The sequence below is a fragment of the Pleuronectes platessa genome, chromosome 19, assembly GCF_947347685.1.
Source record: "Pleuronectes platessa chromosome 19, fPlePla1.1, whole genome shotgun sequence".
In the NCBI taxonomy this organism is placed as follows: Eukaryota; Metazoa; Chordata; class Actinopteri; order Pleuronectiformes; family Pleuronectidae; genus Pleuronectes; species Pleuronectes platessa.
In genome coordinates this window covers 10,594,042-10,665,362 of record NC_070644.1, presented here as the reverse complement: position 1 = coordinate 10,665,362, position 71,321 = coordinate 10,594,042, and the positions used below count along the sequence as shown (strand labels likewise).

Below are 71,321 nucleotides of genomic sequence, written 5' to 3'. Positions count from 1 at the left end.
ACGTGTAGCGAACACAATGGGAGCTGTAACTGTCAGTCAACTGTGACCTCAGGTCGGCACAGCATCCGCCGTAATGTCAGATCAGTCCCGTAACACTAGAAGCACCGAGCGGGAGCACATGGGGTCATTACAGAGACAAAGTCAGGTCAAGGTGTGTGAAGTGGAAGTTCAAGTCGGTCCGTATTAAAGGGCCACGCCTCCGTTTTATACATCCAAGTCGACTAACTGGTGACGAGGAGCCTGTGGAAACGGATGAATCATCTCAGCTTAGTGTTGGTTACAACACATTTTGAACTTAATGCAGATAAACAAGGGGTTTGAATGTGGGTGTTTACCAGGCACAAAGGGTTGGGCTAATGTTGCTGCTAAATTGGATTATGGGAAGTGTAGAATTGAGTGTTTTTTTTTATGTGTATTCCTATATTATGGGGGTAAAATCAGGATATTTTCTGCTGCCTCAACTTTGATTGAGGCCTCATTCCTCCTTCAAATCTATCTCTTGAACATTCCCCGAATTTATCTCTAAATCTCTGGAGAATTTACAAACATCCTACTCTGTCTGGAATCAGCTCAAGATTACAGACTAAATCTGCTGCTTCGATTATTTCACGTCTGGCTTCTGGGTCTATTTGAAAAATGTATCGATGAGACATTTTTTATGTGCCACAGCTCTGGTTCATGCCTGTGACTGGCTTCTCCAGCATTGAGGAGCAAGGCTCATGCGTTTTTAGGACTGTCCACCATCTTATTTTAAATTGATTCCAGACACAAAAGTTGAAAAATGTAAACCAATGGCTATAACATAAACTCACATGACTGTTTTAAATGTGTGAGATTACTGTTTTTGCGTTGAGTACATTGTGGATATTGTGTAAAGACATTTTTAAATGAGAAAACACAATTGTGAAGAAAGCTTTACAAATATTTCTGAGCTATATTAAGCCGTAAAGCCAGGAGGTGTCTGTCAGTCTGAAATGTTGGTTTAGTTCAGGTTGGATCACGTTCGCTGGACTTTTTTTTTACAGTGCACGTGTTTGTAATCAGGGAAAACATCAGGCCCGAGTCGGACACAGAAAAGAGAAGACGTGTGTCGGGCTTGGCAATTTTCTCTCTAGCTCGGTCAGGCACAGACAGAAAATTGCAGCCTGAGTCACATTCTTGATAACAAACCATGGGCCTGTTTATATAGTCCAGTTAATGTAAGTTATAATAAAAAAATATTAATAATGTAAAAATAGCAGTTTGTGTTTATAGGTGGTGATAACAGACTTTCATTTTTTTAAATCAAGACGTCACAGCTTTCATTTTTTTAATTTGACTATTTTTATGTTTGTGCCTGGATTAAACAAAGAAGATGATAACGTGACACCTCAGACGTTCTGGAAGGTACTAGCTATGGAGCCAGAGAAGCTAGCTGTTTACCAGTTCGTCCACTTTTAATGCTAAGCTCAGCTAATCTCGTGCAGGAACATGCATCATTGTACATTAAACACAAAAGATTGAATTGCCTTTGCTCCTTGTCTTTATTTCAAGTCTAACAGGGTTAATTGTTTAAACAAGGTTTGTCCTCCGAGCACCTCCTGCATGCACACACGCATGTGAAATTATGTGCGTGTGTCACTTTATGTGTCTTTATAGAAAAACACACAGCTTCATACGAGGGTGTGGAAGCAGTTAAAGAAAAAGCTTTCACCTGTGCTCCCACGTGTCATTGTCCATTGCTGTTTGAAGGAAACCGGCTGGACCTGTTTGGACAAACCCCACGTCACAATAAATCTCGACGTAAGGGAAATCTTTTACAGCCCTCGTGTTGCACTGCAGGCGACATCACCATGAGTCGTTTTAAACAGGAGCTAACACCTAACATCACTATCCAGGGGGCAAAGTGTTTACAGCTGCCATCAGTGTGGCGGCATCTGATCCTCCTCAGGGCTTAAAGAACTCTGAGATTCTATCTGCACACGCAGGAGAGAAGTATTATGGCTCCATTATTTCAGCTTTGCTTCTATCTGATCGTGTTTCTTTAATACGACTATCAGGGCAACTTAATGGGATTAGATGTCGAGTAAAGTCCATAATATAACAAGAAGGTTGTTAATGAAAAGTAAATCAGGACTTTACCAAGCTTGTGCAATAACCTGCGTCTATTCCAAAGAAAGAACCACACAGACTTGGAGAAAATGCTAGTGGTGAACTGAGGCTACCGTTGGTTACATCTGAGTTCTATTCGAAGAGATTTCCTAGTTTTTCAAGAAACCTATCTAGAGAAAGAAATTCCAGCGATCACAAGTTCTCCTTGCTCCTTATTTCTTAAATAATATAATTGTTTTACTTCTGTGGTATATTATTACTTTTTCTTGTTAAATTCTGAATGTTTTCTCATACATTCAGAGTATACATCATATCATGACTTTATTCTCATGAATTTACAATTCTTTTCCTGTAATATTATTATAACTTCAATCATGTAAATTTACAAGTTTATTTTCGTAATATTTTGACTTTACATTATATTGTACCATTATGCTTGTCTCATATTACCAATTTATTCCCGGAGTCTCCTCTTTTTTTTCCCCTAGTGGCCTGAAAATGCCATTGTACTTTAATTCTCTCACCTGAAATGACAATTAAATGATTTTTAGGGAAGCATTTGAGGTAATGGACTTTGTGTTTCCAACAAAAGGTAGATTATGCACAATGCTTTCAGTCATATTTCAGTTAATAATGTCAAATACCAGCACTTCTGAGACAATACTGTTTCCATTTGAAGTTAAAATATATTAAACAAATACTTGTTTTCAAATGTAGAACTGAGCCATAAATCATTGATGCTCATTTAAGGGTAAATCCAATTTTTGTTGATCTTTAATTCAGCAGGTCAACCTCAGCATAAACAGCCCGTCTGATCTTTTTCTGCCGGCTGGATGCTCGGGGGATAACGTTTTTTAACGAGCTTCTCCTCGCAGGAGGGAGATCATCCCTAATCAATATTTCAAGGCATAAATTAACATTATCCAAATTGATTAACTGCCGCAGCGTCCTTAAATGTTGTTTATCAAAGGAAAGGTCACTTGATGTATTTGGCTGTCCAACAGGGTATCTTCCTGAGGACTCCATAGGAAGACATGGTGTAATATTGATCAATGGTTTAGCTTAGCATAGGTTTATCATCGCTAATGATTCATAAGTAAATGTTTTCGCAGCCCTTCAGGGAAACAACAAGGGTAACATCGGTGTGTGAATGTGTGTGTGTGTGTGTGTGTACATATGTGTGTGTGTGTTTCACAAATGAGAGAAATTGGGGCTCAATTGAAAAAGCAAATCAAGAAAAAGTTTCAGCGTTACAGCCGCTGCATGCAAATCAAATATCACATCAGCGAAAAAACGCATAACATTTTATCTTGGGAGCCAGATGACTCATAGTTCACAACTCTGCAATATGGCTCACCCCTCGCAGCTGTTTTAATCCACTGCTTTGTCCGGGTTGGAGCGGGGGTCCTGCAGAGGCTTTAGGTCGTGCAGTAAAACTAACGGAGACGTGTCGAGAACAAAGCTCCAACACACGAGATGTCGAGACCTTTCAGCGTGAGCCGGCAGAAAAAAACACGTTCAGCCTGTAAGACCGTGGCAAACGCATACATGGATCTTTGATGTGATTGTGCAGGAATTCACATTTGATTCACAGATAACAGAAATAAGCTTGTTTTGACAGTGAAAATCAAACCCAGCAGCTGGAGCCAAACGTCGAGTCCCAATGCATCTCGCGTTCTGTTCCTATTTTATTTTAGGTTTGCAGGCTGATGTAAGTTTACGCACCGAGTCCACTTGATACAACATTTAATTCAATTTGAGTATTAAATTATGAATCCTGGCAGTGATAGTGGCTTGAAATGTACACACAGAGTTGCACAATGCCTGTCTAATGCTCCATTTGGCACATAGGAGGGAGGAAGATGATGTTACAGGATGAAACGCAAGCAGCGCAGGACTTTTATAAGACAATGGACAACAGAGGGGTCACTTAAAGGAAATCTGTGTTTTCAAAAAAGGAGAAACCCAGCTAAAGACCTTGCTGTGGGTTAAATGCATTTATTGAAAACACTGCTGATCTGCAATGCTCACATCATGGTACATTAACTGACGTATCCGCAGATAAAAAAGGCGGCTGTCTCCCCATCCTGAGTGATACGAGCGGATTTGGTGGTGTCATGTGAAAAAAGCATTTTTTTTTTTTATAATTCCACCAGCTGATAAGGGAACCTTCAAGTCTGTGATCCATAGTGAAAAGATGGTAAACTGAGGATGAAGACACCTCTGATTTCTTTTTCGGAGTGTCCTATCTAAAGTGCCATCAGAGCACTGACACGGACTGTGTGTGCGAGGACTTCACCATCTGCGCAGGTTGTGTTGGTTTGGCATGTGTGAAAGAAAGAGATTTCATGTTTCAGTTTGATATCAATGTTTTCGGTTTTCTAATCACCGTCTGTTCCCTCTAGTGTGAAAATACAGCATGCAGCTCTATAGGCCTCTAATGGGTAACATTTGCCATTTTGCTCCTTAGTGCCTCTCCATCAACATTAAATATTGATATACACCCACGTTCATACACACTTGATAGGGAGGGTTGGGTTAAGCAATGCGTGTGGATTTTGGCGGAACATAGATTTGATATCTGTTACGAGAACGAATGGCAGTTGGGATCTTTACGTGTCTCGGGTTAAGTTCACTCCCGAACATGAAGTGAGCTTTGGAAGAAAAAGGCTGACTGGCAGTGGGTTGTGTGTGCGGTTTCTCTTGAGTCAGCAAAACAGAGGATATGACTGTATCACAATGAAACATCCCCCTACCCTGAAAAAAAATGGGGGGTTTCTCTGGGTTTAAACATTTCGGTAGGACACAAAGCAACACAACTTGTCGTTTTTAGACATTTAATGAAGAATTGTTACATATTATATCTTTAATCGATATTTTACAAATAACAGTGATGTGTTTTTCTAATCAAATAAAAGCTTGAATGCAATTCCCCCGTATAAAACACCAAAATACCCATTTTAAAACCAGATCTGCGGTCATGAGAGACACAAAACACAACACAACACTTAGAACACAGTGGCGCGAGAGCTGTGTCGCAATCACATTCCACAGCGTGAGCGAGCTTTTAAAATACAAGTTCCCTCCCTATCTTTCACAAACACAAACAGGCCTATGGTATCCAGCTCATTCATGAAATCCACGTCTTTGGAGTTCCTGCTCGAAAGTGCAAGTCTACCAGCTCTGACCCAAAGCCAAGGGACGCCCTTTTTTTTCTCTCTCTCCTCTGCCTCAGCTTTTGAAAACCATTCACACACCCTCCACCCAAACACTATCTCCATGGTGACACACATAATGTATATAGACCAGCGTTTAAGGTGTGCGTCTGTGTGTGTTCGCCTCTACCTTGGCGGCCTTTGAACCGTGACAGGGTTCGAACGACACCCTCAGCAGATAAGGGGTTTCCCTTCACGGCCTCTGGTCGCCCAGGCAACATTCTTGAGTACAAACATTAGCCCGCACTGGAGCTTGCATTCCAGAGGAATCTCCCAGGAACTCCGAGAGGCTTTCCTGGCGTGTTGTTGTTGTTGCTACAGTAGTGGCTGCCAGCCAGCAAGTATGCACAGGTGAAAGCAGGTCCACCTACTGTACCTACGTCTCACTGATACCTTCCAACAACACTGGGGAAATGGAAATAGAACACCGGCTTTATATATAGACAATGACACACCTGAAAGACGTCACGACTGATATGTGCCTGTTGGCTTTCCCAGGTACCAACATTACAACCTGACATGTTTTGATCGTAGATATAAACAATAAAACAAAACAGTGACTGACGGTGCTGGCTTGATTAAAACATTGTTTTGCATCAATGTAGCACAAAGCCTGAGAAGAGATTTCTGACCTGATCTCTAAAAACGTCAGTATGTGTGTGTCCGTGTGTGTGTGTGTGTGTTTGTGTGTTTGTATCATTTTTGTCACCTCTTTAGGACCATTTCAGCATAAACACTGACCTTGTCAGGACCAGTAGACCTCATGTGGACCCAAGCTCAGTCCTAATGAGGCAAAACATCATTTCTGAGCTCCTGGTTACGGTTAGAGGTAAAATATCAATTGTGGTTAGATTAAGGTTCGGTATGAATTGGTCATGGTTAAGGTTAGGGGTACGGTTTTGGTTTGGATGTCAATGCAAATGTGTGCCTGTGTTTACACGTGTGTGTGTGTGTGTGCGTGTGTGTGCGTACATGTGTGCGTGTGTGTGTGTGTGTAAGAGCACATGCACATCTATGATTTGTCATGGTCACTAGGGAGGCAAGAGGCTTGCAGTCGTTTTGTGCAAACACAAACCAGGGCCATCTGCATGCCTGGATCCCCTCCAACAACAACACTAGCACACACACACACACACACACACACACACACACACACACACACACTTTACATGATATCATGAACCGGGTGTCAGTGGCTGTAGCACCTCATCCTTCGATGTAAATGTAAACGTTCTGGGACCAGAGCAGATGTTCAGCGTGCTGTACTGGCCTGGAGGAGTTTCTGGCCCCAATTAAAAAAACTCTGATGTGACGCTCAACAATTAAAAGTGTAGATAAAATCATCACAGTTGTAATGAAGTAACAGCTCCTGTAGTGTTTGTGATGATTTGACATCACACAGATTGTGAATTTGATATGTTTTACCTCAGGTCCTGGTTTCACTGTTGCTGTGTAATGTTGAGAAAACAAGTGAAACATGTTGTTATGAAACAGTGACTGATGCTGTGTAGCAGCAGGCCAAAGTGAAAATGCCTCTTTCCCTGCCAGAGATTTGTTTTGGAATCACAAATGCAACGCACAGTGCCACACAGGCCTTCCATGAGCACTGCACGGAATCCGGCTCCACAGGAAAATGTGTGTATTGTGTTAGATTGAGTGTTTGAGCACGTGTTCTTCTGTGTGTGAAGGTACACCCAACATGCTTACAGGTCTAAAAAGGTTTCATTTGGTTTCAATCATAACTGTGACTGCGTGTCTTGTCAATTTCACAGTGAGAAATAGAAAGAAAAACAAAGATAAATGACCTGCGACAGGTTTCCGAGGTGCGTAATGGACGTCTGATGAATGCACTGTCATGGTAAAAAATTGTGAGCGAGTCTCGTGAAGCTCTTGGCAGTCGACTCGGCATGAGGGTAATTTTGTTGGCAAACACAAGGAAAAGTGGATGGACTCTTCACGTGTGAGCTGCTTTGGAAATATCAAGGAATTTTCAGAGTTGGACTCGTCCCAAACACTAACTTGACTTTGGAATCTTCCTCCTCCTTTGTCTTTTTCCCGAAATGTTTTAAAGAAGACATCCTTAACTAATTAAGACCTGGAGGTTGAGCTCTCGAACCGAGTTGCCGGGAGACACCAACAACAGCAGTGGATTCCCAGCTGTATATACTGTACAGTCAACCATCCATCAAACCGGTCGCCTTCCCTCTCGAACTGCACGCCGTCTCTTTGAACCTATGATTGCACACTCAGAAAGAAAAACATATTTGATAGTCGCTGTGTGCGAGTGAATACTCAAGACGGTCTGCCGCGTCCTCTTATCAGCCATCCAGGCACCTCACGGATTATTAGTTACAGAGAGTCCAGATTGCGCTGGAGCCTCTTGAGCTGCGGCACAGACTGTCATTCAGTGGAGAACTTTATTTGACAAAAGGCTTATTTATGGCAGAGTTGTTTGTTTGCTCTTTTTTTCATTTCACTTGAAGTAAAACCCAGAGGAAAAATGTGTTTCTCACGGAGAGGAAATCCAAAAGTGTGCCTCCTTCTTAATGTAACACTGAGGCAAAAGATTTACTCATTTTGAATGGTTTCATCCATGAACTTCCATGAGTGAAACAACAGATTCCTTTTTTGGTCACTGACACAGTGGCGACCCAAACATGGCTTGTGTGCACTTTACAGAAATGACGATCACAGAGTTGGACCAACAATTGTCATCTCCTGAAATATCTATGGCTGCTTAGTTCTCTCGACTTTAGAATTTACTTTATTGGATGTATTTGTACTGTTTGGATGTGATGCAGAAGTTACGCAGATGACACGACCTCCATCCTATGCGGCCGTTTTCATTTCAAGTTTGAAAATACGCTGAAGTTCCCTTCCTTTGCACTCTGTAGCCAAGATGGCGACCATTGAGGGTGAATAGCGGCTAACGTTTCTAAATGGGCTGCCGGTTTGACAGTTTTTCACCATTATGAGTTGACCTCGGATTTTGGTCTCTACCATCTAATAGGGATATATTGCAACTACCTGCAAATTATTCCTTTTTGTCTACCGTTTGAAGTGTACAGTGGGTTTGATATGCTATCAACACTCTTTTTAAACCAGTTTTGATATTTTTGGGAAACTTGAGGCAAACTGTAACACAATATTAACAAAGGCTATAATTGCCTTACAAGGTCGATATGACTAATACGTGGCTAGTGTTCGCAGACAGTGGCGTAGATACACATATCACTCATGAATAAAAATAAATAACATGAGCTTTGATTCTTTGTTGTGTATCTGCTCATATCTTCTCAATGTGTGTCCAATAATCACTTGACTTTTAGTTCTGTATGATTTCATTCAACTGAACTATAAAATACTTGAAACACACACATAGGTCAGCACCATCGAACACATCAGATTACATTAAACAGCCTTGAGACAAATTTTTCCAAGTGGGTTTTTCAGAAGAGCTTTCCCAGGTTGTGCTAGTTTTGGCCTTGAATTTCAATGAATGCACTAAATTGCTACCAGCATGAGACCCACATCTGATATGACCCCTGAAAAGCTTTCACTTAATGTGGTGTGTTATTAAATGACAATTTAGATGATGCCCTCAAACATGATACAGTCAGTACATCGTAACTCAGTCTGCCACAGTAACTCTTCATGTTTATTTTTTTACTTTACTTTTTTTATTTGTCTGTTGTCAACATATTTGTCTCAGTCTATTAATACTGTTTCATATATACTTCCAGTGGCACCGTTTTGAGAAGGATAAAGAAGAAGGCATATATTTGGTTTGTCTGTAAACATCACTTTCAATCAGGCCTTTCTTTCAGGCCAATCACAGCTGCCCAATTCACTCATCTTTCCCGAGATCTGTTGAAAAGATTTTGCGTGATTATCAACTCATTCCCGCGCCGGTTTCACATAAGCTGAATGTCTCCAGGCTTTACCTGTGCACTTTCCCCCTGCGATCTTAATTAATGACTGCTCTATAGAAATAAGTTTAGAAGGTAACATTTTTCTTTAGTTGCTCTTATTTGTTATGAGTTAAATTGATCGAATTTAATCCCAAATGTGAGCCCAACTAAGCAAGATCTCTGTTGCGCCTATACATACAGAGGCACTTTACTCAAACAAGAACCACTCACCATTAGTCTGGTATCTTATGGTGCCATCTAGTGACAGGTTTTCTCTGCAGACAGGAAGCTTCCATCACAAGGGAGGTAATGCATCATAAAATACTGTCTACCTCATACCTGTTGGACTCCTTTTCGTTTGACCTCAAAATGAAAAGTGGGTAAAAGCCATAAAAAACAGAACTCAAATGTGTGAGACCTTGAGAACATCCAGGTGGGAACAGGTCCGACTTGTCCACGGAAACTCACAAAATAAAGGCTGGTCAAACAACACTATCTGCAGAGTAGCTGCATTCGATTTTCACCTGTAAAACCAGAATGTGTGAAACTGTCGTTGAGTGAGAGAGAATAAAGCTTAAGGGATCTTCACAGGTAAGTATAACTCTAAGAGTTAATCGGATCAGCAGGTATCACCCCACTGATGCTATTACGTTAGTCATCGTCACAGGGGTCACTCCCTAAAAACGATCATATAGTGGGTTAAATCCATCAAACCATCCCTTGTATAAAGTATGAGTCATTATTATGAAAAGAGATGACTAATGGAGAATATCAAGGCAAGGAAAATGTAGGTAAAAAAGACATCAAATAAACACATTATATTGTACTAATTATATTAGATTAGTTTTGTGTTAGCAGGTACGATACAGTGTAAAATTGCAGTGTCATTTTGTGGTTTGAATGAGATAAATTAAATACTTACTGGCTCCTACTGGAAACAGCAGAAGAAAACATGCAGGACAAGAATATATCAGTTCCCTATATGTGGCTAATTAATTTAATCAAGATCCATTTATTATTTTTTCAAGAAAGAGGGCAAATGAATAAAAAAGATTAATTATGAAAAACACCCTATCTCACAATGTTAAAGGAAGCAATACAATTTAAAATGGGTTTCCCTGACCCAGGCCACGTCCTTTTATATCGTTTGTGTAAATCAATCCAGTAGTTTTTTGCATAATCTTGGCTGCAAACTAACGAACAGGGGTGAAAACATAACCTTCTTGGTAGAGCAATAAGGGAGAAACAACTAGGTACATTACAGGAAAGGACAACAAAGTTCTACTCAAGGCATTTTTGTTTATACTTACAGAACAGACATTTGTGGAAAAACAGTGTTAAAAACCTTGTTCCTAATATAAATAAAAGAGGAGAAGAGTGTGGAGGATGAAATACGCATTTAAAAACATTAATTATTATAACATATTTGTTGTTTAACTACTTTCAAAAATGGGAGTAACAGAGAATGAATGATATTTCCCAGAGTAGAAAGAAGTATCAGCAGTCAAATTTAAATATTACAATATTAAGTAAATAAGAGCTATTATTTAAAATAGACAATAAAGTATAATAACTTCAACCTCATTTAAGGCCAAGTGAATTAGGTTTGCTAAGGAATATGATGTTAAACATGTTCTCAGGCACTATATTGTACAATGCTTAATGAGATGCAAAACCACCACGGCCTATATTTCATGACGTTTGTCAAAACCTGAACTGAGCAATCCTCCTCTGCATGGTAACCACAACACAACATTCTGGGGTGCACTTCGACAACTCTGACACTAAACAAATGGCAGAACAACCGCTGAGACAATACAGATGATCCCCTCTTCACCTTTCTCCCAGCTGCACCCACCTTCGATATCGGAAACATCCACCAACGCCCAAGGAGTGACTAATTCACAGTCATCACTCCTGCACGCACTGCCAAGTGTCTGATGAGTCAAAGCGTGGACAACGTCCAGGCGAATGCAGGGAGAGTGAGTCTGTGAGCCATTACAGGGGAGGATGCATCACCTAAAGAAAACAGAAAATGTGTTGTTCGGACAGAAAAGAAAGGTGGGGAGAGAAATGTTTCATCAGAGAACAGAAACGTTTTCTATTTGATTTTAACAATTGAAAGTAATTTAAGGAATAAAACAGAGACAGTTTATCTATCTATCTATCTATCTATCTATCTATCTATATATCTATATATCTATCTATCTATCTATCTATTTATAGATTTATGTCTATATATCTATATATAGATATGTGTATCTATATATATATATATATATATATATATATATATATATATATATATATATATATATCTCCATCTATCTACCTATCTCCCTACCTACCTTTCTACCTTTCTACATGCCTGCTTGCCTTCCTAACTTCCGACCTATATACCTACCTGCCTATCTTCAGTTTTCGTAGACTAGTCCATATGTATGATGTAAGGGTGTGTGTTGATATTATTGACAGCAAGTCCTCCCCCGGAAAAAGAAAAGCAATGGGAGCCTGTTAAATAGTCAAAGTGAGACAGGTTTCTTTAGTAATGCTCTGATCTCGTCTGAAACGTGCTCTGACAGCTCCCTTTACTTCTCCAACATACACAGATCAGCTGACAGTGTGACTGTCAAGACAAGTCAAAGACAGTCAGTGTCACAGCTTTGAGAAAGTGAGTGATCGATGGCTTATAATATCTCATGTTCTTCTCTCATAGAGGGGATTGGGTTCAAACAGCTATGGCAAGCATCCAACAGTAGATGTCACTATATAACATGAAATAAATTCAGATGAAACGCTTGAACTTGCAATTACAGTTTTTCTCCATTGCTTTGGCTCATTTCACGAAACAGAAATGGCATTCTCAGAGCTCTAAGTACAATTGGCAAAATAGCCCATATGGCTCATCCCAACTACATAGATCACCTTCAAAAGGTCATATCTCACCCAAAACAGTTAACTCAAGCTTCAAGACCAATTCATTTTCTCATATAAATAGTCAGTGCCCCCAAAATGAAAAGTCCCTTTGGCATTGTGTAAACACTACAGGTCAAAAATGTTTAGATGCTTTGTCAGTAGGGCAGTGGACCATAGAAATATCCCTCATGTGCACATTTCAATCTTGGCTCAGTCCTTTGACACTGAATGGTTACAGTAGAGGTTTTCTTTCCAGAATACTATGTGTATCAAACAGAAAAAAAGATTAATTCAAGGTTTCACATAAAGTACTTTATTGCACTCATACTGCCATGGAAATTGCTACAGTAATTGCCATACATCATGGTTACAGTAACAGAAAATGTGTACAGCACAATATACTGTCAAACAATAAGGACATCAAAACTAGAATTAGGTATAGCCTACAACACTAACAACACATACAGTAAGAAAGTAAAGCAAAGCTGAGGGTTCACTAGTTTTCATCCTCACTCTCCTGCTCATCCTCGCGCTCATGTCTGTCTGGCCACAGATTTTCATCAACATCACATCTGATGTTCTTCCTTGCTATGCAACGGGGGAAGAATCGGCGTGCATGCCGCAACCATCCCTGACCCTGCTCTGCTGTGACATCACCACAAGCAGCATCCATTGCCTGGAGAAGGGACCTCTGGTTTTGAGCCCGATGCTCATACACCCTCCACCTCCATGCCGAAAAAAACTGCACCTGAAATTTGCACCTGGAAATTAAGCCGATGATCCAAGAGATCCATATTACAGTATATACCATGATGTTTTTCATGGTATTATGTGCCTGAAAGAATTTGACAGTGGAGTGAACTATTGTCCAGGTGATGACCCTAACCCTAACCCTAACCCTAACCCTGTACATAAGGAAATTATGCCAACATGTTCTGCAGAGAACAACCAATTGACTGAGAAGCAACAGTCAGTTTAGACCAGCAAGATATATTCAATTGGTAATTGGGCTAAATGAAGGCAATTGTACCTAACCGTTTGCAAAGGTGTACTAAATCATTTGAAATTTGTGCAAGCTGTAGGCAATTGTACTTGTCATGTGCAAGGATGTGCTAATACAATTGCAATTTGATTAAAGGAATGATACATTCCAATCTGTTGTGAACAAGTGCCCAGTGGTTTGGAGGTTTGAACGTGTTGTTTTGAGAATGTCATTTCTGTTTCGTGAAATGAGCCAAAGCAATGGAGAAAAACTGTAATACAGAGTGGAAAAGATCAAAGTTTAGTGCTTGCATGACATCGAGTCATAATTGTTCATGTCATTAGTAGCTGTAGGGTCATTATTCAAATTCCAGTTAAATTGGTTTATCATGTCCTCTATTATCAGTATTGTTTTCAGGTTTTATTCCCTCAGTCTCTTTGAAACTTTAGATCTCAGTCAGTCCATCTTTAATGAGGCCGAAAAACAAAATCAAAGTTTCACTGAAAAGTTTGATGCTTTTATTTCATCAGCTCTGCTCTGGTTTGGATCTCCATGCCATCTCCCACACACATAAACCCATGCACGCACAGGCACACAGAATGAGAAAGAGAAAAAGATCAGCAGACATGCCAATTACTGTGTGGCCACTGGTGATGTGCAGCAGGGCAGAGCTGCACAGCCACAACTGAGGTTTTGATTTGCTTTATCCATATGAGCCTCTGTTTTTATTCCTCGCTGGTCACTGCAGCACCAGACTGTGTCATCCTCTTCTCATGCACACGCATGTGTTCACTTATGAGTGCAGAAACAAAGGCTTGCAAACGATAACAGATGTAAGAAAGATGGCAAAGCCGCCTTTCAACTGTTTCTCTGACTCACGTTACATTATCTCCCTCAACAATGACTCATCGAGGGCAACGAGTTAGAAAGAATTCAAGAGTGAAGTATGAAATGAAAAAATTGAATGGGCCATTTTCTGCTGTTTTTTTTTTTTTTTATAAAACTAAAGTCGACTTTTCAATTAGTAAAAATTGGATTGCTAGTCCTGGTAGGGTCGTCACAGCATGTTATGGCTTCTTATGTCTTGATTATAACTGATGATAAACAGCACAGCAACAGGCTGTGCAGGGAACATGACAAGAAGAGTCCTGATCAGCTACTTTCACGTGTCTTTGACTGTTGTTCGTCGATTCACAGAGACAAAAAAACAATAATTCTTCATCACCAAAATGATGTATGGTGTTAGAACAACTCTGAGAGAATGAGTCTTCCATAACGATCCATAGGAGCGCAGTCGACTGTGAGAAAAATGATATTGCTTTACCGGCACCGCTGCACGCCTGACCTAAAAAACACTGAATCTATACGGACTGCAGTGTCAGGGTCTTCCTTAGATACAATGGAATAAGGTGAGGAAACTCAATAAATATATCAATTGATACTGAGTCATTGTTCTAAGTGACGTGTACGATGACACGTCTGACAGTTGATATGTATGAGTTCAACCAAAGGTTAAGTTCTGAGCTGTCTGGTTGAATAATTCAGATCAGTGATTCCTAATGAGGGCTTCTTGTATCTTCACTGCCTGGTGCTTAGAAATACTGTGTATAATCTGTGTAGAAGAAGATTATGATTTAATTTAGAAAAAACAAATGTATGCCCATAAATTGTGTCTGTTGTAAAAACCTGTTGCAAGTAAGAGTCCATTAAAAATAGTTGTCATTACCTGCTTTGGGAGCAGTCCACCATCCTTGTACAGAAGTCCAGAACAGACATTAATACTGGATCTAAAGCAGGACATAAGTTACTGGAAGACCATCACAGGTTCTCCTACATACCGGTATTCAACTGGTTGTAATATGCAACTCGACCACTAGATGACACTAATTCCTACGGAGTGAACCTTTAAAATGTCCAGCTTCTGCTACTCCAAGTGGTCTAAATTAATGTAAATCATACCAATGAAAACAATGGTTGCTCAACTATATGAATATGGAAGATAAACTGTCAATCAAATAGTATCCAGTAAATATATGGTCACTTGTATCCATTTGCTCTCTTTCAATTTGTTTAATCTGTATATTTGTAGCTTTCTTTCTTCTCTCTGTTTTTTATTTTACGATTAAATTAAAGACAGAAAGACAAGATATTATTCTAAAAGACTCACACAAACAATATATCACATATTTTAAAAGGATTTTCATGTTTTCTCTCGAGACTTAATCAACATTAAAACTAAAATCAACAGATTGAAGCCTCTCTCCATTCTCCATCACTGTATTAACATATTATATGACCTGTATGATTACCCTGATTCAGTCTGAGGAGGAGTTGATGCTACATTGCTGTTCGTGTGGAATCCATCGCATCCTTTAATTGAGGCGGTGCGCTGCTGCCACCCCACCGCCTCACACTGAGCCTGGATATCACCAGCACAGACAGTAATGAGCCTGCATGTCCATGAAAACTCTGCTGTCCCCCTGAAGATGATGCGCTCTAATAAAAAGTCTCTATTAAGGTCATGACTGTGTAATTTGTGCTTGTTTTGTTTATTAATCGCAGGTTAGGTTTCGGTCTCTGGTGATCCGATGGCCTCCCACTGAAAGCAGCTGAGCCTGCGTTCCTGACCTCACTGAGGAAGAGGTAGCGAGTCTCTGAAGACTGGGGACGAATACCATGACAAGCAACAATGGAGAGAAATCACTATGAGTGTCTGTGAGGAGGATGGTGTGGATGGTGACTCAGAGGCAGAGAACGTAGCTACAGACATCTGCGGGGACTCTGAGTGGGGGGGACGAATAGAAACGTACAGACCAGTGGCGGAGGAGATACTTTGAGGCCATCTGGTTTCCCAAAGAGGAGGTGACAACTCCAGCATTGAGGCTCAATGAGTAACACTCAGAGTGACTTATCAGTGCTTTTCACCACCATTAATCATCGGGGGGGGGGGGGGGGGGGGGGGGGGCTATTTAACTTCTCACATTTATGAAATACAGTATTTCTGGCTTTTTTCAGGTATTTTCAGTATATTTATTAATGAATAATCCATGCGCTGTGGACAATCTGAACCAAAATCCAAAATTACCATTTATAGCAGCAGTTTTGATGTAAAAGGGATGATTTATTGGTGATTATGACTGGTACCACTTTAGAATAATCTACATTTAAAGTCTTTCAACTGTTATTAAATCGTTCAGTATTGCTTTAAAGATCTGTTCTATTTGAATCCCGTGAGCACTGGTGGTGAAGCGATGGAGTATCGGCGTTTACAGCTGCATTCATGACGATGAATAATCCAAACTATAATCCAAAAAGCTGTCAGTGTGAATAATGAGTGTATAAAATCTGATTCACCATGAGTCACTTCTAACATGGCCTTTTAATTTACTATACAAAACACAAAAAGGAGAAAAAAGCCGGCTGTGCATCTGTAGTTAACGTCTCGCTCACATGTGGGAGCTCCGAACAGTCCAGTGGTGTTGTGTTGTGTAATTACTCTGCCACTAATTAGCAGTTCGGCAGCAGATGCATTCAGCCCACGATGATTGTAAAGATCCTGCTGCACCTACACACACAGAGAGAGAGAGAGAGAGAGAGAGAGAGAGAGAGAGAGAGAGACGTGTATGTAAATGTGTGTACGTGTGTGTACGTGTGTGTACATGTGTGTACGTGTGTGTACGTGTGTGTGTATCATTTTTGTTACCTCTTCAGGACCTTTTTTTAGCATCAACACGCACCCTGTCAGGACCAGTAGACCTCACAGGGACCAAAGCCTGGTCCTAATGAGGCATAACTTCATTTTGAGCTGCTGGTGAAGGTCATGGAGACATGCTGAGAGTCTAAACAGTCACATCGTGGGGACTTGTCCTTCTTATGGGGACTTAAAGCAAGTCCTCTGTGACATAAATCATTATACATCTCAGGTGAAGACATGTTATAAGGTTAGGTTTAGATTTAGATTTAGGCTATAGGTTTAGGTAAAGGGTTTAAGATGAAGCACCCCAAATGAGTGCTACGGGTTAAGGTTCAGGTTAAGGTTCAGGTTAAGGTTAAGGTTAAGGTTAGGGTTAGGGTTAGGGTTAGGGTTAGGCCAGTAGTAATTTTGTTAAGGTGAGAGTGAGTCTCCACGAAATCAGGGCAAGTCAATTCAAGGTCCTCTGAAGTCATGGAGACAATGCAGTGTGTGTGTGTGTGTGTGTGTGTGTGTGTGTGTGTGCATGTTTATCTATAGTTATAAGGGCCAATTTTGGTTCACGACTATAATTGTGAGGACATTGTGACGTTGTGAGGACATTTTGGCCGGTCCTCACAAACTCAATGGGCTGTTTCAGACTCGGTTTCAGGGTTAGGTTTAGAATTAGGTTTACGTTAGGGTTAGGGTTGGGCGTTTAGTTGTGACGGTTAAGGTTAAGGTAAGGGGCTTGGGAATGCATTATGTCCTCACAACTATAGAGAGACGTGCATGTGTGTGCGTGTGCGTGTGCATGCCCGTGCGTGTGATTGTGTTGCAGACACGCACACACAGAGGCAGCAGAGCATCTCTTCTTCTTCTCTCGCATCAGGAGCATCACGGAGTATCATCGCTCCTTCTCCATCGCAGAGGCGTGGGAGGCGTCTGTCAAACCTGTGGAGCGTCTTTCTGTCTGTCTGCCTGTCTCTGTCTCTGTGTGTGTCTCCCTCTGTCTCCCTCTGTGTGTGTTTAGAGGACATCACACACACGCACGCACTCTCCGTAGTAGTTTGGTGACAATAAACCGGTTGTGCAGCTCCTCAGGGTGAGAATCTCCGCTGTCATCCCGGCGCACTCTCAGTCTGCGGGCTCAGAGGAAGTTGAAGCAAACAGGTGCGTGGTTAGTTCTTGTTCCTTCCATTTCTCATCATTTCCTCCTTTTTTACATCTCTTCATTTCACAGGATCAGCGGCGGCGGGGTTTTATTTCCCTGGTCGTGATAGGTGCGCTTCTTTTTTATAACCTGGACATGATAGTAAATCCATTCACTGGCTGTGGGCTGTACGCACAGTTCCTACAGGTGGATGATCCGAGCAGGGTTTTTACAAACATGTCAGGGCGGTGCCATGCTTTATTTCTGCCATTGCTTTTAGCACCGTGAGCTCGTTTTCTATTTCTACTCAGTGCCTCCGTGTGACCGCGTGTGTGTGTGCGTGTGCGTGTGTGTGTCGAGCAGCCATGGACGTGTTCATGAAGGGTATCTCCAAAGCCAGGGACGGGGTCGTGCTAGCGGCGGAGAAGACCAAGCAGGGAGTGACCGGAGCGGCTGAGATGACGAAAGACGGGGTCATGTTCGTCGGTGGGTGCTGGATGTTTATTTGTGATTATCATTTTTATTTGAGGAATGAGACGCTGTAATAATATAATATAATGTAATGTAATGTAATGTATCTATCTATCTATCTATCTATCTATCTATCTATCTATCTATCTATCTCTCTATCTTTCTGTCTATCTATCTATCTATCTGTCTGTCTGTCTGTCTGTCTGTCTGTCTGTCCATCGATCTATCCACCTATACATCCATCTGTCCACCCTTTTATCTGTCCATCTATCCACCAATGCATCTTACATTCATCCATCATCCATCCACTGTATCCATCTATCTATCCACTTATACATCCATCTCTCCATCTGTCCAACTATCTATCTATCCATCTGTACTCTGATTATTATCATCACCTATTGACGTTGAGTCTGCATGCATCTTGGGGTTTTCAGCAGCTACTGTTGTCTTTTGGAAGCCTATTCATATTTTTGGACTAATGAGCTTTGTCTACCTTTTCTTTAAGGTACCAAAACAAAGGATGGCGTCACAACAGGTATCAGCATACACACATTAATGCACACTTAAGTGAATCTGTAACATTGGTTCCATTGAGAACTAGAGGGGCACTCAATGGGGTGCCTACCTCCGCCAAGGACCAACAATCCCCTAATGAAACCTAATTTGTATTCACCAGATCCAGATTTTTATTTGGATCAGCGGCACATTGTGGGAAAACGGCTAATTTGCTAAATAAATGTACAAGAAAGTACAACTAAAATTTAATGGAAACTCTCATGCCCCACCTCTTTTTAATGGAGATTGGTCGAGTTGTTTTTGCCTCATCCTGCTAACTATCAAATGAACAAACAAATAAACACAGAGGAAAACATAACCAGCTCGGGTGAGGTAAATACCAACATGTATTTAAACGTACAAGCTCATCTTGTTACCGTCCAAGAAATACTTTGACAGTCATATAGGCAAACAGAGTATTATCCATGATCCAACCTCACTGGGTCCTCTGGTTTGCAGTAAGAGAGTTTTATATCGTAACGCTGCAGGTGAGTAAGAGTCATATTTCAACACGAGCGGTCTAATCCCCCATGGGCCAGGCAGGGCTCGCCATTCTTCACACATAACAAGCAGAGAAACCAAGGGACACCGCCTGCCGTAGGCATCCAGGGACAGTGCTGTATCATGGTATCTATTCATCACTGCAGGTGCATTCAATGTTTTGGAAACTTGAGTTGTATAACACAGGATGTCTTATTAAAACCTCAAAATAATGGAGAACAGATATCATCTTTTCCCTCAGTCAGACAAATCATCATGTCCCCCAAATCATCAGTTGTATATATCTACCAATATTGCCAGATGACAAATGTTGAATATTGTATCAGAGGCTTGAAATTATCGTATTTTGAAATAATTGTGCGGCAGTTGTATTCAAGAAAAATTCACGAACAATAAATAAATTATTTTTCTTTTAAACAAATTATCCTTTTATAAAACAAATGTTAAGTAATGGCTGGGAAGACAACACGTGCGAAGAAATGCAGAAAAAAACGCATGATCCACATTTACATACATCATCAGGCGTAGCAGCTGTAAGAACAATATTTCTCTTACTGATTATTACAACTCCTAACACTGAGAATTTTGGTCCCTGACATGGAGGTTAGGAATCACTGTTGGAGAAAAACACCATCACAAGACATCACAGCACAGCAGCTTTTAGCAGAGGCAGAATGTGATAAAGCACTTGTAAAGGAATCAGACGAATGCTATGAATCTGAATGCTGATTTGAATTCAAGAATCTAATTACCACAACATGAGAAAAAAAGTTGACGGCTAAAAATTCCCAATAGACAAATGTAAAACCTGAAATGCGACCTGTGCATTGGTCATTAGATAATGAAAGGTGGGGTGAAACTGTAGGAGGGTTCTGAAAGTAAAAACCCCTCCAGGCTGTTTGGGGCTTTCCAGGTAATTCGATGACATTAGAGCTGATGGGCCTGTTTATCGACTCAAACAGGCAAAACAACAACAAACTGTGTTTTGATATTTCAGATGTATTTTCAAGGGAGGATCTTAAAAAAGAAGAAATACAGATAATAACAGTGTTGAACCCTGACAATCTCCAATGGGTTTACACTGACCATCATAATTAAAACCCTGTATGAATTTAAGTGTAAAAGAAACACAGAGTAGTAAATAGTAATTTCTATAACCTGTTAAAAAATACATCACTGACAAAGTCACTAAAGGGCAGCACCACTCAAATGACATTTTCTTCACTGTGGAAACCTGCTCGTCCTCACGGGTATTGAGACTCAGAATTACCTTCCCTCTCTTCTTGTGTTCTTTGTTCAGTCGCAGGTAAAACTGTGTCGGGGGTGTCTCAGGTGGGTGGAGCCATGGTTACCGGGGTTACGGCTGTGGCCCACAAAACTGTGGAGGGAGCCGGCAACATCGTCGCTGCCACAGGATTGGTCAAGAAGGACCCGGCCAAACAGGTAAGAAAGATACCTTTGATTCAAAGTCAAATATTATTCATTTTTGTAAGTAGTTTAAATACATGTTTGATGTTTAGTGTCAATAAGGTAATTGTCCTTTTGAGATAGCAACCCCTAGTGTTCTTCTGTGGACAATAACAATTTTGATCAGTGCAATATATTGTTACCCTTTGCTAACATCGTGTCGGCCTACTTCATAATGAACGTTATTGCTTTGTGTAATCTAAACCACAAGGTTGTGCTGCATTCAAGCAGCAGTTATACCTCGTGAAATACAAACACAAAGTTTAAAGTATCAGCCATTCTGCTAAAGCGAGATGCTAGCCTGATCCCTGCATTTGAACAGTTTGTGAAGAACACAATGATGAGTGAGCGGACACGGGTTTTAGCTTTTAACCTAAACAAATAACATAAACATCCAGCAGCATCCACTAGGAATCAGTGCTAACGTTCCCAAGTAAGGTTAACTCGTTTCTAAGGTATTTATGTAGCTAGTGAGCATACTTTGCCAACATCCATTTTTCAAGAAATATGCAATTTATCAGCCAATTGTGTCTCCCCCGTGGATAAAGCTAGACAACATGACGGCCCACCAAAATTGGAACCAGGAGGTTATTAACTCTGTCTCCTCCATATTAGCAAATTTGACACAGAACAAACTTTGGTTTTGATTAGTTGTTTGTGATATAAGAACGGGGCGAAGTGTCATGATTTACGGCTGAGCTTGACTCATAATTGGTGGAGCTTGTGTATGGGCGGGACCTCAATACCGCGGAGCCACACCACTATCACTACTGCACTCCAAGTGACATCAAATTTGCAAAATGGGCAGCACCCATATCTGGGATGTTCTAGCTTCATTTTTGTCCGATGGGAGGAAGTGGAGAGGCGTCGTCCATCTTTATATAAAGTCTATGACGTGTTCTATTCAGTAGCATCAACTGACAACGCCAACCCTCAACTGTTGCCATGGTAATGACCACCCAAAGGCTCGATGACTTTTACCACAAATATATGTTCATACAAATATTTTGTTCAGATTAAGAAATATAGATATATGTAGGCGTATACACAAGGGCTGCTGTATCATTATGCTTAATATTAGTTTCTTCCCTTTAAGTGTCAAGAATTCAAATTTCCACTGACTCACAACATGGACACATTCAGAGGCATCTTTACAAATGGCAGTTCACAGCAGAGCACATCAATCCATTTCATGCCGCTGGCTGCTGGCTGTAACTCTTCACTGTATCAAAATGGCCTCCTGACCTTGAGTCATTTGTCATCACTTCTCGTTTCTGATGTGTGTCTTTCTTCTCTGAAATGAAAGCCATTATATATTGTTAGCTTTTCCTTCATTTTTCATCAGTCAGTCTCGCCTTTGTTTGTCCAAAGGTGGAAAGGAATGTATTTCACCATCGCAAACAATTTACTGATGCAACACACACACACATACTCACACACACACACACACACACACACACACACACACACATACATACACGTGTTTCTATTCCCATCAGGGTCTGTTCACGGTCAGGATCTTCAGTTTTTCCTTTTTGGAAGTTTGGGGCTTATGCAGCTACAGTCCACAATCCAAATGTAGGGAATCATTAGATGTTTATATTGTATCTTTAAAATCACAATAACATAAATGTTTTCAACTAAACCACATATAGTATTGTACATATTAAATAACATGTGGAGTTGGTTTTCCCACATTTAATATGACATAATATTGAACGTGTATTTGAACATGAATTCACAAAGGTACATTTTTTAAAACTACTAGTTCAACTTATCTGTGATTATTCTCGGCCATCCAGGTCATTATATCATTAGGAGTTAAACAAGTGTACATAGATAACAGGACTTGCTGGTGTTTCTTGAGGAAGTTTCACCTCTCATCCAAGAGGCTTCAACAAAATTAAAAATTAAATTATAACAAAAGAGTAGAAGTTCCCAGTTGTAGCAATGTGGAGCAATTATTTTACTAGTAGGTCTATCTTGTTTGTATTTCATGAGCCTACTTGGGGGCTCAGATGGTGCGATACACACTGTTCATACTCTTTTGGTGGCAGTAATGCAAGTTTTCGATATTCACATTAATCTGCCCAATGCTTTATGAGTAAGGAAATGCATTCATGCCTACAAGAAAAAACCTGGTGGGTCGCCTTTGTTCACGACTGGCAGAGAGATCCTCACCCGAAAAATGCTACAATTGCATTTACAGTATTAACTGGATACGTGAACTATTCATCATTCATACAAGACAAAAACGCAGCAATCCCTGTTTTTCTTTTGTCGAACCACACTGTGATACATCCGGATTAATAAAGTGTAATTTGATTTCTGGAATCACCGTCGCCTCTCATATCGTCCCTGTGAGTCGCAGGAAATAAGTCAATCAAACGTTTCCTTTCGGCAGCGTGAACCTCGTTGTCTAATGTTTGTTGTGGTGCTCAATCTCCCGTCCCTTAATTAGAGGTGAAACACGGGGGAATCCATAACAGCAAATTTAGACATCAACCAGCCGCAGCAGCAGCAAACACACACACACACACACACAAACACACACACGCGCCCACACACACACAGACACACAGCTCATTTTTAATTGGCTGTGATCAGGGAAAAATACCCCGAGACACCAAAGAAATGATATTTTCCACAAACATCGACTCTCGTTTTTGTGTTTTTCTCGACAACTGATCGCAGTCCCCCTGAGATATTGAACAGAGAGGGAGCTCCACCTGTGGATGTGATCAGCCTCAGCGTGAGGAATCCTGACAAGCCAAACTGGCCAACACAACAAACAGATGGACAAACAGACACACAGCTGACCGACTGATAGGAAGATGATCGGCTTGACTGATTGAGGAATGAAAATCCTGGCGTTCCCAGCGAGAGATTGACGTGCCGACAGCGGCGGAGTGACCTCATTTAACCGCCGTCTCCAGGCGGCCCGGTCATTAAACGTCATTAATATTGATTTGATTTGAAAAATTGATGCCAGGTTGAGAGAGCGCCCATCAAAAGATCGTCTCCCACGTCTGACGCACACACATTAACGTTGGATGGTCGGACGCTGAGCCTTGATTAATCCCCTCATCTGGTTGTTTCACTAATTCATCAGCTGCCGGTGACTCACACTCAACGACACAAAGGCCAGAAAGGTAGAAGGGAAACACAAAGTGGCTTCATTCAAACACGTCTTATTGCCCAGGTCTTTTCAGAGACATGCAATAAAAGAGGCCTCTGTAGCTCACGTCCCCGGGAGGTGATTCCTGCTTAGAAGTTGCTTTAAAACAACCCAGTCGTTGTAGGAAGAGGCTCTGTTTGATTTTGCTTTGAGAGATTGTGGTTTACACAGATCTTAATGTTGGATTTGTCTTTGAAAATGGCCGAACAAATCTCAAACTTCGGGCCGCGGTCAATAGAAATGGCGTCGTTTATTGGCGTCTCTCTGGCTCTGCTGAGAGAACAGATGGAGGCGGCGAATGCGACAGCAGGAGGAGAAGGTGCAACAACTGGTTCCAGGTTGTGTCGGCCGCCGCAGGCACACGTCAGTGCTCTGTGACCGCTCGCCGTTAAGGAAGGTCACTTCAATGGCACGGTGTAATCAAGGCATCCTTTGTGCTAGACCCGGGAGACGTCACCTCACCACCGCCCTTCATCAGCGCCTCGTTTCTTCCACCGCAGCCCCCTCACTCAAAATGACCAATAATCATAATGAATGCAAAGAGCTGGGTGGATCCTGTGCATTGTTTAGATTACGTCTTCCTCTGTCGCTCCGACATGTGTTTTCCTTCTGCTCGCTCTTCTGAATGTTTTCTCTCAAGTGGAACAAAAGAAAGCGTCCAAACCAGTCCCATGTTACAGATGCTGTGCACACGTTTTGTCTTTTTCCAGAGTGATGAGGCCTCAGCAGCACAGAACGTGGCAGAGTCACCGGTGGATACCGACCCTGCTGACGCCACAGAGGTGAGATGGTGATCTCGAGCTGCAGGAACAGTTGATTGATTGAGCCGATTGTCAAATAGTTTATGCAACATTCAGCTGGTTATTTATCAGACCACCTTAAATCCCCCTTGGCTTCTGTATTGTCACATATTTTCACTTCAAATGATTATTAGCTGTGGTTTTTCAGGGGGTGGACGAATTCAAGCTAGGGTTAGTGGAGCTAAATGTAAAATGTAAAACACTAGCTCACTGTGAAGTGCAGTTTTATGATCTAACTTAAATTCCAATCAGACTGAATCATTTTTAAGATAAATGCATTCAAATGTAATCATCAACAATAAATGGATAATAAATAATTATTACTAAATAATTAAGAGAGGCATTATGGTGTAAAGATTATCTCTTTTGTGCACAGTAACAATACATAAATGCACTTTTAAACACAGTAAAGCATCAAAGGTTCCATACTCATACCTGAAGACCCTGGTTTTGTTCTGGTTTAGCCTTAAACTGAATAACTCTACAAAGGTTAAGTGTTAGGGGAATAGAGGAACATCAATATTTAAATTATTAAAAAAAATATATATATATATATATATATATATAAAATGGTAGTTTGGCTGTTTGTTAGTCTTCCAAACCTGAAAAACAAATCAACATGTCCCAGAAGGAACCGAAGGTCAAAAACCAACCCCATTCAGAGCAGTACCATCTTAAAGGTTGTTTTGACATTATTTAGTTGATGCAGTTTCTGAGGTTTCTATCGTTACGCTGTCTGGAGATGTTGGATTCAATTGAACTGCTCACATCACAGGACGGTGAATTCACAGTCCACCTCTTGTCCCTCTTCTCTCTCAGGAGGACTCTGATGACTAAACTGACTGAGAGCTTCACAATCAAAGATCGATAATCAACACATTCCATGTCGCTCTGCCAAGTCCCGTCGTGCCTCGTTTTGGTCCTTTATGGAGTCTGTGCCCAATGTCTGTGTGGTGTGTGTGTGTGTTTTGTTACGTATGTCTGTATAGCAGTAAATGTGTAAGTGTTGTAGAGAACGTGAGATGTTGTGTCACTGTGTGTACGTGTGTGTGTGCGTGTGTGCCTTTTCGCACATCAGTCCTGAGACGGAGCTCGAGTGGGTGTCGTCTGTGACCAGCTGTCATTAACAGTGAATCCCTCCCACTGAGAAGGCCACCTGGTCAGCGTGTGTGCGTGTGCGTGTGTGTGTGTCTGTTTTCCGTCAACTGTGTGGTCAATAACTCAAACATGGAAATATACCACGACGTACCACTTCAAGCACCTAAGTGTCTCTATATGAATCAATGACTTGCAGTGATGTGGTTGAGATGAAAGCATAATGATATCCTCTATTTTTGCCTGTCACTGTTTTTTGCGGTGGACTTTAAAGTGCTGAGCTATTTGTGCATTCACGTGTTTTAGTTTATTGCTGCTATAACAGATATATCTCATACTGAATGGACTTTTGAAAACCACGCGCATGTAAACTATTGTTCCGCTTCATCGCTGTGATATGAATTTATTTGGGTTTTAAATGTGGAATAAAATACGTGGAAGAGTGGTTGTTTTTGTCATGTATCATGTGTGTTAACATGTTTTTAATCCGTCGCTTTGAAGAGCAATGACGACAAACGTGTATTTATCGACCAAAGGATGTCAATGGAATGAGGTAAACGAAATGATCATGGATGAAGCTTTATCACATTATAATAGCAACAACAAAAACATTAGCTCGCATGGAAATGGCAAATAGGACTAAAGTCGCTCTGAGGCAATGGAAACTGTTCTCATCCCTCACACCCCATGCCACTCAGCCATGTTGTAAACTCTTACACATTAAAATATAATGACATGTTTCTGCTGAGTCGAGTGAGGAGAAGAAGTATGTGAATTATTTCAAGAAGCAAATTCACAAATGGCAAAAATCCAGAAAAGATAGATGAGTTGATGTATCTCCAAAGAGCCATAATTATTGGTTTAAAGTACGGTGGCCCCTGAGGACAAACTAACGGTTAAGCAAAAGCACAAACATCACTCCTTTTTTTTAAATGCTGCAAACTGTGAAACAAGTAAGAACAGGATTAGTGCTGTGTACGTCCAGCCACTTCCTGTTTCCCTTAATGATTCTGATGTAACCATCGTCTGTGTTCGATGCATTTCCCCCTAATTATTGTGTTTTGAATATTTCCTGTGTTTTACAGTTTGCAGCACTTTCATGTCTGCCAAGGAAATTATATTTTCACCCCTGGTGGTTTGTTTGTATGATTGATGTGTGTGTCCGCAAAGACATGGAAACAATTACTTTGATAATTGTAACACTAGAGACAATAACTTATTCATTATTTAGCCTTTTAGAAACCCATTGGTTTAATTTGTCTTTTTCCGGGTGATGAGATGTGTCCTTAATGTCTGTTAATCTATATCATTACATAACTCACTGTATATAAATATACAAAGCAACATTTACATAATATTTTCAGAGTAGTTTATAGAAAATAGGATATTTACTGTTAACCCTGTGGCCCCGTCGGCCATTTCAGAGATTGCTGCCATGACAACTTTATATATTTCTAAAAGAATTGATTTCTCAAAAAGTATATGTTAATAATCACCACAAACTAAGCACCAATAATCTGAGAGCGGTAAGAATTTCATCAATATATCAATGTTTGTACATTTCTGTGTAACCACACTGGTGTTAGTTCAGACTTCATAGGGTTAATGAGTTTTAAATGCTTCTAGTAACTTTCGAACCTTTTCAACACATTCAATCCTCTTTACACAGGACATTCAAATCTCTTCATTTTCTCTTTGGTATTTATAGAGACTCTTCACTATTATAATTAAAAGAGGTTATTGATATCACGGAAGGAGCATGTGTTAATGTGTTTTAATTTCATACACTGTGTCAAACATGGCGAGCAACTTCCCCTAGAACCAACACAAGTTAATGAAGTTGATGTCAACACAGTGACGCCTGGACTCAGTCATCTGATCATCCTGGTTACTATCTCATGAGACGGTGGAACAACAGAACCGCCAGTCAATCCCCTGACAACAGCAGCAATAACATGTGTAAGTGTGTGTGTGTGTGTGTGTAAGCGTGTATGTGTGTGCCAGTTGTGAAACAATCATCTGGGACACAACAGAAGTGTTTGTGAACCAATCACAAGCTGCTGTTTTCAGGATTTCATTATGTTACAATGTTTCATAAGAGGAAATGTTTTTAGTATTTGTTGTAAAGGGGAATAATAATCGTGTCTGTAGCCACTAAACCAACCAGTGTTATATCACAATAAAGCACGTTGGCCTTGGCTGAGCGCTGCACCCAGCTGCAGGCTCCACCGTGTGGAACAAGAAAGACCGAGGCAGACATGTTGTTACCAAGGTCGGTCCTCGCAGGCGGCTCCGATTCTTTTCCTCCGGCAGACAGTTCTGAACCATTAACACCACAGCCACTAAATGTGTCTTCTTGAAATGCCTTTTCTTTTAGTCCCACAGCAGCTCTCTGGTTTGTTGTTTACGGACGTCCCACAGTTGGTTTGTTTTACCTCCAACAAGACGGTTTGTTTTCTGTCCATGTGTTTGTGTGTTGGTTGATTTGTCAGCTACAAAATTACAAAATGGATTTCGACAAAACTCAGTCGTAGGAATGGACATGGGTGAAGAAAAAAAATCAATATAACATAAAAACGGTTTACGGGGATTATTCTTTTTTTGGATCCGTTTAGAGGACTGATATCTTTTGTACGTTTATGTTTTATCCCGAGTAAATCCCACAGATCGTTCACCACTGAAAACCAGACCAACCAAGCTTTAACCAGCTCTTCCTGTCAGACAAGTCAGACTATAGGTGTGACTAGTGGGAACCAGTCACCTTTGAGTGACTGCTTCCTGTTTGAATTCTTTGCATCACATGAACAGCAGGTGTGATCATGTGTTTCTCACTGGCATCATCCGGAAGATGAACAGCTTAAGATCGTTTGAGTCATAAACCACTTTAAACACAAAACACTCCTCCTTGTATTCTGTTCAGAGCTACTTTAATTTTACACATTCCTGCAATCTTGTGTCTTTGTGTGTTGATTCTCATTTAAAGAAGGAAAAATCTCTTCTCTCTGTGAGGACCCACACTGTAACAGAACAGAACTACCAGTTTCACATATTCAACATATAAGAGGGACAAATGAGGATTTGAACTTAATTGTTCCTTATGTACACAAGTGATGCGGTTTGCATTATTCATTCCTCCTCTACCACAGTATTGGAAAGTTACAGTACATATATTTGTATTCCCTGGGAGAGGGATCCCTCACTTGCGACTCCCAGGTTTTTTCCCCTGTTAGAAGGTGTTTCTTAGTTGAGGGTGAAGGACAGAGGATGTGGGACATTGTGCAGATTGTTGTTGTTGCCCTAAGATGCATAATGATTTTGATTAGTGAAATTTGGCTTTACGGATACAATTTAAACTGGCTTAGAGTGCCTAGCCTTACTCAGCTTGAAGATAAGCCCTTGCTCACTGATACCAAACACACAACACCATTAAAGTTACATTTGGGTTTATTTTTCCGGTGTAGCAAATTCAAGCGATGGGTTCTCGTGCAAAAAAAGAGAATAGAAACTAAATAACTGCAGCTTTGTTGAGTGATACTTCCAAAAACATCCAACATCACATGAAATGTCTTCTTCACAACTCTGTGAGCAATCCTGATTTCTCAAACAGTATAAAATGTGTGTGACAATCAGGTGAATTTGTTCTTATGATTAAAAAAAAAAAATTGATCTAAAGAGTTCAGAGTTCCTGAAATTCAAACCTTGCACACAGGTTGTTATGAGCAGGAGGCGTCCATGTGAACAGGAACTCACAGTGGAGACTGAAATTCTACACTTCACTTCTTCTTCCTCCTCTTCAGGGCCTTCCACTCTCCCTCCTGAGTGGCCAAGCTGCCAAAGAGTTCCCTCACCTTCCTCTTCCTCTCTGCGTCTCTGGAATAAAACAATGTGGAAAAAGGTTAAGAGGCTTTCACAAGAAACATTAGTTTTTTCACTTTCACATGGCGGTTTCAGTTTTATCCGCACCTGGACATGACTTCGTTGAGCTTCTCTTTGGCCAGGAAACGCGAGTCCTTCCTGATCTCCCTCAAAGCTCCTTTAAACTCCTTCTTGTATTTGTGTATCAGTCGCTCCTTCTCTCGCTCCTCTTTGGTGCCGCCACGTTTCTTTCCATAGTCCAGCCTGACCAATTTTTCAAATGCAAGAAAGATATGTAAATCAGATGCACTACAGAACATTTGTGTGTTTTATCCTTGCTTCATTGCTGCTTACACTTCAACAATCTTGGGAGTGAGCAGCTTCAGAGGAATTGGTTTCTTCTTGTCAAACACTAGTCGACTGTTGGTCACAGGGGCGCTGCTGACGGCCTCCAGGATCAGACTGTGGAGCTCCTGCAGCAAATATTATCAAATTATATTTAAATAAAGTTTACAAAAATGCAATGGGACAGGCGGACAAACCCAAAATATAATACCTCCGGCCACTATCGCCGAAGCAGAGGTATCGGACTATCCACATGCAATGAGCGAATCTTAGAAACTGAAAGAGAGTGAGAGAGAAACTTTGACACCAACCTGTAGAGGCTCTGGTAACGTTTGGGTTGAGAGGTGTTTGGAAAGCAGCATTCGGATTGGCTGGAAGATGTTAGGAAATGAAGCGAGGTCCTTGTAGAGGAGGCAGCAGCGCTTCACCAAGTCCAGGCAGGTTGACAAACACATCAACCTGTGGAGAGACGCACAAACATGAACTGCTGCTCCCTGTTACTGCATGACTCCAAATACATGTACTCATCTTTACACATTTAGACAGCACAGCACTCTGTCCCCTGCTGCATCACCCGGGCGGTAATTAACCACAGCTACTACACTCTTCACACACCCCTGCTGTGTGTGTGTGTGTGTGTGTGTGTGTTGGTGTGTGTTAGCGTGCGGCCTGAAGGAACGCACAGAATTAGAAAATGACTGGGCACCAGGTGTGAGGAGCAGCGCTGTGTATGAGACAGCACGGGGGAGACTGGACTGGATCAGACCACTTCAAGATTATTTACTGAACAATAAATCAGTAACAGTAAAACCCAGTCAGAATCATCATGAATTGAAATACTGTGTGATAAGTGCTGATTTCAAATAAAGACATTAGATCAGAGACAGAATTTTTTTCTAATTCTAAATCTTTTAGCTGATATGAGGTATATAAACAGTTAAATTGCCGATGTTAGTATAATCTTTGTGACTCCTAATTTATTCATTTATATTTAGAAAAATATAAAATAAATAAAAATAAAGACATTAGCTAGCATATTTTTTCTGTTTTATGGTATGCTATGGTATTAATAGTCGGTGAGTAAATTAACAAATAAAATGTACATTTTCCCAAGCTGTGCAGAGCCCTGCTCTCCTGCAGCCCGTTTGGAAGCTGAGCTTTGTGCCCACACACCAGCTGCTGTGTGAAACTGGGCTTGCGACACATCACAACCACACGAGTGATACGTTATCAGCTCCGAGCCACACAATCTGTACAGGTACAGGGTAGAAGAGGCGTGTGTATTCGTGTGCTTCAGGTCTTAGTTGTGTAAATTAATAAATCTGACTTCTTCTCTTCCTACATGTCTCTCTGTTTTGTTCTTCATGGTCACTGAACACGAGAGGATCCGCAAAGACAAAGGATTTTCTCACACCTCATCTCGTCCCGTTTTTACTCATCTTATTCCCTATTATCATTTTTTTTTTACATAGATGGATCTGAGATCTGAGGTTTTCGGATGTCAGCTGTATATATAGATACAGACTTCAAACTTAGGAATCACTTTGGATCAGTGAACTAGTAATTGTAGTTCTGACAAGTCTGGTTAAAAGATCGTAAACCTTTTGTCTCTACTGGAGGAGATGAGGGACAAAAATGTGATTACAAAATCAGTTGAAGCTAATCTGAAACCAGAGCAGCCTGCAACAGTAGATGTTGCTGAGCTTCAATGCCGGGTTAAACTAGGAAGTGGGAAACGTATTCTACCAAGCATTAGTTAAGATACATGTTATATCTATGGAGGATAAATTAACTGTTTCAATATTGTGGTTAAACAGGGTGGAATGTGTGAGGCTATTTCTTGGACTACATTTTTCCTGGATCAAACAAACAAGATATAATATATGAATTAAAGATTTGATCTCTGCAGATGTTTCATGCCCACACTCTGACCTGTGTTGGTCTCTGTCCTGGTCAGTTGTGAGCTCCAGGTGCTGGGCGGCAGACAGCGGCAGGCTCTTCTTGCTCCAGTTCTTGCAGGACTCAGAGTCTGACAACACCAGCAGATCGCTGTTCTTCCCCGATGTTCTAAAAGGTGGCACCATCGTGTAACCTGCAACACACCAGAGTCCGTCAGCGCTGTTTTATGTTGTTTCATGCTGGCATCGAAGCATACATGAAACATACATGTGGAAATGTCCATCTACCTAGAGAGGTCTTGTCCTGCACTGCAAGGTGAAGTGTTCCAGCCAGGAAGTTGATGAGCTCAGGGAGGAAGCGCTTTGAGAAAGAGACGTACTCCACTGCCAGACAGCACAGCACCAAACCTGAGGTCACGTCCTGTAACGATCTGACTGGACACTGAGGACAGAAACCCACAGAGGTGTGATGATGGCAAAGTGAAATACTGAAAACCAAACAGCCAGAGAAGGTTGTGTTATGATTAAATTCACTATCATGAAAACAATGTTGTGTTTCACCTGCGGCTCTGGGAATTAAAAAATGTATAATTAAAACTAAACATCTGAGGCGTATATATGAAAACAAAAATCTAAATAGAATAAAGGATACGGTAATGATAATAGGATGAGGGCTGGACTGTAACAAAATGAGACATGGTGAAATCCCATAAGAAATAACAATCACACAAATAGGCCTGAACAATCAACAGAACAAAATCCTTGCTAACAACACAGACAATAACATCACACTGAAGGTGCTGTATACCTTGGTGAGAGCCTGGCTAATGTAAAGCAGAGCTGGAGTCGTTACTGGGTGCCTGAAGTCCGAGGTAGGGAACAGCAGAGCCGTCACCTTCAGGTAGATCAGCTTCACACACATAGGAAAGGAATAAGCAACAGTTACCTTTCATGTGATATACGGAAAGCAAGCGGTGGAATTTCTATTGGGGTGAGGGAGACAGTCACCTCTTCAACTATGATGCAACTGTACCAACATCTCTCAAAACAAAAAACTAACCCTAACCCATATACAGTGGATAATCTAAAAAAGAAAAATCCCAGATTTTGTTCACTATCAGGAATTATAGAGAATTCATGATGATTCTCACATTTGAGAGACAGAAAAAAAAAAAATACTTAGCAATTTGGTTGAAAATTAAAATAACCCCAACCACTATAATTTATCAAAGTCTAATTATAATACTTAATCATTTATACAGTTTATTGGATTCATAGTAACTATCCATACCATGTCTAGGTCTGGGAAGGCAATATGCCCTTTGACCTCGAGCACCTCCTCCATGCTGTGAGCAGCATCTCCGAGGACTCTCTGCATCGCCTTACAGGCAGCGTCCGGGAACATCTGACACAGGCCGTACAGCTCTCTGCAGAGAAGAAAAGAAAAAACAAGGAAAGAGGTGAAGAAACACGGTTGAATTTGACATTTATTTTCAGGTAAAAAAGACATTTTGTGGACTCACGGTATGAGTTTATCTACGGTGGTGAGTTCAGGTGGATTCAGAGACGCCAGTTCTCCGATGTGCTCCAGCAGAAAGCCAACCAGTTTCTGAGACAAACGCAGATCACAATTTAAAGTCATACGACAGCGAAAGTACCCCAATAATTTGCATAAATGAAGCTCCTCTCATGTTGTACCTGCAGCTTGAGCTTGTTGCCTACAGCCAAGCTAGGGTGGTTGCACTTCTGAGTCCTGGCCACAATGAGGCGCTGGTTGTCAGGGGTGTGGCCATGGAGCAAATCTTTGAGATCACTGTAGCTCTCTGGAGCTGAAGGAAAACAAACACATACACATAAAATGCTTTGTTGAGGGAGAATGGTGAAAATTAAAACCAATCTCCGCTTCACTGATGATATTTATCTCGCTACACAGTCTTTATTTCAGATTAAAACTCTGAAGTAACTCCATTACAAAGAACGTGTTAAGAAATGTATCTGAAAAAGAAACCATCTTCTTCCTTTTTTTTAAATCTACTTATGTGTGTATTTACCGGTAAATGTGTATGGCAGCTCTGCTTTAGCTGCCTCCTGCTGGCCCTTCATCTCCTCTTCGCTCAGACTCTTCTTCGGTTCGGCACCAGTCTGTTCATCATCCTGTTCTCTCCCCTCATCCTCGCTTTCTTGCTCAGAGTCCAGGTCCGAGTGGCCATCTTCTTCTTCGCTGCTGCCGTCCTCCACCTCTCCCTCCTTGTCTTCATCTTCATCTTCATCTTCACCTTCATCTCCATCATCCTCTTCCTCTGATTCATCCACCTCGGCGCTCACTCCCTCTTCTTCATCTTCCTCCTCATTTTCCCCGGACTGCTCTCCAATGTTCCATTTTCCATCCTAGGAATACGAAAGATCAATGACATGGAACACACTGTATTCAAGTAGAAGTAATTAAAAAATTGGAAAAAAGTATTCAAGTGACAAACTAACAAAAAACGTCCCCACATGTTGTGTTGTCTCGTACCTGATAAGCGAGGGTCTTCTTGTCGTCTTTGTCCAGGATGAAGCCGTCGTTGAGGTCATCAGCAGACAAGTGGCTCCGACTCTGCACACTGTCCCCAGCTTCTTCTCCCATCATCCTCCTCAGACGGTCAGCCTGAAGGAAGCAGAGCAAAAGAAATCTAGTATCACACACAGAATTAAAACAACTTATGTTTGATGCAATCATGACAAGAAGATAAAGATTCTCTGTCAATGTACCTCTAGTTTCTGCAGCTTGTCCCTCCCCTCCCTGGCGATCTCCTCTGGAGTTTTCAGCCTCTCTGAGGGCATAGCCTTCATCTCGAAGCCGAGCTCTCTGACCATCATGTCGTACGGGTCCAGCTGGAAACCACAGCGGAAGCAGGAGGAGAACAAGGACATATCAGGCTTTGCCAGTGATGAAAACACAGCAACATTCCACTAATTGAATGGTGTGTCCCTACCTTGGGCATCTCCTCCGGTTTGTCAGCTTGTTCTGCTTTGGGGGTATTTTTCACCATCAGCGAATGGATGTTCTTCCAGTCCAGATCCAGCTTCTCTGTGAGCTCCTGCGCCTCCTCTCGCTGCACCTGCCGCTCGCGCTGAGAAATAATCCAAAAGTTAATCACCTGGACCAAACCACCATTTCCTCCACAACATCACTACAATCATGGTCAGTGAGGATCCAAATCCAGGAGACAAAAAAGTCTCCATCAACGGGTATAAGTTAGCAGCTCACCTTCTCCTGCTTGGACTTTTGGATGAGATCTTCGATGAGTTCCTGCCTGGATTTGGACCTATGGCCTCCCTCCTCTTCATGCTGATCCCCTGATGTTTTCTTTCGCAGGAGACCCCCTCCTCCAAAGTGAGATGCTGTCAGCTCAGCTAAATGAGGAACAGAAATACTGTCACTATAATGGACCAGATCTATAATATGTCCTATGTATAATTCCGCTCAATATTTGAAATAATTGTACACCCAAGCAAAAAGCCACCATGTTTGCGAAATTGTGTTTTGATTATATAAAGTTGGGAAATTTGTTAATTCAAGGTTACTTTTCTCTATTTTCTTGTGATCATGAATTACAGGGTCAGACTCACACAAGGACTACAAAGTTACCCTGCTCCCATAAATGTGAGTGGATTTAGGTAAAGACATCGATATCGTTAAACCATGATAAGCTGATAAATCCCAAAGACATGAAAACAGTGTTTTACAAATGAAAGAAACATCAGAAGTGGCCACATAAACACACATCCATCAAATTAAACATCTGCATGCAAAAACATTAATGTGGCATTTAGATTTGAACAATTCTCACCTGACAGAAGTCCTTTCTCTTCTGTTTCATCATCGCTGTTCACCATGTCATTGAACTTCTCCATTTCAGCCAGGGACTGACCATAATGAGTCAACTCTTCTTCCTCGTTCAGGTTGTACATATCCTTCTTGTCATGGACACGCTGAGAGACAATGCAAAGTTAATAATACAAGCTGAGAACTGATCAGAGACTTTAGTGACAGACTAAAATTAACAACCTAATGTCTCAGATATAAACATTCCCATATGTTTGCTCTTATTTCATAATTTTTACTGAAGTTTGAGTGAAATCAAAGCAGGATAAACAGAGCATCAGACCGGGATTATGAATTCTCCTTACATGTCAGGACTTGATGTCAGTTATGCATAATCACAACACTGACCTGTCTTTCCATCGCAAACCTCTGCAGGATTTTGTCTTCTGGTGCAATCTTGTTGTCATACTCTCCAAGTCGTTTGTCAATGAATTTGCTGGACTTGTTCTTCAGTTTGTATTCCTTTAGGAGGGTCTCTTTCCTCTGCAGATCAAACATCAACAACACTGCTTGTGATTCCGGTACAACCACGATGTCACACAAACCCACACTCACAGAGATCCAACATGAATCAAAAACATTGATTATTTATCAGTTACCGTTATATTTCCTTTGAGTGTAACAAGAGTTACGTTAAGGCTGCTGAACTGATCAATCAAGACCTTTCAACACATCTCATATTTACATACGGTACATACGTAGTTCTAAAATCACAAGATGAATTATAGAGGAAATATTTAGTCGGGTGTGCAGATTCTTTCTGTGTCCTCACTTGAACTTGGTCCATGGTTCTCTCTGTCCTTAGAAAGCTGCAAGAAATCTCTCTCACAGCATGATTCTGTGAGCATGAGGCTTCACAGCACAGATAGTGTTAGGTAAGTGCTGAGCTGAGACCCATGGCTGCCAGATATAGTGCAACAGCAGAAGAGCTAATCTCTTTTTTTTCGTTTTTCTGACTTCATCAGACTTTATAATCTTTTTTTATCTTATTCATGGACCCATTTTTCTTTACTCTGCCATATTGCTCAGATTTGCCTTAAGGTTGGTAAGTACCAAATATGACATTTTCTCTTACCTTCGTATTGGCTTTGGATCGAGACACACCAGGCAGACCCACATCGTGCTTGGTTTTTCTCCCCAGAACATCAAATTTCTTCCTGTTAATTTTCACTTCAAACGGGTTGTTTTTGATCTCAATGGAGGTCTTGGTCTTTCGAACCTTGTCAGCAAGGCTCCTCTTCTTAGGTACCTTCCCCATCTGTGACAGAGCAACGGAAAGATGAGCCAACCTCACTATCATAAGAGTGTCACTGTACAATGTATAATTTGTTGTTATTATACAAGGACTCATCTGTGACGGGAGAGGGGACTCCTCTTATATCAGACAGGTTGCTCAATTGGGCTTTCATTCAGTGACCAACCTTAAATCACTCCTTCAATATAATGACTGTAGTATATACACTCATTTAGCAGATGAATGAAAACATATAGATCCAGCTTATACGGTCTAATAAAACAGTCCTTGGAAGTTAATAATGTTCAGCTTGTGATGACTCAATCTCATGTTAATTCTTGAAGCATGCAGATTTTGGGGCTGTTGAAATGCTCTGCCTTATACAGACAGAGGTTATTTTGATCACTCCATTTATATTAAAGATGAGAGAATAAATAACAGAAACAAATCTCTCTTTAATGCACATAGACTGAATGTAGAGATGGATGACTGCTCCCAACAGGAGAAGCCTAAGTGTTTCCATCGCTTATTAGTAAATTGATATGGTGTACAATATACAGTCAATTCTCCTTTACATAGAAAAACAGTCCTTCATATTACTGTACAACTTTTTTAGAATATTCACTATTCATTATTTAACTGTGTTGTTTGTAACCTCTCTCTGGTGACATAATACCTACTAATAAGGATATATTTACATTATTGACACTGGTTAAATAAGTCAGTTTATAATTTAAACCTCTTATTTAAAACAACCCCATGAATCAAATGAGCTCTAAAGATCAACATCCTGGCTAATAATAGCCAAGTTAGCATTTTGTGAACGAACAAATCATAACGCTTGAGCTACTTCACAGCTAACTACCTTCACCGAACAGTGTGTGAACAAACTAGCCTTAGCTTAGTTAGCATTGTTGAAAACATGTGACTCTTATGTAATTATCAAAAGGTAATTAACCAAATATATATGAAAAATAGAACACAGATGTGAAGAAGGGGAGCTACCCTCCGGCTAACCCCCTTCAGCACACAGACAACAGAGTGTAAACAAGCTAACATTAGCTCTAAGGCTGTTTACCTTCTAACGGCGTTCAGGGGTCCACTTATTCAATCCAGAAATAAAACATGAGACACTGAGACTCTGTCTGAATGTAACTCATACACTAGATTTTATATCTTTCACCATCCACGTTGGGTCTCTGAGTTACATTTCCAGCGTGCACAGAGGTCAAAGTTGAAAACCAATAAGAGCACTTCCGGTGTCATGTGGCCTGCAGCGCCTCTAGCGGTCACCCTCCATTGTTACGATGGATAAATAGATGAGAACTAGTATTTAACTTGTACCATAAATAGGATAAGAGAAAAATTATTTAATCATTGTTATTATTATTGCTTATCATACACCCTGATGACTCAGTAGTAAGAAGATAAGATAAGATCAGAAATATATTAAATTAAATGTGTCCCACACTGTGATTCTTGTAAGGCGTCAGAAGCCAAGGTTGGAAACTACTGGGTTATTCTCTAACAATAGGTTTTTAAAGCATGTTAAATCATCCAGTATCTAAAATCCAAAAATCCAAAAGTAACTTTAAAGTAAGGCTGTCAAATATATGTAGTAAAGTAGAAAATACAATGGTTTTCTCTGAAATGTGTATTAAAAGCAGCATAGAATGACACAGACACACACACACAATAATGTGTCCATCTTCTTGATGTGCTTAGTTTCTCATGAGAATGAGCAGGCGGTGTGGCCTACGGGTAGAGTGGTCGTTCTTCAACAAGAAGTTCGGCGGTTCGATTCCAACTCTTCCCCATCTTCATGCCGAAGTGTCCTTGGCAAGATACTGACCACCTAAAATTGGCAGGATTCAACCACCTACCAATTTAATTGCACAATATCTTACACTATATAATTTTAAAATAAATAATTAGATTAATAAATTAAATTAAATTAATCCTGCGCAGTCGGCTTTTGCACAGGATGTGCAGAAGGGATTTTTAACTTGTACCATAAATAGCATAAGGTTTTTCATTAGCTACATTGTCTAGTGTCTGTGTGATAGATAGATAGATAAATGGATACTTTATTAATCCCGTGGGAAATTCAGTGTTGGGGGGAAATTATGAAACTATTATTATTTTATCATCAATATTATTGGTTATTTTTGTATATGGATAAAAAAAAGAAGTCACATGCTGATGACTCAGCAGCAATCTAATAATGTCTGTACTTTTTTCAATTTCTCCACTTCTTATTCTTATTATTTATAATAATAATGTGTCAGTCAGAGGGACTTAATCTCTACTGAACTCAGTCCATGGAGTTACAACGGAACTGTGATTGTCTCAGGACATAGGATGAAGCTCTAATATAAAACCAAGCTTTGAGGACTCCGCATGAGCGTAACTCTCACAAAGACTCATAGATAATTGTGTAAAACTAAACTGAATGCTATCAAGTATTTTAAATCGAACTTTTTACAATAGCTTTCGATCAAAACTCAGACCAGGAGATGATTTAAGGAATCATTTAATTTTATTATTTATACGTGCAGATATTAAAAACAACATGAATGGAGCCAAAGTGCTTTTCAATCATAATGAGTAGAACAACACCAATATAGATAAAAAAACATGATATGTACAATCTTAGAGGTAAACATTATAAAAAAGATAAATTGTTAAATATAAACAACTTTAAAAAACAGCAAGATTGACTGAGATTCATAGACAGTCACAAGGTAAAATTGTATAAAAGTGGAGTAAAATCTAAACAAGGAGCAAGAGTCAGTGGAGAGGAGCACAGCTGCAGATGTGCTGTGAGAGGAGGAGGCTCAAACTGCTCCTTATGACTTGTAATGTGAATTTCTCCATGAAGGAGCAAAGCGGGGACGTTGGCCACTTCCTGGAGAGATCCCATCGACAGTCTTAGCTGAAGCTCTCCTCGGGCTCCTCTTCCTCTTTTTTCCCTGTAAACAAAACATAAATACTTTAAACATCCTATCTGACGTCAGCGGATAAAACCTCAGTGTTGTATCATGTAGAGTAACAACATAAACATGTATGATTTGTATGGGAGCAGTGAACTTACATAATTGTCCCTTGCTGACCAGTCAGGGTAGAGCTGGCTGTGGATCCGACTCAGCCTCCTATATTCTTCATAATATTTCTCCTGCCCCTTTTTAGAGAGCGCCTTCCACTGTGGACACACAACATGTCAGATAACAGTGCACACAGCAAACATACAACCACAAGTAACTGCAGGCTGACAAGTGCACAAACACAACATGAACAGATCCAGAGGTTTAAGAAGTGTTATCTTAGACGCTGCTCAGTGAGGTGACGTTTGTGTTACACAGAGTCTCAAAGACACTTACCATCTGTCCAATGATGGTGTTGACAGCCGCAGAGTTTTTGAGCTTGGCCAAAATTTTCGGCCTCTGCTCCTCCCTGTACAGCATGAAGGCATTGGGCGGCTTCTTGATGTACTGCCTGTCGTCTTCCTCCTCAATCACAAGCTTTCTCTTTCTGTGCAGGAAACCGAACATAACAGACAGACGGCATGAATTACCACTGTGTAAAACTATGAGGAAAGAAACTAACATGTTACCTGGGTCATAGGTCCACAAGTCAATATAAATAAATGAAATATAAGACCACTGGGAACCAGACTTACTGTGTACTGCGGGCGTTCACTGGAGGAGGAACTCTGTCTCCTGGAGCCCCGTAAATCACCTTTTTATCACTAAAGAAACACAATCAGACACATTAGATGACAGATAAAAGTGAGGTCCAAGATAAAAACAGAGCCTCGTAGGTGTGTCTATGTGTGTGTGTGTGTGTGTCTGTGTGTGTGTGTACTTACAATACCCCAATAGGTCTCAGCCTCACCTCCAGGTGTTTAGTGCGAGTCTCTGTTTGCTGATTGTCAAACTGGAGACGTGAAAACACAAAAACAGGAGGTCAGACAAATTGAATCCTCTGCGTCATCAGTCAAAAACAACTTGCACATATTTATACCAGACCCTTGTATAATCATTTCATCGTAACATTGTCAATGTGACTCCCCTCAGTTAAAACACGAACACAAGGCATTCCTTTTGGTCACTGGCATTTGTTTGCAGACAAGCATGTCGTGAAAAAAGTGAGTAAAATATATACATAAACACATTATTACTCAGGTACAACTCGAGCATTGCATAGTAAGTACAAACTTAACTTCACATATGACACATAGAAAGAATACAGGTTAGTTAACTTAAAGATAATCAGCCTTTAAACAATATTTGAAACATAAATAGGTTTTCACCTTGAAATTGTGTAAAACCCACGAGCATATTACCCAGCTAACATATTATACCGTTATCACATTAGCCCGCTAGCATATTAGACGATTAGCATATTCGAACGTTAGCATATAAGCCCACTAGCATACTATCACATTAGCCCGCAACTAATTAGAGAATTAGCATACCAGCCCGTTAGGATATTAGTCCGCTAGCTTATTAGTCTTTACTTTTTTTCAATTTACATTGAACTAAATGTCTTAAATTAACTTTTAAACTTTATAATTGACCCTAATGGAAGCTTCTTACTACAATTTAATGAAAGAACGACGTTTTAGTGCACGTTAGAGGATGTTTTTGGGGGGAGTCCCAGGAGATGTCTACAAAAGTAATCATCCCTAATATAAGTTTAGCTTCTCTTCCCAAGAGATTTGGCTGCTGCGAGCTGTCATTTCTGTGTTAAAGTATATTTCTGACACAGGTATTGATCCACTTCTTGTGAATCTATCTCTAACCTGCAGTTAGGACCTTACCTGTGTCTGGAAATGCACGGGGTCCGGCTGCAAGAGGCTCTGCTGCTGGTAAATCAGTGGAGCGACCAGGTCATCGCCTAGATCCTCCAGCAGCTGCTCCCAGGTGAGGCCTGTCGCCACCAGGGGGGTGTATTCAGCAGGGGTCTCCTCCAGTGGGTAAAACCAGTCATCTACCGGGACGGCCTGAGGTGTCGGGTCGCTCAGGTCTCCACAGATCGCCCTTGCAATCGCCCAGGTCATGTCCAGCTCATCGTTAAACTCCATATTCTCCACAAACCCGTAAACATGAGCGTTAAAATCCATTACTTTCAGCTTCGTCTTTGAGATTTAAGTGAAGAGTTAGATTGTCTATCCAGAAGTTTCTCCGTATGTTTCTGGCTGAGCTCCACAGGTGAAGTGACCCAACTGATGCTGAATGTCACTTTATAGTCCAGCCAACGTTCTAATTGGCTTTGATCTCTCTTTTCAAAAAACTACACCAAGTTTGTTTTTTTTCAAACACCTTCACATATTTTATAACACCTATAGGTACTTTTACTGTCTTAAGTAGTAGTCAAATTAATGATCAAGGTACAATATATAAATAAATATTCCTTATGTGTTTATAAAAAAAACACAATATAAAAACGTACTAAACTGCATTATATAACAAATAACTGTAACACAAACAAGATTACATATTTACTCAATGCTGATGTTCTTTTTTTCCCCCAAGATTAATCTCACAGTCAAAACATAAACTTAATAGAATCACAACACAGCAATGATAATGAAGTGTTTTTTATTCATGGTTGTAAAACAGACAGAGCCAAATGAGAAGTGGAAGTTTTAAGTCTGTAGATGTTTTAATTGGAAGTAGTTCCGTCAGAACACAAATCTGCATATCTGAGGGGTAAAATAAAATAAACGTGTGGTTCACTCAGATGAAAACTATGAATACAAGGACTTTACTATAATCATCAGCACACGGAAGCTAAAATTAAATAGAATTAAAAGGGGTCATTAGTCAGGACAGTTTACGCTCTAAAGACTCTACACATGCAGTCCTTGCGGAGCTCTCAGCTTATATGTAGCTCTGTAGGTATAACACCTGCAATGAACAAACATTGAGGTCTATAATCACCACAGAGTAGGTGAAGTTTCCGGTTAGTGTTGTCTTTCAATTCACCATAAGTTAGACTGACTGATGACTAACCATTCGCTAACACAGGATGAATACACAGGGTTAGGAAGCAATGCACGGAGGTGGCCTTGGTATTAATGCCCTGTAACCTCAAGTACAACTCAACTGCAGTCACACTAATGATTATCTGTGAGAAAATAAAAATGTGAGCTGCTTTCGCCAGTGTGCGTTTACTGCAACTGGAAACACACAGGTAATCAGTGACAAAGTGGGTTTGCTCAGAGTCGAGCTGCAAACAGGAAAGTCCAGTTCTGAAGTAGGATTAATCATGCAGCTTCGTAAACGGAGACATTGTAATTTATATGCTTCCCCCCACATCTGTATCTACGTCTGTGATGGAGTGTGATTATCTGTGCGACAGTGGCTTATGAACGAGCAGGTTCACAGTGCTCCCTCACAGCAAGTCGTTATGGCTCAATCTACTTTCTGAGAAAAAGCGCGAGAGGTTTAAAATAGAGAAAAACAAAAGGAGGTACTCGAGAACAAAGTAACACGTATTCTCACACGATACAAAGCATATCTGTCTTTTTCTGCCTTTCACAGAAACAGAGTGAAATCAGGGGGTCAATTGAAAACAAAGAACCATTAATAGCAATAAATGAAAAAAAAATAAGATTTTCTTTACACATTCCTTCATACTAAAGACTTAAGAGCCAGAAGCAAATAAATCATTAACCCCATGTGAATAATCGACAAGCACAGCGCTCTCTTACACTTACAGGGATCATTCACACTGCAGATGTGGGTTTATAATAAAGTCGGTTATTGAAATAATCCACATCATCTTCAGACCTAAGTAAGATGCCTCTTCTGTGCTGAAACATTTTTGAAAAAAGTTTTTTACTTATTCAACAAACCTCTGATGTGACTCAGCTGGAATGCAGATCAAATATTGGATTATGAAGACGTTAATATGGATTCTGTGTGATTACATTTTCAATGGCTAAAATGATCCGCTGAAAATATCTCAACTGAGTTTCCTGCTAACACGTGATTAAAATGAATGCACAGCTTCAGAGGTTAAATTAGCACTATGCAATTTGGAGTTCTCTCCTTCAGCATTAACCTCCAGTTACATGAGAGGGTACAAGCTTCTCTTTCAGTGCATTTTAAAGACACTTAGACATTTTTGATACAATCCCAATACATTCTAGTGGTTACAACAGTTAAGTAATTCTCTGCTTTTCTTAAAAAAAAAAAAAAAAATATGAGGGTGATAAAACCCTGAAACCTCACATCGAGGCTGTGGGCCTGTAGTAAGAGACATGCGTGAAAGGCCAGACTGAAGACTGAATGCATTTCTCACAACTAATAGCCTCTAATAATTAAAAACCTTTATGCAATCATTTTTACACTGTATACAAAATTGGCACGCGCTAACGAGGAAAAATAGGTTAATAAGCCAGCGACAAAAAATGATATCAAAACAGCAAAAAGCGTAACTGTGTGTAACTGTGGCTTGCTCGAAAGGTGATACCATAGAGGACAAAAAGCAGAAATGAGTAGCGATCAGCCTCGAGGACTGCGCCAACGCTCCCCAATCTAGGACTCTGTCTTTTTTTTGTTTTTCTTAAGGAAGGAAGGAGTGCGGAACTTCTTTTTCTTTTTGGAGGGTGATTTGCAGGGAGACTCGTCCCCCTCCTGGTCGCCGGCGTCCGCGGCTTCCTCGCCCTCGGCTGCGTCCGCGTCTGCGGTGGCAGGGGCGGAGGCGAGGTCTTCGGCAGGAAGCGCTGGGGCGTCGGAGGGGTCGTCGGGCGTTAAATCTGGAAGGGTCTGTCTCAGGGTGGCTGCATCGCTCTCGTCTTTATAGGTTTGGTCAGGCAAGGAGTCTGGTGGAGGGGAAGATGGAGAGATATTGATTTTAGAGAATAGAGGGATGGAACTGTGCTGCTGAGCTTACACATCGGTGAGGCTAATACACTCTGATCACTGGATCAGCTAGAACCTCCACAGGATTTTCTACCTCACAAGAGTCCACTTGTCTACACAATATGGCGTCTTTAGTTCAGAGCATCTATGGGACTGTTATACAGAAATCATTTAAAGAGATCGGCTACACAGATACAATTAAATGCTCTTCAGTTTAAAAGAGTCTTAGACCACGAGATTTGAACGTTTCCAGACGCAACCATTCTACCTAAAGGAAAATTCTAAAAACACACTTGACTATATTCATCAACCTGACACTTCAAGCACCTTCAACTCAAAAGCCCAACCGAGATTCATAATTTCTATAACAAAGCAAACTTTATTCTTTCACCGCATTTTGGTTTTACCTTCATTTTACCAGGGAAATCTTAACGAGTGCAGTTCCCTTGCTCATTTGCACCCTGTGCACAAACAAACACAAGTGAAAAATATTCAAAAACTGATGTTTTCTGTGATTGTAATTTTTAAAACGGCACACATGTAAGTTCAAAGTTCCAAGAGGTGATAAAAGGTAAATTAGGTCAAAGCTGGCAAAGCCCAAGAGGAGCAATAACTTAATTTAATTTGGACATGTCTTCATTTATCTGTCTTTCCACAAACAAATACACAAAAGCAAAAGTTTAAACTTAAGTCGTTTCATTAACAAAAGAGCCCAAACAATATGGATTTTTGGGGGCCGATGCCGATACTACTAATTAAATATACAGTACATAAATGCACGTCTTTACTTTTACATAAACACAGATTCTAATGTTTTTAAAAGACTATATTGGTCGGGCTACATTTAACAATATTGATTTTGTATATTTAATGTCATACTTCACAAATCTGGAGGTTTTGTACCAGCTTTGATTTAATGAGGCTTTTCTAGTTATTATCGACATCAAGCTATTAAAGTAATTGTCTCATCCTTTAAAACAAACCTCCAGTGCCAAAGCAGTGAGTTAAAGAAGCAACAGGTGCTAATCCAGCATGTCTGGATCAGTAGATCTCCAGGAATCAGTTGCTCACACAGCATTCAAACCACTGCTGAAGGCTCACACCGTGCTGTCATGTGCAACACAACTACAGCTCAGATCAATTCTGATCTCGCTCACAAGACCTGAGACAACGCCACACACCAGTCTTCATTTTACATCTCTCATGTATGTCAGAGCAGAGATGAGGCCCAAAAAAAACATACACAGATAAAATGGAGGCTGAACCTCACACAGCCAAGCATCAGGCCTCAACCGCCTACAAAGCTAAAACACCAACAGTGAGTCTGAGCAAAGCCAATGAAAAGCCACACTGACATAAAGCACTGATGTACCTGGTAAAGGACACCTCTGAAAGACAAACATTCAAAAACACATTTTACAAAACGTTACCTGTAATTTTCCACGAGACAGAAATATACATACAGTCATAGAACATTGACAGAATGTGCATGTGTGCTAAAGAGGTTGGTTAATCTGACAGTGAATCGTTGGCGGGAAGAAAAGAGAGGTTATCTAACATAAAAAGTTTGTTAGGTTGTGAGGTTTACTTCAGAAACATCCTCCATTTATAGTTTAAATCAGACAGGAAGGCATTCCATCCATAAAGTTTATATAAAGATGGACGACATGACTGCTGTTCAACTGCTCATTGTTCCAGTCAGTTTGGTTTAATTGGTATTTGATGCTATAAAAACGGGATGAAATGTCATGATTGACAGCTGAGACCAACTCGTGATTAGTCAAGATCCTTTATCACAGGCCCACGATAACATAGCTTCACTCCACAATCACTACTACGCAGACTGCAGCGGCGCAAGATGATAATGGCCGTATCCCGGTTCGATATTTTGGCAGGATGTGAAGAAATGTCATCCATCTTTAGGTAAAAGTTTATGATCAGGCCTCAAAAAACTTATCAGTATCACTTCTTCTTGCAATTAATTTAAATTAACATTAAAACTGAGTATGAGAAATGGAGGCGCTCTGAAATAACCCCCATCAACAGGTCAGACAATCGTGATAAGACCGACTGAACAGTCACAAACCCCGGCAAAGGGGTTAGTTGAGACCAGAGAACAGATCTGCTACTGAAGCCATGCAAAGAAAAAAAGAGGGGTAAATGTTCAAACACAGGCGCGAGGGGTGACAGGTAGCTAGGAGGGTGGCGAGGAGGTGGAACTGTACGTACTTACTATGGCAATAGGTACTCTTTTGTATTTCCATCTCCTGATTGTAATCGCAGCCACAAAGAAGAAAAAGCACAAGTAGAAACAAATGTCTATGCAGGTCAAACCACAGGCACTGTGTTAAAATTAAAAAAAAGGGGAAATTAAATTATAAAAAAAAAGAATGGTTGGGAACCATTCTTAGTAGACCCCAAAAGATGGAGAATGGAAGTGAAGGGGTAAAAGAGATATTGTACACAGAGAGACATGTTATAAAACAACATTTTTGCATATTCGATTACACCTGTGTTCAAAGCCACCCATCCCTTTCCTCCCACTGACGATAACTTTGCTTTTTGCAGACTGTAGCTCGTAATTGATACCAATTATTCTTTCAATAAATGTATCTTCCGGGATGTTTTTGAAGCCAGTCTGAGTATCATCATCGACTATACCGCTGACATAGGTGTAATCCAATAGTAATAAAGACCAAGAGGGGAAAAAAAAGTAAATATATATATATAATTTATTATTCTCACTTGCAGCTTAAATCTTAAATATTTCCTGACATTGAGACTGGAGCTTTGTTATGATTATCTTCCCCTGAAGTGATCCATCTGTTAAAGTATAAGTCTGATTAAATTCCCCAAACCTCTTGGCCTGTTATTACAGAAAACACAGCACAGCATCTGTAGTAGTATTATTAAAGACCACCACAACAACGACAGACCCCAAGACAGACAGGCAGGTGTATAGGCAGGAGCCTCTGCATTCCCTGCGTCGACCCTAGAAAGAATCAAACCACCCAGCCATGCTGAGCCACACAGGACCAGGGCGGGTAAGTTGAATAAATCAGGTAAATGTACCTTCATCTGCTCTGACTGGGGTGCTGGGGGGTGTGGAGGTGGTTTTCTGGCCTTTTGGCTCCTCCACAGGTTCAGCTAGTGGCTCTGGGTCTGGGTCTGCTTCTGGAAGGAAATCAGAAGAAATAAAATAGTAAGAATCTATAAGCTCAAATGAATAGGGAATAGGAAATCAACAGGCAACTTGATCTGGGTAGTTGCCTTCGCCAAGGAGGTCATGTTTCATCTGTCTTTGTTCGTTTGCCAGTTAGAAGGATTACGCTAAATCTACTGAACTGATTTCCATTAAAGGGGAGGGTTCGGGGATGACACAAATAAGAATTCATAAATATAATGTGTGGATCTGGATCAGGGGACAGATACATTTTTTCACTTTGAACAAATGAGATTCATGGATCTTGAATATGATTGTGGGCAATATAATGTGGATCCAAATATGGTTTCATAAGGGGACTGTTTAGCCTTGGCAGTGGTATGCGCCACACATTTATTTATCGTTTTTTCTGGACACAATTGAATATTTCTGATACTGGCTAAATGTATGATACATTTTTGACAAAAGACAAAGAAAAGGGAAGACAGCACACAGGACCGAACCAGGAAGAAGCGATAATCCGGAGAACACTGCAAACTCTTTCAAACAAACCCCAGTAAAACCAACCATTAAATATCCCAAAAGCAAAACTATCGTTAATTCCAATGGAAATGAGTGAGAGGCACAAGAGGGGGAGTAAACACCAAGAGAGATATTTTCAGGACAGGTTAGCAGGAAAAGCAGGACCACACCATTATTCAAGTCCACACTTGGGATGCTCTGATTGGATGATTGTGCTCAGACACAGCTTTGATCAAACAATTGAGCATCTTGAAAAAGAGGAGGATTTCAAATCTCAAAAATGAGCACCTCCTCTCTCTTGAGCTACTCCTCCAATCAAACTGCAGAAAGGTATCTGATCTGCCAGAGCTCTGATACCTTTGACAAGACATCAAAAAGAGGGATCGGGAGAAAAATAATCAAGCAGAGGCTTTAAGAGATTGAACTGTGGGTAGGGAGGGCGCTTGCAGATGTTATAAAAAAAAAAAAATGGCAACAAACTCCAAACCCCACAAAAAAGGAAAAGACACAGCAGGCGGGGGATGCCCAGACTCCCAGTGCAGCGGCATGTGGTGTGGTGGACCAGGACTGAGCAGGGGGGGAGGGAAGCAGAAGGCCAGAGTTTAGGCAGGACTCCGCTTCGTCTGGTGTACCTGGAGCCTGATCCGCCTTAGCTGCCTCTACCACTGACGGCTCCTTGCTGAGGGCTCGCAGCACAGCGCAGTGGAACTCCTTATGTGGGGAATCTGGAGCCGAAAAAACATCATCTGCTAGCGTCCCTGCGGAAGAAGTGCCATCCCGAGTCGCCCCAGCCCCGCTGGAGAGGCCGAGGGAAAAAGAAGTCTGCTCAGAGGCCGGGGTAGCAGCTACAGGTGCCGTAGGCGGGGCTTTCTCTAAGCTGAGCGAGCGAGTTCCCGATTGTAGAGGTGTGGAGATGGAGGCTTGACCTCTCTGGGGTGTCTCAGCTTCAGGACAGGATGCGCCGTAGGCTGATCCCTCCCTACTAGCGTCTTGTCCCTGCACTGTGAATCCATGAGTATGTGTGTGTGGAGAGATAACATCACAGTTCGGCCAATTTCAAGGTTAATAGATTTTTGCATCATTCTCAAGGATTTACCCTTCATATCAAATAATGGCTGATGAAGATACAGTGAACCAGAAAGTATCACAGCTCAAATGACCCCTGTATCAATGCTTGCTATGTAGATTTAGCAAAGTGATTTGGTAATTTACCCTTATCTGCCCCAATATAAATTACAAACAGACCGATATATAGATACTCAATGGCAGCTGATGCAAGTTTTTCTCAAACAAATGTGTGACGTCATTAATTTTTGCCTAAAACAACTCAGAGCCATGTCGTTACAGAGAGGAGGTATAACAAGTTCATAGGTTCCGTATTGACTTTCTTTCATCCTGTCAGGTTTACCTTCAGGCCCTTTCTGATTCTGTTCCACTTCCCTGCGGTACTCGTCCATCTCCCGGTCGGTGAGTTTGGTGAAGGGGTTGGGACCCTGCTTGCTGACGATGACCCTGGGCTGGTACTCCTTTTCGATGATGGCCTTGGACGCCGTCACAAGCTCCCCCTTCAAGTAACACAGAGGAAAGTTGGAAAAAAGATGAGACATCGACTTGGGATGGATTACAGTTACTCTAAGTCACACATGGAAGAATTGTATATTTTTATAAGAAAGTTGCAGTGTAAAATAGTTTCTCTCAAAGTTTTCACAAGTGTGAAACAACTTGATTATCAAGATTAGAGGCCCCCACACACAGCTACTACACAGCATGAGCAGAAGTGCCAGCATGAGTACAAAATAGAGCAAACAGGCCATTGCAAAATTCAAGAAGCACATGCTATGATGTACTATCACTGGTTAATTCTTATTTTATTACGGAACAGTAGGTGCTTTCCCTTTTTTCATTCCTCACGATAACACCTTTACAAAAACCCAAGTAAGGACCTATTTAAATAAGGGTTATTGTACATTACCAAAATAATGGTAAAGGCAGTACTGCAGTAAACTAACAAAAAGCAATAATTGTGCTTTTTAAAACCAAATATTTAATTAATCAAATTCTACACAATGTTTTAATTGTGTGTAAAACAAACAGAAAACCTTATTTCCAGCATCTAACACCTGCTCAGGTCAACTTTTTTTTATTATCATGAAAATCAAATACAGGTCACGATCGATTCATAGCTGCCACAAAAACAAAACATAAATTTAACAATCCAATATATAAACAGTCTGGGTCACAACATAATTGAAACATAGGAGCATTATAAATTTCCTCATCCTAGAACTATCATCCACTTCCTCTGCTCATATATCAAGTGTCTGCTGGCTCAGAGGAATGGTTGACTGCAGGATGGTGTGAAGTACGGGTGAGTGGCATTTGTGGCTGGAGCATTAAGTACCTTTCTAATTGATTTAGCAGGACTATAGGACCCCTCGGACACATCAAGGCCATCAATAGTATCAGTACAGTCAGACAGAGGGGCGTCCTGCAATAGTAAACCCAGTAAGGTGGGGGGGAAGGGGCACAACCCAGCTCTTAATCACCAGCACAGTCACATTAATAGTCTGTCAGGCAGGCTTGTGTGTGCAGACGTTCACGAACATACCACCATTCACACACTCACAGAGGTGGAAAGACGTCGCTCAACAAAAATCGGACTTGATTGTACTATACTATAAGTACTATAAGCCTAAGTGTTTCTTAAGATGAAATTAGACAAATATGATCTATGTCACATAAATAGCAACTGGAGCCTTGATGATATGGATTATTAAAATATCATTATTATTAAAGCTGAAAGTTTCTCAAGGCGAGTCTTGCATAATCCTGTTTGAAAAACTGTTAATTTGATTTGTCAACCTGACTCTTCAAAATCTATCATATAGAACTTAACAATGTCCCGAAGAAGACATACTACTTTCCACTTCTGCATACACACATAGCAACATACAGGTGTATATGTACATAAACACTGGAAGGTACATGCAAATAGAGATGGTTCTGGAAAAGCGGTGGGGCTGTAAAAAGCAAAGCAGCATTGGGATAAACAGCCACGAGCATGCGTCGTAAAGAAACTATTTACAAGAGGGGAGAAGGCTGTGCAGCGATTTTGACTCGTGACTGTACCGGCACACTTCATCTGCCCTTGTTCTGCTTTTCATGGTGTTTGTGCCGATTCGAAAAGACTTACCTCCCCAGCCAAGGTCGAGTAAATCATGCAAACCAAAATGAAACTCAAACTGACTAAGCCGTCAATCTGTTTTTTGCATTTGTACCTCTCAAAAAAAGATAAAGGATTCATGCACAGGAAAAAAAACAGTAACGGGTTTTCTTGAACATTTCAAGATACCAAAATGCCTGCAAGTGCTGAGTATAAGTAACTAAACTCTGAATGATGCAACCCTGATGTATGAAAATGGAGACAACCTGAAGCTGGCAGGTCTGGAGAGCAGAGTGAGGTTACCTCTCCCACATGTTACTCACCTGCCACATTGACAATCTCTGTGGTTAGAAAATAATGTCAGAGTTACAAAAGTCACTCCATGCTCCACAACATGGAGGACGGTTCTTTTAGTATTCATAAAGAAGATTCTCCTCGACAAAACTGATGTCGGATCAGATTCAATAATACTTTGAGTTGCAACCAATTGTATTTCATTACAGCTTAGTGTAGAGGGCATCTTAACACAAAATTCACAGATTGCAGCGTTTTGGTTTCAGGAGTGACGCCAGACCTGGAGAGACTGATTTGGAGTTTTAGGTGTTTTTGTAGCTCAACACAGGACACAAAATCTCAATCGTTTCATTAGCATGAGACAGATATTTCTCTCCAGGTCAGGGTAATTGCGGCAGTGCTGGTTTTAATGTGGTGCCTTCACAGACTGACCTGGGTGAAGGTGCGATCCCCGACGCTGCTGGCACAGAGAACCTGAGACTGGGGTCCTGCGGTCTTAATGTCCTGCAGGTTCTGCTCCCGGATCTAAACAAGGCAACAACATTTAAAGTTATGAAGGAACAAGAGGAACAAGTGCATCATCATTCTAATGCAATGCTAAAAACCGGAAAAGCATCAATGAGTAAATAAAAATGTAAAAAGGCTGCGATACCTTATTCCGCATTTCCAGGACGTCCTTTGGGTTGGTGTTCAACGGGATGAACTGATTGGCTGCGGCACCCTGGCGGAGGCCGTCTTCCTTTGACCACTGTGAACACCAAATAACGTGTTTTAAAAAAACAACTGAAACCAAATCTAGTGACTGACATGAAAACCCAAGCCAGAAAATAGATCCAGACAAAATATTATGCAGGCTTCACAATACAAGAATCATGCTGAACTGAAATGGACAAAGTTGGACAACTGTAAAAAAAAAAAAAACACTGAAGGTAAAAAGCGAACCAATGATGATGAAGGAACACAGAAGACAATAAGTTTAATTTGTACCTTAGTTTAATTAGCGGTGGGCAGGTCTACATAATTTCCACCAAAGCATATCGTATCTAATGCTTATTCATCAATTTAGATTATTGGCCTGGCGGGATGATACAATCTAATTGAGTCTAGTTTGATCGATTTGTGAACAAAGACCAAATGAAATGGAGCCTAAATTATATTAAATAGAGAGCATTAGGACAAGCAAAACACAAAATAACATTTTAGGTGTTTTTAGTGTAGAGCTGGTAATTTAAGTAATTTATCAGGAAAACGAAATAAACAATTGTCCTAGAGACAAGTGAAGAAATGTGTCGGTGCAAGTAACAAAATACATTTAAATCTGATTTCGAAATTTATAGATGATGCTACTCATTATACATCAAATTAAAGTGAGTGTTTTATTTAATATATATATTCAGGCTTAAGAACCAAGGTTGACGGAGTTTTGAAACGATGAACTTGCACATAGTGAGACGTGTAATCACAGTTCAGACTGTGAAAGTTAACAATTGAAACAGTGACTTACATGCATGTCATAAAATGTATGAATTATGAGTATAAATATGATACAGAAATTATTGCTGCTGTTGCAGGACTATTACTATTTTCTGATCATTTGTTTTTTCCAGGTTTCATAGCACCATACTGAGGCTGCTAATCTCTTAATCTTTGTCAGTGTGTTTCTCCCAGCAGGACCTCAAGGTCCTCAGTATGGAAGTGTTCATTTTACTATTTGGGGACAATTTTGTCACATAAACACAAACTCACAAACTGAATAGAACAGGCAGCTTTACAAAAGGTAACATTTACGGGGGGAAAGTATTAATAATTTAGGGTAAGAAAGAAAATGTTCTTCCATAGGGGTCATTATGTTTTAAGCATCCTACCGATGGTTCTACACTCCTTAGGTTATACTGCTTTTGGGATGGTCAGTGTCGGTAAAATGAAGAAAACTTTTTTTGCACGACAACCTTTTGTCATCATCATTGATGTACCGTTAGAGTTTAAAATATAAACAAAGAAGGAGCACACAGAAGGAGACAAATGAAAACATCACACAATGACAAAATGGTGAAAGGGTTAGGGGAGGGAAGACAGGTGGTAAGAGGTGAGGGAGGGTGAGGGGCGGCTGGGTGACTTAGACGATGAGGCTGGCTTACGAAGCGAGAGTGGCAGTGAGGGGTGAGCTGGCATCACCAAAGTCATTTCCCAGGCTGATATACGACAACAAGGACAACAGAGAGAGAAACACACCCGAGCACACTCGCCCATGTTGGGTCAGAAATAATAACAGCTACTGTCACAGAGCTACAATGTAAGACAAGAGTGCATCTGTCCGGCAGAGGTTTAAACCTTTTGTTGTCATGTTAAATATGCTCTTGTAAAATACCCCATCGGCTTCTTTTAAACCTGGTAATGCTCAGCATGACTGAGGGAAATTAGAAAGAAATCTTCCCCCATTTCTTGCATTAAACTGAATGAGCAGCAGCGCATGAGTATACGAACAAAATCTCCATGCAAAACGTTTTACTTGACCTTTATAAACTAAGCATGTAATTTGCAGTGGAATGCGTAAGCTCATGACTTCATTCCTGTGTTTACTATAAGCTTGGCTGGTTAGCTGCTGAAACCAGGGAGCTGGATGAGGAAGGGATTCCTTGATGGAAGTAGCTGGGTTGGGTTGGTTGGGAATGGGATGAACATGTAAACATGATATACTCACTGAGAAAGAGTCTCACAACACAACATTTCCTACTTTCCCAACAGGAGATAATTGATTCAAAAGTCAGGTCAAATTTCATGGCTTATTGTTCGTCATTGTTTTTCTCTAGTCAGACAAAATCCACTCATGCAGGCTTTGAAGTTGAACTTTTTTCAGAATCAAAAATGAAATCAGAAATAAGAGGAAGCAAACATAATAGAGCAAACGGTCACAACTGGAAGCAGTTGCAGAAGTTTAGCTGGGCTCAGACTACAGGAGTTGTAAAAATCCGGTTGTGACACAAACGCCTTGCAGATATTGTTCTCTAGAGTCTTTTACAAACCCACACAGCAATATGAGAAAATAATGGAACATCAACCTCTATTAATATTATTGCTTACTGCATTGACGCACCACCTCAGATCTCATGGACAGGCATATAAACAAATAGAGGGAGGCATGGAGCAACAACTTGCTCTAATGTTAATAAACAAGAGGAGAAGACAAAATAATTCTAAATGAGAAATGGTTAGAAAGACGCAGTCAATCGGGTTATCTATTCTTCTGGTTAGAGTTTTACTGTCAACAATGTCACGCTAGCTGGCATTAAAATCTGAATGTTTCCCATCGCTTGGCAGCACCAGTCTTTCTCTTAAGCTGTTGTGGTCCTGATTTTAAATCCGAAATATCAAACATATTAACCATGTAACCCATCTCCCTACAGGATAATCTTGACCGGACAAGGTACCGACTAAGGTTTTAGGCATATTGGGGATAACTCAGCCCGAGTGTCCTGTAGTCTGAGCTCAATTTAAGAACAATTTTAAATCACAAAAGCAGGATGCATTAATCTTTTGCAAAGGAAGTTTTTGCTTGGTTTTGTGACCACAATTTTTTTTTCTTATCCAAAAATGCAATTTTCTGGAAGTGAAACACATGCCTCCTCCCTCCTTAATACAGAGAATATTAATCTTCTGAGATGTTTAATAAATCTCACTGACCTTACTTTTTTTTAATCTGTTCTCCTAACTAATTTTTTTTGCAACAATACTTTGCCCTCATCAAGATGCAGAGACAAGAAAGTAAAAGTGTTTTACAGAACGAGCAACAATGTGGTTTGCGGCAACACATCACAGCTTCTTCCCACATTCAACCGCCCACTCGAGGACTCATGCCACACCCCTGCTGCTCGCTCCTTCGGGGAAAAACATCAACACCAACAATGCACTTCACTACAACACATGCAGTGGGGCATGCTGTGGGGAGCTGGCCTTGCATCATGAGGCATTAGGAGACCAGGAGGGAGAAAAGATTAAAGAAAGTCAGTAGATAATCACAGCTGTTCTACACAGCAACTTAAAGAGCAGAGGTAACTGCATTAGAAAGGTGGGTTAATAGGATGTCTGAAATCACAGGTTAAAAGAGCCTAAAAGAAGTGAAAGTTAAATTTTGTGAGCACATAAAAAAGGCTCAAGAGAAGATGTAAAAAAAAAAATACAGCTTTGTACTGTACATTAAGTCCTGCCTGTCCCAAGGACCTCAGGATGCCAACCAACTACCCGTATCCATCAACAAGGTGAATCTAAAATCTATACTAGGAACAATAAGGTAGGCACAGACCAAGCAGTTGGTTATACAGCTTGGCACGCAGACACCGGACGAGAGAGACTGCAGCAAGGGTTTGACGTGATCGTGTGTTATGTTCGTCCACACCTTAGGCTTCGACTTGGGGCTGCTGGCATCAGGCCCATCCTCGCAGGGCTCATCGGGCCGGCCACCGGCATTGAGCCAGCGGGTCTTGTCACGCTGGCCGCGCTGGAAGCTCTGTTTCAGCGGGGAGCGAGCGCCTGAGTCGCTGTCCTCCCCGTATGAGTAACCACCATGGACAGAGGGAGTGTTCTCCACATCACTGTATTTTTTACCTCTGTCCCGCAATGCCGGGCAGCGGTAAGGATAGCCCGTCCTGTAGCCCTGGACAACAAGAAGACAGAAGAGAACAGCGGAGGTTTAGAATAGGGTTAATACACAATAGAGTGGAATAATTTCAAAGACTGCAAATATCTGTTATTAATGTAAGTCCCAACCACGTGAAGGAGGGGAAGTGGGGGTAAGTTAATCCAGAGGCCAGGGCTCCCGGAAGTTTAAGGATTAGTTACTTTCCCTCCAAATGTCCTGGAGTGGCCTAAAAAGCATCAGTTTTTGTTATAGTACGTCCCTTTTTCCTCTTTTTTGTACTAACCAAATTGTCGAGCATTCTCATAAACGCCTCAAACTCCTGCTCCCCGACTTGCCACTTGGGGTTTGAAGGGGACCCGTCGCCGACCGGCTCAGGGACCTTTGAACGTGACTTATATTTCCCCGGGTCCAGCATCACCAGATTGTCTGGCCCTCCAGCGCTGGCCAGTGTTCGCACCTGGAAAAATGTATTGGGGAATACAGACAGACAAAGAAACCACAGACAGTTCCAGAAAACAGAAGGAACAAAAATGTTTGACATACACAGGCACACCAACATAACGCACACACATAGACATTGATGAAGAAAGTGAAACATATAAAAAGATGTGGAGAGACAAGAGACAAAGACAGTTGTTGTGATAAATGCAAACAAACAACGCTATCATGACACCACATGAAAATACATGGTGGTCCATGTGATACTATAATAGAAGAAGCACAGTAGAAACCTGTCTTTTCAAAACGTAAATAAGAAAATATAGAAACAGCATTTTGTGATTTTAAAATATGATAACGGACTTTTATGGTGAGAGTTTCAGAATGAACAGCACCAAATCAGTCCCAATAGCTTTTTGATTAAATTCGATTTACAGAGCTCAGTGTGTGTTGTACCTGGATTTCACAGGCAGCGACCAAGTTGTGCATGTAAAAGAAAGCTTCCTCTACTGTTTCACCCACGGTCACCAATCCGTGGTTCCTCAGGACGAGCACCTGGGACACAGGAAAGATCCAAACTATTACTACTGGTCTAAAATAAAAGTTACTTAATGAGACTTAAATGCACGGAAGCAATATTTTTCTTATTTTCATTCACATATAAACAGAGCTGTTACCTTGCTCGTAGGGCCTAGGTTTCTCTGTATAAGCTCACTCTCCTCCTTATCCACCAGTATACCGTGGTAGTCATGGTAGGCCACCTCGCCCAAAGACAGCGCCTCAGGTGAGAGGGGCAACAGGCCGCATTTCATGGCTGACACCTGCAACCAAAGAAATAAACAACGCCACACAACATAAGATTACAATGTACCTATGTCTGTTTATTCTGCATATTATTACGGTGTAGTCACTGTCCCTTACCGCAGCACCTGCAGCTGTGTGTATATGTACGATACATTTCACATCGGGTCGGGAGGTATAGATGGAAGAGTGGAGAGTGAAGCCGGCCTGGTTGACTCCAAGGTTGGTGCTTCCCCGATCGACTACCTCCCCTTGAATGTTTATCTTCACCTGGAAGGCAGGGGGTGTCAGACAATAAAGCATAAATAACAGCTTTGAGTTTAGCTTTAAATCGTACAACATAATTTAAGGAGAAATAGGGTTTCATTTTCTGAAGAAAGACAGAGTTCTATTAGATTAGACAGATTCTTACCAGACTGGAGGCCGTGACTTCACTGAACAGGAGCCCAAAAGGGACAATAAGGAAACGCTCCTCATCTGAATTCACCCTGACCTACAAGACAGGAAGAAAGTCGAGTTAGATTACAGTGTTTCACACGGAAACTGGCTCAAATGAAGAGGAATCAAATTGATGAATTAATTATTGATGTTTGCGAAATAAAGTTCAAAGTATACCTATACTAGTGCTCGGCTGAATACTTGGTTAAAGAGTCTAGAAAATGTTTGTCTTGTCATATGAACAAAGTTTATAAAGTTTTATTAAATGCCCTTAAAAACAGATGTTACTGTCAGCAAGCGTTTTCATTTTGTGCGTGTGTATATGAATGCAGTTTCACACGTGATAAGATTTATCTTCTTTAGAGCCAGATTTGATTAAACCATGTGTCCCTCTGGCATGCATCAGTTGTCACGGTAAGTTGTGTTATCAAGAATCTCACTGTGAGGTGGTTGTAGATGAGCTCGGACCAGCTAAACAAGTCAGCAAGCCGATAAAAGGCGGCCAGCTTGCAGCGAAGTAGCTTCTCTCCTTTGTCATAGGAGATAGAGTCTGAGCCTCGCAGATCGTTCACGGGAGTCACCATACCCAAACCTGAGAGGAGGAGATGAAACAGACAGAAAGACTTAGAGACTGAAAAACTAAAATAACGCTGAGACAAGACATTAACTTTGCAAACATTTATAAAATATAACTGCTGTATAAATTGAAGTTAGAGAGAATACTGATTACTGGACAGCAGGAAAGAAAGAAATCCGATTGGACTCTTTGTCCAGTCACCAACTCTGTCACATGCTGCATCACTCACTGTGAGCATAGACATAACGTGGCTGAGGTCAAAAAGACACACACACACACACTCATTCTCTTCTGTGCTTACTCATGTTGAGCGCTGCCATGCCTCCTTGAGGTGCAGCGGGATACATGGAAGGCATGCTGGTGGTCATGAAGTCTGCGATCTGCTGCAGTGCCAAAAGGCTAGTGGGCGTCTTCCCCTTTTTCAGCTGGTCCTGGATCATTGTCTCCAGCTCCTCGCAGAATGCCTGTCGGTCATAAACACAGACACGGATACAGAAAAAGAAAAATGTGTAAGGGTAAAACAATAAACAGAAGAGGGCACAGTGACCCAAAAAAGAACAGAAACAGAGAGGAAATAATTTAACAGTGTTTTAGTTTATGTCTTGCAAGTACACCCAATCTAGGACTGTGTCGTGTGTTAAACGGCCTGCTCCATGATATGGACTACTGCTACTCAATCAGAATATGAATATGTATAAACACATTAATTTCATATTTCTGTTCCACTGACCGGGCTCTGGAGTATCATGGAGACCCTCTTCCTCTGCTCCATCATGTTAAAGTCCTGCCGGAGGTCAGGCGCCATGTTCCTCTCCCTCTGGTACTCCGGGCTGCTCTCGTCCACCCGGTCAAAGTACCGCTCCTTGTGGGGGGCAGTGGTGGGAGGGGGGGCCGTCACCACTCCGGCACCTGAATCGCCGTTCATCCTGGCCTCCTGCAGAGGGAAAAGGAATTTGTTATACCTATGATCACTTTCTAACAAATATATATACCCAAACATCTATTTCCCTAAAGCTAGACTAATATGAATGTTTATTGCATTAAATGCCAGTAAACTATGAAATAAAATGTCTATCCAAGCCATTCGTCCATTTTGTCTTTAAACATCTAGATTTGCCCAACCATCCCGCTCAATACCTGAAGATATTTGCTTTCGAAAAATATAAGTCAATTCAAGCAACCTATGTTCAAATAGTAGAAGCTGAACCGTATATATTTATGTATGTGAAATTATAACTTTTCAGTGAGCAACTTCGACCTGGGGTATTCTTCAGACTTTCAAATGATAAATTCTCATTTGTAGCCTTTGCTCATACAATACCACACTTTCCGTTCAACTGTTGCCCTACACAAGCTAACTGACAACTACAGGAGGAGATTAGGAGCCATAAAGCAAAGTGAGTGACAGATGTGTTACAGATCTGTGTCCATCCGACTGGCTGGGTGCATGTGAGGATAAATAGCTTCCACCTGTCAGTCACAGCACAGACGACTCAAGCTTTGACTCTGGAGGAAATGGGCAGGCTTCTGAGCACAGGGAAATGTTGGTGTGTGCAAGCATGCATGGGTAATGAAGGGGGGCTCTTGCTGAAACCGATGCAGCCCATTAGTCCGCATCAATACAAATGTTCAGCCAAAACTGCCATGACAACAGCAGACCAAACCCAAAGCATCCAGTATCACACTGAGACCTCACAAACCCTCCCTCTGTTCCTGCCAACTTCCACTGGTGTTCTGACACTTTCCACAAAAATCAAACAGAGTTTTCACTAATCTCAGCTCACCTGTCAACATTTACATGTCTATCTGTGCCGATTCATTAAGAGTAGAAATGGATAGCTTTTTTGCTAGATTGGCACCTTGGAGAGACCTCACACATAAAAGACATAACAATAATATGGAGAACTAGACAAACACTATTACATTTAAAGTGTAAAGGATGACTGGTTAAACTCAGGTTAAAGGATGTATGCTATTCAACTCATGTCATTATGGGCTGTTCTGCTATAAAAAATTACATGGCACATAAACAGGACCTACAAATGGCTCTCTACATAAGTAATTTAAAAAACAAACTGTAGATTTTGTTTGTTGATATGGTATTTTCCCCCCTTGTATTACAGTTGCATTCTCCTAGCTCTAATTGCGGAAGGAAAGCTGTTTTTTTGTTTCTCTCGTGTGATTAGGACATCAGTTATTGCCAGAACAATGAGAACATTACCGATTAGGTCTGTTGCCAAATTCACTCCTTAAAAAGCAAGACAAAGTCCAATTTTCCTGTTTATACAACTGTGCCTAAAAAATGTATGTACTTGGAGCTTTGTCATCTCAAAACAATGAGATATACATTGAAATAAAAAATAAAAATACACTGAAAGGATGTTTCCTTTAAGCTCGGTTCGTCTGGCAAAGTACGTTACAACACTGCTGTTTGCAGTTTTAGAGTGACTGGCCCTTGTCAGCCTGGTTTACAAGAGAAAAGTCCTAATGCCTCAAGACTGACCGTCAGGTCTCATTCCCGTAGGTTTGACTCACTTATGCTTTGTTTGCTGCCTGTTGTTGGTGTTGGTTTTTAATGGTAACAGCACGAGGAGAAACAAACATGACTGCAGAAAAGAAGCGATGCAAAGACAAACGACAAAACCGTGAGGGATTAAACAATTGAACTTCATTCTGTGGTGGAAAACTGCAAATAAAGAGCAAACAATGAAATTGTCTTACTATATTTATTACAAAGAAGCATTTGCAAAAGGATCAACCCAGATCTCTGCACTGCGAGTGTCAAGAGTCGATAATAAATCATTATTGCTGACTTATGAGAGAAATGAAGGACGAAGACAAAAGACCAGCGGCTGTCAAATATTCTTTTTACTCTGTAGTTCCATTCTGATGCCCGTAATGGTTACTAATTAAGAAATACTGGCTGTATGACCAAAATGATCCGGTAAAAGAAACCAATCTAGCACTGGCAATACCAATGGCCGCAGATGGACAAAGTTTTCTCCGTCAGTGCAGAACACTTCCGCCTCAGCAGTACCCCCCTCCTGCTCTCCTCAGAAATGTAGGTGCGGGGGGGCTCGGCTAGCCTCCACTCCTGTTACAGATTGCAATCGCTATGGAAACCAAAACACATTGCCATGGCAACTCTGGGAAACCCTTTAAAAGATTAGTGTTATGTAAGAACAACTGTGGGCTAGAATCATACTGCGAGCCAGTCAGTGTCACAAGGCGCACATCTTCGGACTGGTATTATAATTATTTTAAAAAAAATACTGCAGGGTTCCCAGAGTTATAAACAATCTCATTCAAATTACATGACCTGGTTATAATCTTAACACATGGACTGTCACTGGCACGCAGGAAAACCAAGACACCCTGCTGTTTTAAAAAATGCACTTGAGCTGATTCAGAGTCTGTAGCCGTGTAGGTTGGGAAAATAATTGAATCTTCTCCAAACCTGGAAACGAGTGAAAAAGGATTTTAAATAGATGATTTTGTTTTAAATCACATCTTTAATTAAAGCCAGTTGTCAGAGCAGCAGACGTAAGTAACAAATTCACCTTGTTTGAGATTCTGTAGCAGTGCAATGCTTTAAAGACCTATTGCAGAGTTAACACAGTGAGGACTGTCTTTGTATTTGAGGTGACATAATATGTAACAGCATGTGCACATTTAAAGCTGCCATTTCTGCCACCGTTTTCACTATGAATGTGGGAAACTCTGCATAAGACGCCTTTTCCCCCTCTGTCTCTAAGCAACAGGAAAACATTGTGATGATGGATTAAGGATCACATTCATGAAGTATGAACCAACTGCTATTATGTGAGAAATCAGAGAAGATACTTTGTTTTGTCATTATAAGTTTAAGTGTTTTTACATTTCATGCTTTAAAAGTATCAAAAGGGAAACTGCAGCCAAATAATAAAAACGTTTGAGTCTGTTACACCATCTCCCACAGGAACCTTAATGTGCTCATTGTTCTGCCTGCTATAAACTTGGTGGCAGACGACAGCCATTAAATTTGCTTTACTTCGACTAAAGGTTGCACTCACAGGAAACGAATGGCTTCACTGAAAGGGCCCGGGGCCGAACCCAAAAGAATGTCTCAACATGGAGAACATCATACATCTCACTGTCAGGAAACTGATTGTTTATGTTGCCGTTATTCCTAAGTCGAGGTCGTTTGTACGACTATCTGCACCATCTATGCGTGTCTGTGCTGCTTTAATTCTCTAATGTAAAAATAAGTAATAGTGTAGGAAAATGTTTTAATTCCCGCCAACATTCATACTCTAGAGCAAGAGCTAGAGAAATGGATATATAACAACATTGTGCCAAGTCAATAATCAAGAGGAGGTAAACAAATTAGACAAAAACTATTTATACATTCATTCAGTGTATTATAAACAACAGCCAGTGTAAATACGACATACATATCTAAAGTAGTGGAACTACTGACCCAACACTTACTTCCATCTGTGAATTAAACACAATTTAGATGTTCATACCTGACATTAGCATGTGTCTTCAGTCATCACAAGTTTAGAGCGCTGAGTATTTCAGTTCACACCAGGTGTGAGAATGTGTCTCCACATGCGTCTTGAAAGACTACGTGTAAACAGATCTATCTTCCCCGAATATGCAAACAAGCCCATAGATCATTTCCATTTGTAAGGACCAACTATGTTCGAAAGTAACAATACACTCCCAGTGTCTAGTGTGATAATTAAAAGAAGAAATCCAAACAATACAGAGTGAGTCTATTTGTTGTTGTGTTTCAAGCAAATTAAATCACACAATATATTAAAACATCCCCATAATATAGCTCCACAGCCATTTCAAAATTGTAGACATAGTTGACAAAGCCAGCTTCCGTGATTTGAGAACCAGCTGATTATGAATGTGTATAAAATACAGATGTGGCCTAGAAGACTTTTGGATACTGACTCCTATGTGTCCTAGACCATTTTTCAATGTGGTCAGACAGATAGGTCCTCAATGCACTTTGGACGCACTTACATTTGTAATTATAACTGTATAATCTGATCACCCAAGACCACGGCTTACAAGGATGATATACAACTATATATCCAAACAGGAAAATGAACTGGACGCTGTTGTTAAACAAGGACAGGATTTCCTCCACATGACTGACTCAGACTCATGTGTTGACCTGTAAATGACACCACTCAATACAGATGTTTCCATTCTCTGTGGAGGCAGCAATGAGGTAATGAGAAAGAGAGAATAAAAACAAGAGATGCACTGTAGATAGGAGTGCCAGACTCCCTGCTCTTCTGTGTTGGATGGCTTTTAGTCAACTTTACACTGCTCTGCATACATGTGAATGTTCCAATTTTAGCATATTTCTCTTTTGAAAGACGGAAGCTTGCATTAAACAATCTTTTCAGCATGACTAAGCTCTATAATAAAGATCCATTTAGTCCTTTCCAATAATATGCCAATCAAACAATCGCTCATGAAAAGATCCTTGTGTGTGAAAAGTCTGCATTGGTCCCTCTGTAAGTCTGTAAGTGTGTGTGTGCGTGCGAACAGCTGGGGTTTGAAGCAGTTAGTAGACATTAAGGAGAAGCACTCAAACCGGGCTCTTTATATCTCTGAGCTGGATGCCTGTCATTACTGGGGATCCACAAGCAACTGCTCTTTAGTTTGTGTGTGTGTGACAAACCACCGACTACCATGACTGTTAGGAATGGTTTAGATGTCATTTTAGCACTGCCCCATGTATGGCCCTGCACACTAGACAGTAATTTGTGCTGTTATTTACAACATGACCAATCGATTCTACAGCGCTTTAAGAAGACAAGGACATTAGGTCCTTTAGCAACATTACTTAAACTCTGCATACATTTCTGGGCCATTTTACTTCCTATATCAGTTTGTAAAGTAAAACGACAAAGTCCAGGTTGATTTCAAACCAAAATGTAATTGATGATCGGAAAAATGATTACAGCCAACTAAAAGTAAATGCTGTTTGATTTGTGAAACAAGAAAATCACAGTAGCTCTAAAAAAATAAATAAAAAAAAGTCTAAAATATACAGTAAGTAAGCTTCACCGCTGATGACAGTCAAAATGGAAAATGCATTATCTGACGCTGCCTGCCAGGGCCAGGAGAGACGCTGTGTTGTGTTAGCAGGCAAGTGCAGTGGCCTGGGGTTTATCTGGCTGTCGCATGTCATATGGGACATAGTGGAGGGAGATGGCTCTCTGAAACAACACACCCCTCCCTGTACAGTTTCCCTTCTCTCACTGTCCGGCCTGCACTATCATTTGCACATCTGTGAAGCCTTCTGCTGGATCAATATCTGACCCAAACATAGCAGCATACCGACTATCTCTACCGACCTCTGCAGTGTGAATGCAAGCTTGAGAATGAATGTTTAAAACATTTTGAGGAAAATGAACCTTCCTGAAACGCTACCAAGTGATCACATATGGAGAGGAAGGAGGGTTAGAGTGAAATAGTGAGAGGACTTAAAATGAGAAACACATTTTCAACTGCACTGCAGTCAAGGGTGTGGGCGTGGGGAGTGGGAGTAAAACAAACATAGAGCTCTGTATCTCGAGTGAGTGTGTATGTGTGTGTCGAGGGTGGTAACATGGAGCCAGACTGACAGAGCTAGGTTGTCTCCTTTGGGAGTTTCACTCATTCTAAGAGAATTACCAAAAGCAGGGAGTTAACATCCATCTGCACACACACACATACACTTTATCTGGCTTCGTTAATCCTTATACTAGTATGAATGTTAGGGGACTTCACTGTGCACTCTCGAAAGAAGCTAGATACGGGAAGAGCTTAGAGGTTATCTACTTCAGTTTGGGCCTAATAATAAACAACCGACTGTCAGTCAACAAGACACATTAATCCATTAACAACATCTTAAACATCAGCCAGGTTGAATAACAGTTTTCATTTTGAAAGTGCAGGGGTTCTCAAAGTGGGAGGCGAGGACGAGTGGATCCCTCGGAAAAAAGGGGAATCATTTATTTTCACTATAATTTTCTCCATACGTAAAATACTGATGGAATGTATGAACAAGTGTGTATATTTGGTGCTGGATGACATACACATCCTATAAAAAAAACACATAAAAACAAAGATCTTGTCAAATGGGGGTTCGCGGTCTCGTTTTAATGTGTATGAGAACAATCACAAGTTCCCAGGGCCCAAGGTGATTATATCAAATCGCATTTTTCATCCAAATCATGAAGATAGTAAATGTACTATTGTAAAAGCATTGAAGAAGCTTGATGCAGCAGTTTGTTTTAACATAGGTAAACGAAGGACTAATACAACTGATAGAGTTGTTACTGACAAGTCTACCAATGAACTATCATTGTATATGCACAACGTGGCCAATGCTGTATCTTGTTTTAACATAGACAACGAACCCAAAGTGGTGTTTGTTTCGTTTTGAGCATTGCATTAAGTTACAGACGGTTTGGCAATTCCCCAAGGGGGTTACTAATGCACCATACTCTATCTAATGCAGTGTTGCATGATCCCATTTCCTTTGAGCTGACTTGCAAACCCTTCTTACACTTTAAAACCGTTCATCCACGCGTGTCACTCTGCAGGACATGGTGTCTGTTGTCTGACCTCACACAGGAAACTGCTCGGCCGAGCACAGACCCGATCCCCCTGCTCCAGCAACAACAACAACACGCCCAGTTCAGAAACACGATGTGTGTAACTGTAACGGCCTGAGCAGCACAACAGTTACATGACTCCGATGTAAAACAATGCAAACACGGGGCCTGCTCGGGCAGCGGGCTAACGACACCCGGGGCGAGTGAAGACACACCCGTGTGCACGACCGACTGTGCCAGCGCCCCTAGGCCGTTTTGCTCATACACAAGAAACCATCTACAACTCTTTAAAACACGGAAATAGAAGTGTTTACGGTTTCAAAGCAGCTACAGCAAATCTCCACGGAGCGAACAAAACGCGTTAGCATCACAGTGAGCGGCTCGTCACTTTGAAACAACACGGCTCTAATATTGAACCGCAGGATGGGCCATGTTGTTTCCGACAGCAAGCGTCTGTTCCCGGGCTTACCCTCTCTGTGAAGACGCGGTGAAATAGAAGCAAGGCTCGGTGAAAGCAGGACGGTGGTCTTCTCCGTCTCGGTGTGCTTTTCTATCCGCTGCCCGGTGGGTTCAGAGCGGGTTTATCTCTCTGCTCGGCTCTGCGTCGTCGCTCCGCCCATCCGCCATCATCCCGCTTGGGTGCGGCCAAACGGGATGATCCGCCACTGGCCATTGGCCACTGAGGAGGCACGTGACAACGCCTTTCCCGAGAGTTGAAAGAGATGATTGGGGGATGAGTTGGGAGCCCGCCCACCTCCCGCAGCAGAAAGGGGGGTTTTAGGTTTAATGCTAAAAGCTAATTAGCTTAGCAAAGGAGCTGAAGCGTGGTTGAGATATACAATATGCTAGATAGTCATAGTTTCTATTATATTATACATCATATTTATATTCTACTGTCATATACCTGTCTTAAGTGTTGCTGTTTTATATTGTATAATTGTATTTATTGAACATTTTCAAATGTGTATGGAACAAATATATGAAGTATAATATAAATAAAATGATAAGCAATAGACAAAATAAACAAGAACCAAAAACATTGTTTATCAATAACAATATGAATAGCGAATAACAATTATGTTAACATTTATAGTGGTGGGGTTTGTCCTCCGAATCGTATTCCTCTATATTGTAGATCATTTCGCTTAAAGGGCTTAGAAGTAAGAGGGATATTCACTATGAAACACAGAAAGTGCCCAGCAACCACCAGCTATTTTCTTTATTTTTAATCAAATGTTTTAATCAAATGTTAAATATCTCCACTCACTAATTACTTATTATAGGGGAAGGTTTAACACATCATGAGGTAATTTAATCGACCAGCATATTAGAAATGTATGTAAAATAAAATTATAAGATTAGGTAAAAGCAAAAAAGGAAAGGAAATGCTTGCTAGAACAGGAGGGTTTATCCTGGTGCTGGTCTGTTGTTTATTTTCCAGTTTCTTCTACTTTTGGTGGAAGAAACTGAAATGATAAAAAAAAACATGCATTCTTTTTCTTTTCTTTTTATTGGTAGCCTCAAATATGAAAACATAACAGCATTTCCTCCTGTGTTTTCTTGTGCACAAGACCTTAATGTCATAGTGCTGACAAAACAGGTGAAATAATTGAATTTTGTCGCTGGATTACACAAAAGAAAAGTGAAGTTTACGTTTCTACAGCTCCATACCAGTGCAGCAGAAGGCCTCATGTGTCTTTGGTGCATGTCAGTTAGGCTATTTTTAGAACAATCCTGATTGCACTCAAGGTCAAAGTCATCATCCAGTTACTGCTGAACACAAACACTGAACAATAGATCCTCATTGTGCCCATTGCCCAACCTTAACAATCTTATCTCAACCACTGACTAGTTGGCGCAGTTAGATTGTCTTTTGGGAAGTGAAAGGATATTTTCAGAACAAATCTCTCCTCACTAATGTCAGACTCATTCTGTCTTACAAGTGTAATACCTTCATGGTCTCATATGTCGTAGCACAGATGTGTTCTTTACCACTGAAACACAAACTGCGCAGATGGGCACAATTGTAGGATTTCAATAAACATTCAAGTGACATGTTTGATATTCGCCACTAGATGGGGATGCATTGACACAGAACTTGCACAATACTGACGTTACTTACTGAAGTCAATGAAAGAAATAGAAGAACCAAACTGACCAGAGATTATACACTGAGTGACCAAATTATTAGGTACACCTAAAGCTGAAAAAGCATTATACATCATGTGTATTATATTATAACTCATTCAGTCAGTCTAATGCTCATTATGTGTAGAAACTGCTTTAGAGAGGTAATAATTTGTTGTAATTCTGGAGGTATGCAGTTTGTAATATATTGCATTGCATCATAAATTTGTTCACCCCATTTATATCAATGCGGATTGACTAAATAAGTAAATAAATAGGTCAAACCTATTCCTTGACGTTAAAAATAAAACTCCTGAAACTGTCGCATTTTAATTAAATGAAGAATAATTTGACACCTACTGAAATGTTGATTCTTCTTGACACTCACTCACCACTGATCACATTCATCAGTGATGGGGTCAGAGGTGTAACAACGTTTTGAGGAGAGGTTGGTGTCTCTCAGCTTTCTCGGATGCTACTCTGTTAATAGTTTGGGTTTGAAATAACTGCTACAACTTTCTGCTCTGAAGGAAGTGTTGACGTGTGGTAGGACTAATATAAGTTATGTAATTACATAAAGCACTATCTTTTACTGAGCTTAACTTTTACCCTCTATTTCTGTTGGGCTCCGAAGTGGTTTTCATGTTGAGAAACATACATACTGAACGCTGGATATTACCTGTGATCCCCTGCGAGTGAATAATTCTAAGTCTTTTTGTAACTTATCTTGAGTTCAGCTTTACTCTTCAACTTGCTGGACCCGATTCTGACAGTTGAAGCTGTGGCTCTCAGTCAGTTCTTCTCACCAAAGTTACAAAGAACAGACTTTCAGGGAATGAAGGAGGAAACATTCTCCATATTCTCAGTCAAACATCAGACTCATTGAATCAAACTGCTGTTTTAAGGCTTAAAAGTTGCAAAATGTTGCTTTAATGGAGCATAAAAAAAAACACCATGTGTTTTTCATCTGGTGATATTTAAAGGCCCAAACACTTTAAATCCCTCATCATATCTGCTCTGTTTCCTCAGAAAACCTGCTGCGAGTGCTGACGATGTTCCTCTGGAAGGACCAGTCCTGTTTTTTATGCAACAGGACGGTTTGAATCGACAAGATTCAAACACACACCCATTCACAACATGAGTGTGTCTTTTGGGACAGGGTTGTTCATCTGTTTGTCATAAATTTCAGCCATCATATGGAACCACTCATCAAATCCCTCTTCTTCTTCGACAGAGTGGATCTCCTGTTTGTCATACTCTGCAGCTGCCATGTCCATCCAATCATCGAATCCCTCTTCTCCTGCGACAGAGTGGATCTCCTGTTTGTCATACATTTCAGCCATCATGTCCGTCCAATCATCTAATCCCTCTTCTCCTTGGACATAGCTGAAGGCATCATTGGAGACTTCATCCATCCTCATCTTCTTAGACTTTGGTGGATTAAACTCTTCTACTGGATCCATCCTCTTTTTATCTGGCTTTTTATCTACTGAGGAAAACAAAAGGTGGATATCAGCAAAGTGCCATTTCATTTACAATATTAGAACCTGAGGACATTGTTGCTGAATTGTTTGCGTTTCACTTGGTAATTTTTCTACAGTTTTTCTGTGAGAAGAGACATAAAACAACAGGGCTCAAAATGAGCAATGGCTGGACTGGTACCTGGTGAGGAGGCCTGGAAGTTGTCTAGAGGTGGATAAACACCTGGCAGGATAGAATAGGCTTCATTCATCCATTTAGCAAACTCCTCAGGATCGAATGCTTCAAACTCTTCATCCAAACAAAGTTTCCTCTTCCTTATTTTCTGGTCTTTTGAGACAGAGCTGTCAGAAGGACATGTGCCATCTTCGTTGTTCAAAGTGGTCTCAAGTGAAGAGGTCTGCACTGGACCCATCCTTTATCTCTTTGGCTTTGTAAAAGAGATAAAGGGTTGATATCAGCAAAGTGTAATTTAACCTTTTCATCCAAAATATCAATAAATAAAAACAGCTTCTCTTTATTCCACCCAGGACACCTGCCCAGTTCATTTTTTCTTTGTTAACCAGTATTTGACTGATACGTTTTTCACCCTGCTCTCTCTTTGTGTTTTATGTCACATGAAGAATGTGTCTAAATATGACATATGTTATTTTGGAATGTGACCTGCACCCTGACCTGTGGAAGACCACATTTTGCTCCCATGTTTTCTGTGACGTGTGTTTTGGATGAGACAAATAAAGAATAAATAAATAATCTATATCTGTTAAAAATGTCACAAACTCATAGATATCAGTCCTCTAAAAATGAAACCTTATTTGTTTTCATCAAGATCCATGAATTATTGCTGGGGAAATCAATAAACATGTCGGAACAACCTCCTGTAATCTCACAATGATGAAGAATGTGACAAGAAAAGTCCTGAATCTGCACCAAACTTGAGAGGTCTCATTTACAAACTATGGTCTGTACATGTTCAACATGCTAAACG

General features: G+C 40.8%; 4 protein-coding genes across 16 annotated transcripts; 1 reads left to right on the top strand and 3 right to left on the bottom strand.

Moving 5' to 3' along the window:
- Window positions 1–17,736: 17,736 nt before the first annotated feature.
- LOC128424736 (alpha-synuclein) lies at window positions 17,737–26,453 on the top strand. Of its 2 annotated transcripts, none has more exons than XM_053411108.1 (6): window positions 17,737–17,958; window positions 18,302–18,424; window positions 18,918–18,947; window positions 20,769–20,911; window positions 24,824–24,895; window positions 25,733–26,453. In XM_053411108.1, exons 2-6 carry the CDS (start codon window positions 18,304–18,306, stop codon window positions 25,748–25,750), a joined length of 384 nt encoding a protein of 127 aa, XP_053267083.1. In that variant the 5' UTR covers window positions 17,737–17,958; window positions 18,302–18,303; the 3' UTR covers window positions 25,751–26,453. The 2 variants fall into 2 exon arrangements, with proteins under 2 accessions (XP_053267083.1, XP_053267084.1); XM_053411109.1 differs by having other exon boundaries at window positions 17,945–18,068.
- Window positions 26,454–29,434: 2,981 nt separating this feature from the next.
- Window positions 29,435–38,452, bottom strand: nop14 (NOP14 nucleolar protein homolog (yeast)). The gene is made up of 19 exons (XM_053410899.1): window positions 38,287–38,452; window positions 37,050–37,232; window positions 36,323–36,457; window positions 35,940–36,081; window positions 35,357–35,502; window positions 35,082–35,219; window positions 34,858–34,980; window positions 34,622–34,753; window positions 34,158–34,494; window positions 33,805–33,935; window positions 33,630–33,715; window positions 33,398–33,533; window positions 32,915–33,016; window positions 32,395–32,548; window positions 32,141–32,300; window positions 30,520–30,667; window positions 30,218–30,336; window positions 29,972–30,127; window positions 29,435–29,878 (listed from the first exon to the last, which is right to left on the bottom strand). The coding sequence occupies exons 2-19, from the start codon at window positions 37,230–37,232 to the stop codon at window positions 29,782–29,784; spliced, it is 2,625 nt and encodes an 874-aa protein (XP_053266874.1). The 5' UTR covers window positions 38,287–38,452; the 3' UTR covers window positions 29,435–29,781.
- Window positions 38,453–39,872: 1,420 nt separating this feature from the next.
- On the bottom strand, window positions 39,873–42,333 carry LOC128425222 (putative transcription factor SOX-14). Its single transcript, XM_053411754.1, has 6 exons — window positions 42,031–42,333; window positions 41,077–41,156; window positions 40,888–40,956; window positions 40,589–40,739; window positions 40,303–40,410; window positions 39,873–40,180 (listed from the first exon to the last, which is right to left on the bottom strand). The coding sequence occupies exons 1-6, from the start codon at window positions 42,331–42,333 to the stop codon at window positions 40,058–40,060; spliced, it is 834 nt and encodes a 277-aa protein (XP_053267729.1). The 3' UTR covers window positions 39,873–40,057.
- Window positions 42,334–42,794: 461 nt separating this feature from the next.
- On the bottom strand, window positions 42,795–67,349 carry add1 (adducin 1 (alpha)). 12 transcript variants are annotated; one of them, XR_008342368.1, is made up of 20 exons: window positions 67,197–67,349; window positions 59,845–60,048; window positions 59,416–59,578; window positions 58,978–59,129; window positions 58,512–58,592; window positions 58,220–58,369; window positions 57,976–58,119; window positions 57,755–57,853; window positions 57,144–57,317; window positions 56,618–56,875; window positions 52,877–52,972; window positions 52,657–52,749; window positions 51,169–51,255; window positions 50,176–50,332; window positions 49,400–49,768; window positions 48,155–48,256; window positions 47,312–47,349; window positions 46,455–46,470; window positions 45,490–45,543; window positions 44,938–45,042 (listed from the first exon to the last, which is right to left on the bottom strand). XR_008342368.1 is itself a non-coding variant. In XM_053447763.1 (19 exons), the coding sequence occupies exons 2-17, from the start codon at window positions 60,037–60,039 to the stop codon at window positions 47,315–47,317; spliced, it is 2,355 nt and encodes a 784-aa protein (XP_053303738.1). In that variant the 5' UTR covers window positions 60,040–60,048; window positions 67,197–67,349; the 3' UTR covers window positions 44,927–45,543; window positions 46,455–46,470; window positions 47,312–47,314. The 12 variants fall into 12 exon arrangements, 9 of the variants coding, with proteins under 9 accessions (XP_053303734.1, XP_053303742.1, XP_053303735.1 ...); XR_008342367.1 differs by having other exon boundaries at window positions 47,316–47,349; XM_053447763.1 differs by having other exon boundaries at window positions 44,927–45,543.
- Between the last annotated feature and the right edge of the window lie 3,972 nt (window positions 67,350–71,321).

Bases quoted from the DNA above. Each gene is read 5' to 3' on its own strand.
- nop14 (XM_053410899.1), bottom strand. From the start codon at position 37,232: ATGGGGAAGGTACCTAAGAAGAGGAGCCTTGCTGACAAGGTTCGAAAG. The intron at 35,220-35,356 runs GTGAGCTGCTAA...ATTATTTCTCAG, and splicing joins AAAAGTCCAAGCAGGAGAAG to CGCGAGCGGCAGGTGCAGCG. The intron at 30,128-30,217 runs GTAAGCAGCAAT...AAAATTGGTCAG, and splicing joins ACTCCCAAGATTGTTGAAGT to GCTGGACTATGGAAAGAAAC.
- LOC128425222 (XM_053411754.1), bottom strand. From the start codon at position 42,333: ATGGATTTTAACGCTCATGTTTACGGGTTTGTGGAGAATATGGAGTTT. The intron at 40,740-40,887 runs GTAAGTCTGGTT...TTTCCTGCACAG, and splicing joins GTGAACGCCCGCAGTACACA to AAAGAGAAAGCTTGTGATTG. The intron at 40,411-40,588 runs GTAAGTGTCTTT...GTGTGTCCACAG, and splicing joins ACACCATCATTGGACAGATG to TGGAAGGCGCTCTCTAAAAA.
- LOC128424736 (XM_053411108.1), top strand. From the start codon at position 18,304: ATGGACGTGTTCATGAAGGGTATCTCCAAAGCCAGGGACGGGGTCGTG. The intron at 18,425-18,917 runs GTGGGTGCTGGA...CTTTTCTTTAAG, and splicing joins AGACGGGGTCATGTTCGTCG to GTACCAAAACAAAGGATGGC. The intron at 20,912-24,823 runs GTAAGAAAGATA...GTCTTTTTCCAG, and splicing joins AGAAGGACCCGGCCAAACAG to AGTGATGAGGCCTCAGCAGC.
- add1 (XM_053447759.1), bottom strand. From the start codon at position 60,039: ATGAACGGCGATTCAGGTGCCGGAGTGGTGACGGCCCCCCCTCCCACC. The intron at 58,120-58,219 runs GTAAGGGACAGT...CTTTGGTTGCAG, and splicing joins ACACAGCTGCAGGTGCTGCG to GTGTCAGCCATGAAATGCGG. The intron at 57,318-57,754 runs GTACAACACACA...ACATTTTTCCAG, and splicing joins TCGCTGCCTGTGAAATCCAG to GTGCGAACACTGGCCAGCGC.